This window comes from Cricetulus griseus, chromosome 4 (assembly GCF_003668045.3).
Source record: "Cricetulus griseus strain 17A/GY chromosome 4, alternate assembly CriGri-PICRH-1.0, whole genome shotgun sequence".
Classification (NCBI taxonomy): domain Eukaryota; kingdom Metazoa; phylum Chordata; class Mammalia; order Rodentia; family Cricetidae; genus Cricetulus; species Cricetulus griseus.
In genome coordinates, this window is record NC_048597.1 from 216,075,149 (window position 1) to 216,143,536 (window position 68,388).

Below are 68,388 nucleotides of genomic sequence, written 5' to 3' on the forward strand. Positions count from 1 at the left end.
AAGAACACATGCTGCTCACTAGCTCACCCACTCATGCTTAGTTAGCCTTCTTATGTAGCCCAGGATTGCCTGCCCAGGGAATAGTATTAACCATAAAGGGCTGGGCATTCCTTCATCAATTAACAATCAAAACAATTCCCTACAGACATGCTCATGGGTCAATATGATCTTGAAGGTTCTCATTCAGACTTGCTTTTCAGTTGAGTAGGCTGTGTCAATGTGACAGTTGAAAGTTGAAGCTAGTTAGAATAACATCCATTGTAGACCTCTGGCCTACACACACACACACACACACACACACGCACGCACGCACGCACGCACGCACGCACGCACGCACGCACGCACGCACGCACGCACAGACCTGTTCATATTCCCATACATATGGGCACATACATGAACACTGAACACACTTATACACACACAAAAAAAGAATGAGACTCTTGAAATGGGCAGTGGTGGTGCACACCCTTAATCCCAGCACTTGGGAGGTAGAGGCAGGTGGATCTCTGAGTTCGAGGCCAGCTTGGTCTACAGAGTGAGTTCCAGGACAGACAAGGCTACATAGAGAAGCCCTGTCTCAAAAAAAAAAAGAAAGAGAAAAGAAAGGAAGGAAGGGAGGGGGGGGGAGGGAGGGAGGGAGGGAGAAAGAAAGAAAGAAAGAAAGAAAGAAAGAAAGAAAGAAAGAAAGAAAGAAAGAGAAATCTTCTAGAGCAGTGGTTCTCAACCTTCCTAATGCTGAGACCCTTTAATACACTTCCTTATGCTGTGGTGATCCCAACCATAAAATTATTTTTGTTGCTACTTTGTAACTGTAAGTTTGTTACTATTATGAATTGTAATGTAAATATCTGATTTTCCACCCCAAGGGGTCAAGACCCATAAGTTGAGAACCACTGTTCTAGAATTAGGGCTGAGGCTCAATGGTAGATTATTAGTTGGCATGTTCTAGGCTCTGGGTTTAATCCCCATCATCACACAAAGAAAATTCTTGATGGGCGATGGTGGCGCACGCCTTTAATCCCAGCACTCAGGAGGCAGAGACAGGCGGATCTCTGTGAGATCGAGGCCAGCCTGGTCTCCAGAGCGAGTGCCAGGATAGACTCCAAAGCTACACAGAGAAGCCCTGTCTCGAAAAAAAAAGAAAGAAAGAAAGAAAGAAAACTCTTGCCTTAGACTCCTATGTAACAAGTCTTTCTCTATCCTGCCACCAGGTTCCCAAATGACACAGATTATGAAATTTAATTAATAAAAATTTAATTATGAAAGCTCGCCCTACAGCTTAGGCTTGTTCCTAACTAGCTCTTATAACTTAATCTATTTATTTTAATCTATGTTCTATCACGTGGCATTGTTTCCTCTCAGTATCTCCTGGCATCTGTCTCCAAGCCTCGGTTCCTTCTCTCCCTGGCTCACCAGCTCAGCCTCTGCCTGGAAGTGTCGCCTATGGTCCCTGCCTAGCTATTGGCCACTTAGCTTTTTTTTTTAACCAATCACAGTGATACATCTTTACACAGTATAAACATGAAACACTCGTACAATGAAATAATATGAGATGGAGTATACAGAACAAAACTGTATAAATTATATTTAACTCAAGATAGGGAACCTGGAACACTGAGCTAGCCAAGAGGGAAATCCTCCAATCCCGTGGAGACCTGAGAAGCTCCACTTTCCTTCTCTTGCTCTCCATTCCAAGGGAATGAACTCTTTCTCTCATGGTAAGCTCCCCTTATCCAGCATCCAAGGTTCTATTAACCCCATGCAAAGTCATAAGTAAGAGATCACAGCTTTGTCTCCATGTCAGTCATACATATGCCGGTATTGTGGAGACAGGTTCAGAACGGCATACCCAGAGACACAGATCTCCCTAACTTCTGGATAGGACTGAGTGAGCCCCAGGGGACTCACCACCTGAAGGTGCTTGTCCAACAGCAAGAAAGGATCAGAGGTTTCTGACTTTTGCCCTTCATCCAGAACTATTGGGATAATTAACCAAGAAGCTCAAGAAGTGAGCAAACTGCTTCAGGGGCAATATAAATAATGCTATTGCCATCCCCTTATTTTGCTTCTTTAAACTGTTTGCCAAAAGTAAAGGTTGCTGGGAAAACTGGTTTTCCTGGTTTTGTTACTTTATTCTAGGAAATTAATTACAAGAGGTGTTCTTTGCCCTTAGAAATCACATGGGAGCTTGAAAAAAATAAATCCGATGCCTAGTTCCTCACACTCATCCAATTAAGTAAAAAATCTCTAGGGGTGGTGTCCAGGCATTAATGGTTTCTAAAAGTTCCCCAGGTCAGTCTATGCGAAGTGTGGAGAACTGTGCCTTCTTGAGTCTTATACTAATATATTGAGACCAGGGTAAGCAACATTTTCTTAAGCAACAATTAAACAAAAATTGGGGTGGCGTTTCTCGAGACAGAGTTTCTCTGTGTAGCCTTGGCTGTCCTGGACTCACTCTGTGGACCAAGCTGGCCTCAAACTCACAGAGATCCACCTGCCTCTGCAGGGATCAAAGGCGTGCGCCACCACCCGGCAGCAACAATTTTTTTTTAAGCAACAATTTGTGCGCCTTTCAATATGTCCACATCCTTTACAGTCAGTGTGGCTGGGCTCACTAATGACATTTATCCAACTCCCTAAACTTACGTTTTTCTTTCCACGATCCGCGGGGAAATACCGACGCCCTTTACCGTCCCTTGAAGTAAACCTCTGAGGGCTTTGTGGGGGAAGGGGGGACCGGCCTCTAAGACACGGAAGAAGGCGGTGCCAGGTGAGGCAAGCCGGGACCTGGGTCAGACCCCGCCTCTGGCTCTGCCGGGCTCCGAAGCCCGGAACCGCTCCCGCAAGGCTTAGGCTGCGAGAGCTATGAACTACATTTCCCACAATGCACCGAGGGGCGGGCTGGGACTGGCCAAGCGGCTGGAACCGGGCCTCTGCCACCAGAGGCCGGTGAAAGCTGTCTTCCTGCGCCGGTGGCCGGTTAAGGGTCGGCAGGAGAGATCGGTTCCTCCGCTGTGGCCATGCCTGTATCCTCTAGGGGCGGTAGCCCCACGAAGTTGCAGCCTCAGGCCAGGCACGGCTGGACACTCATATCCGCCCAGGGGTCTGGCAGAGGGCAGTGACTGGCACCCTCGGTAGGTCGTGTGTTCCCCCAAGAAACAGGTGAGTTCGACTGCCAACCCACGTGGCCTGGGGGCGGCGAGAGGCGGGCAAGCTGTCATCTTTAGAGGGAGGGGCTTGGAAACTGGGGGGTCCCGGCCATCTACTGCACGGTTAGGAGCACTGTGTCTCCTTGGGGTCTTTCAGCCGGCTGGCCCCAACTGGGCAATACGAAAGATGAGGCAAGAACTCATTTTTTTTGACCGAGAGATCAATGTCCCATAGGCAGCAGTAGCTGGTTAAGACACCAACCCCCAATTCGGACTTACTCTGCCCTCAGAGTTCTCTTAAAAAACGAAAAGGGGAGGTGGAGTGTGCCAGGCAGCTCATGGAAGGGTCTCGGTCTTGAGACTTTGTTCTCAAGGGTGTCCTGGCTCAGATAACTAGACTGCCCTTAATCTAGGTGAGCCGACCCTTTCTGGGCTGGAGTTTGCTTGGGAAATGTGAGTAGCCTTTGTCAGGAAGGGGAGTGGCCTCCAGAGGTGACCAGGATCAGGCTAGGCTCACTATAGAGTAGGCATCCCGCTGAAACACCCACAGCAAGTCTCAACTGGGTCCTTCTGTCATGCATTCTTCGTCCTCCTCCCAGACGGCCCAGAGGGTCAACGCCAAAGGCCAAAGGTGAAGCACCGTCAGAACGGCAAGGAGGCTCAAGGTAATTAGGAGCCAGTGTGAAGGGGCTTTTGCAAGACCCCTTTCAGGAGCCATCTGAGGGGAGGAGGAACAGCAGGAGGGATAACACCAATTAGTTTGGTGACAACACTCATAGGCTTTGCAGGGCACTTCTAGGAAAAGTTGCATGTCCAGGGGACATTTAGAGGAGCTGCCTAAAAAGTGTTCTTGTAGACTTCCGGGGATGGTCTGAGATACCTCTTACCTAACTGCTTCAGGCCCAGCTTCCCAGGAGTCAGCTGCAAAGGTTAAAGCCCCAGGTGAGGTGGGAGGTGGGTTTACCTGATCCACTCAGCCTTCCTGCCTGAGTGCTTGGCTATCCAGAAAGCTGTTTGCTTCACCGGGCCTCCCGGATAGAACCCCACACTGACCTTGGAGAGGATAAAGATGCTATATGAGCTCACACAGCAGAGGGACTGTTGTGAAAAAAGCATCTGCTAGCTCTAGACATCTGACCCTGTTCCCTTCCCCATGCAGGTACCATGCTGGGGACACTCAGAAACTCTGGGCTCCTTTAATGGAAGCACAAAAGGCATACTGACAGAGTGGGTCCTCGGGACAGAGTGAAGCTGGTGTAGAACTTGTTTGGATCTTTCAGCCAGAAGTACAAGACCACAAAGAGGGGCATTATGCAGACCTAGGAGGTAAACTTGGAAGAGATATATAGGAGCAGCATGAGCTAGTCACCTGTTTCTGTAACTGCACAGTCAGAGATCAGCCAGTTTGCTTGGTACTCTGAGGCTGAGGCGCATGGATGGCTCTATGACCTGACAGAGGTCAAACTGGAAGTCACCTGGCTTCCTAAGGACATTCATTCCCAAAGGATCAATTGGCAGGACAGAGACCACTGGATCTGCGTGTGCATGCAGTCTGAATGCTAACAATGACCACAATGTGTTAATACAAGCAGCTGAGTGTATGATATGCCTGCTCTGTGTAGCCAGATCCCATGAATTACCCTCCTTTAATCTTATTACTCCGTAAATCAGTGGCAGCTCCACTCCACACCATTTATTTATTCACATGATTTTTCCAGACGGGGTTTCCCTGCGTAACAGCCCTGGCTGTCCTGGAGCTTGCTCTGTGGACCAGGCTGGAGTTGAACTCACAGAGATCTACCTGCCTCTGCCTCCTGTGTGCTGGGATCAAAGGCGTGCACCACCACCATTCCGCTTCCATTCCATACCATTTGTTAGGTGAGAAAACTGAGACCAGTAAAACCAGTCCCTCTAACTACAGAGCTGTTTTTCCTGATTACTTCCAAAGACAAGCTGTCTCTCCAGACAAGGGTTTTCTTGACTGATCCTAGATACATTTGAACTAGGTGTTCATCACAGACCTTTCATTTCCTTTCTCCTCCAAAGATTTTTATTTGTTAAATGTTGGTTTAATTTCTCCTGCATATGTCTCCTATGTAGCAGGTCACAGGAAGTGTGACCTTCAAGCTAGAAGAAAATCAGGGTGAACAGGTGTATTGCTGGAAAGCCTCTCTGATAAGGTACTCCAGCAGTTCCCTCCTGACGTGAGGGAATGAGTCATGTACTGGCCTAGGAAGGAAGGGCTATAAACAAAGTTGGGTGAGAGTAGAGGAAGGGGCAAAGGTTAGGTGAAGAGCTGTTCAGGAAAAGCTGAGCTGATGTGGAGAAGAGGTGGGAAGACAGGGTAGAGAACAACCTTGGAGAAGTAAAGGGGAAAGGGCCTTGTGAGCCAAGGCACCATGTGACCTGACCTGTGTTTCAGGAGGCTCACCTTGAATGCAAAGACAGAAGTGGTGGTTAGGCATTAGGACTGGTTAGGAGGTTTGGCAATAATTTGCTAGAGAGATCATGGTGGCTTGGACCAGTCAGATAATCATGGAGTTGATAAGAAATAATTAACTATTGAGCCCAGTGTGGTGGCACACAACTTGATTCCCATTACTCAAGAGGCAGAAGCAGGTGGATCTCTGGGTTCAAGGCCAGCCTAGTCTACAGAGTGAGTTCCAGGACAGCCAGGGTACACAGAGAAACAGTGTCTTGGAAAAAAAGAAAAGAAATTGTCAACTATTGGATATAGGCATTTACCGTTTAACACTGATAGGTTATTCTGTAAAAGGAACCACTTATTGTCTTCCTCCCACTAGTTACACTAGTTACTCACTTTTAAGATTTTAATTTTATTTATTTATTATTATTATTATTAGTTTTTTTGAGACAGGGTTTCTTTGTGTGCTTTGGAGCCTATCCTGGCACTCGCTCTGGAGACCAGGCTGGCTCAAACTCACAGAGATCCGCCTGCCTCTGCCTCCTGAGTGCTGGCATTAAAGGTGTGCACCACCAACACCCGGCTACTTTTATTCTTTTACTCATGTGTATATGTCTGTGTAAATGTATGCACTTGTGTGCATGCCTGTGGAGGCCAGAAGAGGAGATCTGTTTCCTGGAGTGGGAGTTAGGGGCAGTTACGGGCCTAACATGGAGCTGGGAACCAAACTTGGATCTTCTAGAAGAGCAGTAAATATTTTTAACTGCTGAGCTATTTCTCCAACCACCCTCCCCATTGGTTTGTTCTTTTGAGACAAGGTCTCACTTAAGCAAGAGTGGACTTGAACTTGCTTCCTTTGTAGTTTAGAATGACCTTGAACTCCAGAGCCTCTGGCCTCCAAGTCTCAAGTGCTAGGATTCTGAGTGTGTGCCACCATACCTAGCAAGGACAAGTCTTTAAAGAGAGGTAGATTGGGATCTTGGTTTGGGGTGTATAACCTTAAGATAACAAATTAGATAGTTATGTGTGTATGCCTCCTGTAAATAGAAGAAATATTGGGGCTAGGAGTAAAAATTGGGGCTGAGCATTTGTGGCATGCACCTTTAATCCAAGCACTCAGGAGGCAGAGGCAGAGGCAGAGGCAGGCGGATCTCTGTGAGTTCAAGGCCAACCTGGTCTAAAGAGTGAGTTCCAGGACAGGCTTCAAAGCAATACAGAGAAACCCTGTTTCGAAAAAAAAAAAATTGGATTCACTAATGTGTAGAGGTAGTTTAAAACTATGAGACCAGAATGAGATCACAAAGGCATTGAATGAAGACAAATGAGAAGCATTTGGGCCAACTCTGGGCCCCTCCAATAAGAACTGTAAAAAAGACACAGATGGGTAGTCCATGATGTCATGAGGGGAACCAAGAAAAGAGAATGGTGCACTAGAAGCCCAGAGTGGAAAGTGCTTTAGGAGAGAAAAAGTAAGCCAAGATTGGGTGCATAAACATGTAATCCCAGTACTTGGAGGAGAGACTGCACTATATAGTGAACCTCAGAGCAACAGAGAAGCCTTGGCTATGAAGCGAGACACTGTCTAGAAAAATAAAAAAGGTAAGGCAAGGGAGGGAAACAAAGGAGGGGAAGGGATGGGAATGTGTCAGGGGTTTCTATTACTGTTCAGGATGAAGTGAGTTGATCTTGGGGGTCACTGGTAGAATAATGTCTGGATGTAACAGATTCCAGAGAGAATAGGAGAAATGGAGATGCTGTGGCAGAAACCTTACTGCTTAGCAGTTGTCTGTCCACATTTCTCAACCCCCTTAGCTATGGCACTAATTCTAAACAGCTTTGACCCTGAAGTACTTAAGAGCTTACACATAATCTTCTAGCTGTGTTTTCCCATGCTGTAGCAAGTGGGAGGCAGTGTTCAGATGCTAGTAGAATGGACCACTGCTTGGAAGGAAGCTACTCAGAATTATTTCCAGACAGGGGCTGGAGAGATTGTTCAGTGGTTAAGAGTGTTTCCTCAAAACGGTGAGGACTGGAGTTGAGATGCAACATTTACACAACAAGCCTCACAAATAACTTGCAACCCCAACTCCAAGAGGGACAGAGAGGAAGATTGCTTAGATTTGCGTGGCTTCCAGATTAGCTGAGAAAATGTTTGCTTGTTTTGGTTCTTTCCAGAAAGGATTTCTCTGTATAACAGCCCTGGCTGTCCAGGAACACGCTCTGTATACCAGGCTGGCCCCAAACTCAGAGAGATCTACCTGCCTCTGCCTCGGAGTGCTGGGATTAAAGGCGTGCACTACTATGTCTAGTTTTGCTGAGAAAATATGAAACACCTGATGTTCTCTTCTGCCTCCCACGCTAGCACACAGGTGCATACAGTTACACACACACACACACACACACACACACACACACACACACACACACACTTTGGAATACTCAGCTCTAAATAAGTTTTTGTTGTTGTTGTGTTGTTTTGGTTATGGTTTTCTGAAACAAGGTTTCTCCTTGTATAACTGCTCTAACTGTTCTGGAATTCACTTTGTAGACCAGGTTAGCTTCAAACTCAGAGATCTGCCTGCGAGCACCACCACCTGGCTCTAAATAAATAATTTTAAATGTAGATTAAAATGTATGTTTTTAAACTGGTGTGGTGGGGCACGCCTTTCATCCCAGCACTCAGGAGGCAAAGACAGGTGAATCTCTGTAAGTTCAAGTCCAGCCTGGTTTACAGAACGAGTTCCAGGACAGCCAAGGCTGCACAGAGAAACCCTGTCTTGAAAACAAACAAGCAAAAAACAAAAGCAAAATAAAAACTAAAAAGCATGTTTTTAAACAAATTACTAATAGCAGCTAACACTGTCAGTGTATCTAGGAAGATTGAATGGTAAAGAGAGAATTAATGACATTTCATTGTACTATTCTGTGTTCCCATGTTTTCTTCGACGAATGCGTCTTTTTATAATCAGAAAAGGAACATAATGGCTGGGTATAGCTTGGTGATAAAGTGTCTACCTACTATGCACAAGGCCCTGGGTTCAATTTCCAGGAAAGTGAGAGGGAAGATGGAAGGGAGAAGGAGAGAGACAGGTTTTAGTTTTTAAAACAAGGTTTATTATGTAGCTGTAGCCAGCCTGGCACTCTGGGCAATTCTCCTGACTCTGCCTCTCGAGTCCTGGGATTAGAGGTACCAGCTACCACATCCAGAAAAAAAACTTAAAACTTAATTTTTATGTTACTTATTTATTGGTTTTTCGAGGCAGTCCTAGCTGTCATGGAACTCACTCTGTAGACCAGGCTGCCCTTCAGCTTCTGGATCCACCTGCCTCTGCCTCCTGAGTGAGTGCTTAGATTAAATGCCATCGCCGCCCAGCTAAAATTTAATTTTTTTTATAAGAGAATACCCAGAAGTTATTTCCCAGGGATTTGACTTAGTGGAGTCCTGGTAAGAAACTTCGCACTGCTAACCACACTGGTGTCTACCAGAACCTGACTCCTTTGCTCTCCATGATGCCTCTTTTTTTTTTTTTTTTCTCATAGGACGGTCCAAAAGATGGCTGCTGACATGCAGAGGAAGAGAAGCAGCGAATGCCCCGATGGCACGTTGGCTCCTTCCGATGGCCAAGGTGTTGAGAGAGCTGAAAGCCCCACACCAGGACTGACACAGGGAACAGAGCCAGGTATGGGTAGAGCATGCAGTCCCCACCCAGAGAATAGTGGGACAGCCACGCCTCCACGGGGGAGAGGAGGTCATAAACACTCTTTCTTCCCTACTCACTTGTATATTTGCTCATTTATTAGGTCTTTGTCACATGCTGGGGATACTGCAGTTACCTTTCTTGCCATTTCATATTGTACCAGCCTAAACAACTGTGAGAATCTGTCTCTTATAAGAAAAATAAGGAAAGATCTAAAATGCCTTTCTTCTCTTTTTTTTTTTTTTCAAAGATTTTATTTATTATGTATACAGTCTTCTGCCTGCATGCCAGCAGAGGGCACCAGATCTCATTCAAGGTTGTGAGCCACCATGTGGTTGCCAGGAATTGAACTCAGAACCTCTGGAAGAACAGTCAGTACTCTTAACCGCTGAGCCATCTCTCCAGCCCATTCTCTTAACACTCTTTTTTTTTTTTTTTTTTTTTTTTTGGTTTTTTGAGACAGGGTTTCTCTGTGTAGCTTTGGAGCCTATCCTGGCACTCACTCTGGAGACCAGGCTGGCCTCGAACTCACAGAGATCCACCTGCCTCTGCCTCCTGAGTGCTGGGATTAAAGGTGTGCACCACCATTGCCCGGCTTCTCTTAACACTCTTACTTAAAAGTTTATATTTAAAATCTTTCTCTCTTTCTCTCTCTCTTTGAGACACAGTTTCTTGGTGTAACAGCCCTAGCTGTCCTAGAGCTCACTTTATAGACCAGGCTGACCTCAAACTCATAGAGCTCCATCTGCCTCTGCCTCCCAAATGCTGGGATTAAAGGAGTGGACTACCACCACCTGGCTAAAATATCTTTTAATAAAAATTCAAACTGTGTTTCAAAAAGAAAAAAAAGCTGGACATGGTGGTGTGCACCTGTAATCCCAGCACCTGTGGGTTGAAGCAGATTAGTGTGAGATCATGGCCAGCCTAGGGCAACATAATGAGTTTAAGGCTAGCCAGGGCTCTGTAGTAAGACCATATTTCTGAGAGAAGAAAGCAAAGTAGGGGTTGGGGCTTCAGCTTATTAGTCAAGTATTTGCCCAGTATGCCTCAGTCCTTAAATTCCAGAACCCCAAAAATATGTAAGAGAAGTCCAACATGGCCCCTGTCCTGGAGAAGCCACAGGCTAGTGTTGTGTGGTGTTTTGTTTGTGTTCTGACAAATAAAGCTTGCCTGGAGATAAGAGGGTGGAGCTGGCCACTAGTTAACCATAAGAAGCCAGGCAGTGGTGGCTCAGGCCTCTAATCCCAGCACTCAGGAGGTGGAGACAGGAAGTGATAATGTGGGGCATAGACAGGCTCTCAGCACCTTTTGGATGTAGGAATGGACACAAGAAGGAAGCAATATTTACGCTTCAGGCTAGTGGTCAGGGGTATGGTAGCCCTCCCTCAAGGATGGAGAGGGCAAATAACTGAACTTGTATTCTTGGGGGATACCATTGTAGTGACCAATAACTAGTTAGTGTTCCAAAGAAAATCAAAGGGAGAAAATGATAGTACCTGGGGTTAGAGGTCAGAAGGTCAGGAGGTCAGGTGTGTAAGTAGCTACATCTTACCCAAGAGCGGAAGTGTGACAAATACCCACCCACATGGGAAGATGGAGACACCTTCCAGGTACAGGGCAGGTGCAGAGCTCCTGGGAAGGGGTGGGGGTGGTCCAAAGCACAGATGGATAAAGGCCAGTGTGTTTAGAATGGGCAAAGGGGTGAGTGAGTTGTTCAGTGTTAGTGAGGGGTAGGCAGACACCAGTTTCCATTGCTGCCTTAGGACCAAGAACCTTTAGATTCTTGGTGGGCAATGGTAGGGAGGTCAGTAGCTTGGCCCCATCAAGACAGGCAGTGACCCTCTCAGCATCTCCTTGGTGAGTGGTGTCTGCCAGCAGCTACCTCTCTAAGCACCAGTGCCTTTGGTCTGCAGGTGCGGGGCAGGAGGGTGCCATGTTTGTCCATGCACGTTCCTATGAAGACCTGACAGAGTCAGAAGACAGGGAAGCTTCTGGGGACAGCCCCAAAGAGTATGCTGGGAGTCCCCCGCCACTGCCTACAGACATGCGCCAGATCAGCCAGGACTTCAGCGAGCTAAGCACCCAACTGACAGGGGTGGCCCGTGACCTGCAGGAGGAAATGCTGCCAGGAAGCTCTGAAGACTGGCTAGAGCCCCAGGGGGCAGCCGGACGACCAGCCACAGAGCCCTCTCAAGAGGGCACAACTGAAGGGGATGAGGAGGACGCTACCGAGGCATGGCGCCTCCACCAGAAGCATGTGTTTGTACTGAGTGAGGCAGGGAAGCCCGTGTACTCTCGCTATGGGTCTGAGGAAGCACTTTCCAGCACTATGGGTGTCATGGTTGCCCTGGTGTCCTTCCTGGAGGCAGACAAGAATGCCATCCGCTCCATCCATGCAGGTGAGCCACCTGAAGAGGGTTGTGGGGAAGGCGCCAGTGGCAGGGTTTATTTATACCCAGTTTTGGACACACATACACCAGAGACACACACACTCACACTCACACACACTCACACACACATACACTCACACACACTCACACACACACACACACACACACTCACACTCACACACACACACACACACTCACACACACACACACTCACACACACTCACACACACTCACACACACACACACACTCTCACACACACACACACACACACACACACACACACACACTCACACCTAGAAAGCTGGGCTGTGCTGTTTGCACGAGAGTAAAGTCCTCTCATTTTTCTGAGCCTCATGCTCGTACTGAAGTAGGATAGCTTCCTGAGGAGATGGAGCTGTAGTGAGAGCTAAAGGCAGTTCTAACAAGAGTTTTGCCATTGGAGAGGATGAAAGCCTCCTGGGGCAGAAACAAAAATATGAATAAATTAAAAAATAGAGAAAAAAAAAAACAATCCCAGATCCTAAGCCCATCGAGTTAGCATTTAGCGTAAAATGTGTTTTCCTGAGCTGGGCTTGGTGATGTATATCTGGGTCAACCTGGGCTACTTGAGATGCAAAGAGTGTGTTTTCCTGAAGAGCTTCTTGTGTGGCCGAGAGAGTTAGTTTGTGAAGCAGCTGGCAGGGAAGGGAGGTGACTGGCTGTCCACAACCAATAAGCCCCTACTGAATTCAGAGCTCCCAGCAAAGAAACCCTGAAAAGAGAAGCCCACTGGGAAAGCCTATCCGGGAGGGCTTCTGGGAGGAGGGCTGAAGCTGACCTCCTGCCCACACCCTTAGATGGCTACAAGGTAGTATTCGTGCGCCGGAGCCCTCTGGTGCTGGTGGCGGTGGCCCGCACACGGCAGTCGGCCCAGGAGCTGGCCCAGGAGCTACTGTACATCTACTACCAGATCCTGAGCCTTCTAACTGGCGCGCAGTTGAGCCACATCTTCCAGCAGAAGCAGAACTACGACCTGCGGCGCCTTCTCTCAGGCTCGGAGCGAATCACGGATAACCTGCTGCAGCTAATGGCTCGAGACCCCAGTTTCCTGATGGGCGCAGCGCGGTGCCTGCCCTTGGCAGCGGCAGTGCGGGACACGGTGAGTGCCAGCCTGCAGCAGGCACGTGCTCGCAGCCTGGTCTTTTCCATTCTGCTGGCCCGCAACCAGCTGGTGGCGCTAGTGCGCCGCAAGGACCAATTCCTGCATCCCATCGACCTGCACCTGCTTTTCAACCTCATTAGTTCCTCCTCATCCTTCCGTGAGGGCGAGGCATGGACCCCCGTGTGCCTGCCAAAGTTCAATGCGGCCGGCTTCTTCCACGCACACATCTCTTACCTAGAACCTGACACCGACCTTTGCCTGCTGCTAGTCTCCACCGACCGTGAGGACTTCTTTGCGGTCTCTGACTGCCGCCGCCGCTTCCAGGAACGCCTTCGAAAGCGGGGAGCCCACTTGGCCCTGCGGGAGGCGCTGCGCACGCCTTACTACAGCGTTGCCCAAGTGGGCATCCCTGACCTTCGCCACTTCCTCTATAAGTCAAAGAGCTCAGGACTCTTCACCAGGTGAGAGGAGGCACTGCTTCAGGGAGACAAGGATGCAGAGATGGGGGGAGGCTGGCTGGTCTTGAGACCTAAGATGCAGCTCTGAAACTGACCGCTCCTTTGAGAGTGTACCGGTATTCTGGGGCTGTTTTCCTCTGGCATCACTGGGTGGGCATACACCTCTCTACTTCAACACATGTAGGCCTGGAACAACTTGGGAAAGAAGCTGGAATAGAAGTTTCCCAGGTCCTTTGCCCTGGAGCAGCTCTGCCTTTAGGGTCATTTTTGTCCAGGGCAGGATGCAGAGTCTGCCCCTACCCCCACTCCTCCACTAAAGGAGGTGGGCAGATATGTCCACCCCACCCCCACTTTTGGTTCTGAAGATTTCCCAGGAAACCACCTCTACTCTAGACTTGCTACTCTGTTAGACACCTAAATTCAGAAGTGGCCTCTCCAAGGAAAGGGCCACCAAAGGTTCACTGTGAACCTGGCAGGGGGTGCAGGGTCCAGTTTGTCCTGGGTGGTCTTCTGTAGCCAGAAGACCATACCCTGTCATAGGGGAGCACCTGAGGAGAAGTAAAATCTCCCTGTCCAGAAACAGGCATTTCTAGTTTTCCTGAGAGGACAGTGACAGGCACTCCTTTGTGACCCTGCTTCTCCGTCTGCAGCCCTGAGATTGAGGCCCCGTACACCAGTGAAGAGGAGCAAGAGCGGCTGCTGGGCCTCTACCAGTATCTGCACAGCCGCGCTCACAATGCCTCGCGCCCACTCAAGACCATCTACTATACAGGCCCCAATGAGAACCTCCTAGCCTGGGTAAGGTGGCCCTAGATGAACTGGTCTTCCTCCGGATACTGGGTAGATGCCACAAGAGGCATGCCTATTCTAGGTGATGACCCTTTGCCCCCTCCTCCAGGTGACAGGTGCCTTTGAGCTCTACATGTGCTACAGCCCACTGGGAACCAAGGCATCAGCTGTCAGTGCCATCCATAAGCTGATGCGATGGATCCGAAAAGAGGAAGACCGGCTCTTCATCCTCACACCCCTCACCTATTGAGGGAAGTGGGAAGGCACACTGGGCGTGGGAAGCCATGGGAGCCTCCAGGTGAGGCTGGCTTCTCCTGCCCAGCCAGCAGGCAGGGACTGTGGGTTGGTACATTAAAGTGCTTTGGGAAAGACACTTGTTGCACTTGTCATTGGCTCTTTTGTTTGTTTGTTTGTTTGGTTGGTTTTTGAGACTTTGTAGCTCTCTCGATGTAGCCTTCACTGTCAGGAACTTACTGTGTGGACAAAGCTGTCCTCAAACTCAGAGATCTACCTACCTCTGCCTCCTGCATACTGGGAATAAAGGTGTGTGCTGCCACACCCAGCTCTGGCATTGGCTCTTTTTTTTATTTTTATTTTTTATTTTTGGTTTTTTGAGACTGGGTTTCCTTGGCTGTCCTGGAACTCACTCTGTAGACCAGGATGGCTTCAAACTCAGAGATCTCTCCCTGCCTCTGCCTCCCGAGTGCTGGGATTAAAGGCATGCGCCACCACCGCCCGGCACTAATTCTTTTCCCCATTCACTCTCACATATAGACCCAGAATCCTCCTTCCTGGCCCAGCACATCCCTTATATATGGAAGCACATGCTTGCCTGAGCCCCTCTCCTCCCACCTTTTGCCAGGTTCAGGCCACTCACGTGCAGTCAGATTCCAGTCTGGAGCTGTTTTGGTTCCCTGAAATCCTGCCATGTGTAAAGGGTTCAAAAGCATCCTACTATCTTTCCTTGTCCGCCTCCATCTTTACCCATACTCGGTCTTCTCTAGTGCCAGCCTGTCCCTGGTGGGGCCCCCAGAGGCATGCTTCAAAGGACTCTGGTTAATGGGCTGCTGTAGTAAGCACAGGCTAAGCTGAGTAAGACAAGGGCACATGTCCTGGGCCAACTTCTGGGTGCGAGTCCTTGGCAAGGCAGCACAGTGTTGAGCATAACCAGATTCAGAGTCCAGTCTCCCATAGGCACTGGCCTCTGGGGATAATGCTTAGGTCTTCCCATAAAGGGCTGTCTGTCATAAGAGCTCCCGAAGAATGAGTCAAAGGAAGCCCACTTAATCTCTAGAGCCTTTGGAAGTAAATCTGCCTTAAGGTTACTTGATATGCTGGGTCGTCCTCAGCCACCTTCTTCCTCAGCCTGTCCTACATGAAATAGTATGGGCAGTCTGAGGAGGCTCAGCAGTAAAGGACTAGTTCCATTCCCTCTACCATAAGACCCTGGGGCAACCCAGGGCACAGTACAGAAGGCCTCCAACATGCTCCTGAGGGGAGGAGAGCTCTCCTGGTCCTGCTCCAACTTAGCCATCTCACTGATGAGAGAAGCAAAAGGCCTAACTGAAGAGAGAGTTGCCTAATAGCACTGTGGTCTGCAGCGTGTCAGAGCTACCTTCATGCAGTCTCCAAAAGTAGGGCCACAATTACTTCTGCCACGAAAACCACACCAGAGAACAACATGTGTGAATTAACACGGGCCATGTTAAGGATGCACCGTGACAGGTGAACTTAATTGGCAGCATAATCTCTATTACTGGTTTGCACCTAGATTGTGTTAGACTTTAAATTGCAACCAGCCACCTTCCTGGACTCCTAAGACCCTTTAGAAGCAGGGTCGGTGTGCACCCTGCACATATGCCTTAGGCTTCTTTCCTACCTATTTTGTGCTTTTCTTCAAATTGCTGCTGACCAGGGATGTCAGATCAACCCTTTGGAACCAGGGTGATTCGAAGACCGACGTCGCTGGTTGTTCTGATCAGCAGTTAGCCCCTGAGAGCTTCTGGTGGCTACTCTGTGGATATTCGGCTTCTCTCTAGTTCAATCTCACTTCTGCTCAGGGATAGGAAAAGGGGGTCAAGGATAAGCTTTGGTACCCAAGACAGTGGGCACCTAGGAGTGTGGGTTTACCTATATGGAGGTCAAGGATTAGATGACAGGCATATAAAGGAGGTATTCCTAATAGAGGCCCCAACATTTGCAAAGAGAAGAACCTGACACTATCTGCAGGGAAGCTGGCAGAATCCACAAGTCCAGGGGTTTTCAACCTCTGGATAAAACTACAGTGAGGTGAGTTGCTTAGAGCTGCAGTCTGATGTTACTGTAGTTAGAGAGAAACCCCTGATTTTACTAAAGTGATTTCTGGGTTGGAGAAGAAGACTAGTCCTAACCCTCTGAAACAGTGTTCAGAGAGGTCTGAGCCCATCATGGAGGGCAAAGTGGCTAGCATTCCTTTGAGGTAAGATCTCAGAGTAGTGGCCAGGCGGTGGTGGCACACACCTTTAATCCCGGAACTCTGGAGGCAGAGGCAGGCAGAGTTCTGTGAGTTCGAGACCAGCCTGGTCTACAAGAACTAGTTCTAGGTCAGCCTCCAAAGCCACAGAGAAACCCTGTCTCAAAAAACAAAACAAAACAAACAAACAAAAAAATCTCAGAAAATTAAATAAATCCTCAACCAGCAATAGGCTAAACCCAGTGAGTTTACCTTAGGAGTGCTCATACTTAACACTGCAGGGGCCCATACCTAGCTTGAAGCTCTTCCAGAACCCACAGATGAAAAGTAATAAAGGGGTTCTCCTGTGGATCCCACAGTTGAGAAACAAATTACCCTCAAGGGGTGCATTGTCCTGGGGGGGGGGGAATCACCATCATGGCCACATGGTGGCAGCAGAGAACTAATTAATGGCTGCTCCCACTTGAGAATGGGTTGGCCAAGGCCATCTAAACAGGCTTGTGAAGGTCCCCACCCCCCACCTCCCAAGTACCCAGAAATGTCTCACAATCTCTGGAGGCAGGACCACATTCACAAGAGGCCCTGTCTGGATGCTGTGTAGAGAGTATTTCAGTTCTTCTCTGCATGACTATCTTTAGACATGTTGACTATGGAACACTGGAAGGGTGCCATGGTTTGTGTTGTGTATTTATTCATTTCTGGGCCAGTTCCACTTAGGGAAAAGAGCACCTTTTATGTTGCCTTGGGCATAGTATTCTCTATCCAGTGGGTGTGGCTGCTCCATATGCCATTTCCTGTCAGTTACCAGGTGCTCAAGGAGGGGAAATCCTACCGTGGGGGATGGAGGAAGAGAATGAACTAACTGATGGGTGTGTAAGCCATCTTGGTGACCCATGATACGCATCTGACACAGGCTTGGTGTTAAAGGCCTCCTGTGTCAAGATTAGCATGGCCCCTGAGCAAGGAGGACACACAAATCTGTGAAGCATTCCATATTTTTGATGATTTTAGATAATGTTTTAAAGGTATTTAAGATGGCATTCTAGGGTAATACCATCCCAGCTTTGAAAGGAGGAAGGAGAAAGGAAACATTCACTAAGGTCAGGTTAGAAAGGGCATGCAGGCCGGAGGCTTTGTACTGGCTGGGGAGTGGAAGAGTAAAGATCCCCAGGCCAGACTGAATCCTGCTGCAACCCCGGAACTCACAACTACCTATAGCCAACCCTGTGAAGAGCCCTCTGGAGCCCAGGCTCACTGTCAGGCAAAGAATGCCCCTCCCTGCCCCGTCACCCCCAGGTATTGAGAAAGACCATTTGCCAAGGGACAGCTAGCTGCTGAGGTCCAGGCGAGGGAGATGGCAAAGCAGAATGGGCTTCACTCGCCCACCCATTCTGGAAAAAAAGGACTCTAACCAACCAGAACTACATTCTTGTTTCAGAGACTGAGTCCACAAAAACAAGGCTCATAGCAGACAGAGGTGTCCGGAAGTCAAAGACCATACTTCTCCCACAGGGTCCTGGGGGAGAGTCATTTACCACAGTCACCCCTTCCATACTTCCACATACTGAGGCCACAGTGACAGGATCCGAGCTAGAGAGCTGGATCTTCACTTAAGTTACCTCCGGTTATTATCCAGCTGGCGAGGCCAGTCTCCATTAACCCTTATGACTCTGGGCAGACAGGACCAGTACACAGCATATCTTTCTCTGACACTGCTCCAAATAGGCACATGGAATTATGATACCTGCCCACAGATGGTGTGTCCCATGGTACCCTTTCTGGAGCCCCACACATCACCTTGTTCTTCTGTGTCTTCCGGGTCTCCGTTCCCCACATGGTGAGAACCGGTGTATGAGTGAATGAGGGTCAGGGGAGAGAGGTGACCTTGCCCTGCACGGTTTTCTCCTCAACCAGGTGGGTTTTGGGGGAATAGGATGGATCAGGAATACTCCTTCCCAGGTCACCCCACTCACACCCACCCACAGACCACTGAGAAAGACACATCCAAGAGAGAGTATAGGAGACAGCCTTCTCAGGCCTGCAAAGAGTCAGACGGGGCTGGAAAGAGAGCAGAACCTTCAACAGGGCTCCGCCCGCAGCCCCGCCCCAGCCCCGCCCCCAACCCGGCCGCACCCACGGGGGCCCAGCGCCTTTCGAGACTTTGATCCAAGTAGCTGTGGCAGCGGTGGCTAGAAGAAGCAGCTGGGGCCGCAGGTGAGGTGATCTTGCCATTGCCCTGTCCGTGGTCCACAGCCAGGCGCTCAGACCACAGGACAGGGGGAAAGGTTTGGTTTGCCAGGAACCAGGGCAGGGGCAGCTGCCCAGGAGCTTTCAGTATCTCTACTTAATGCTGCTGGTCTCAGCTCCGACTTGAGTCTGATCTCCTCAAGTGCTGGATCTTCTGAGATTCCCGAGAGTTCCAGCTTAATCTTAATGGGTCTGCTTCTGGTGCTACTACAGTCCCCTCTGCTGCTAATGCTTCTTTTGTGGCTGCCGGCGGCGGCGTCCACCAACCTGGGTTGGCAGTGTCCACGAATACCCTTCTCAGCCTCCAGAGACTTTAATGTAAAGTACGAGGTCCCCAGCTTCCCAGCTGGGGGCCGAGTACAGGCCGTGGCAGCCTACGAGGACAGTGAAATCGGGAGTGCAGTGTTTGTGGCCACACGCAATCGCCTGCACGTGCTTGGGCCTGATCTGCAGTATATAGAGAGCCTGAACACCGGCCCTATCGGAGATCCTGGCTGCCAGACTTGTGCGAGCTGTGGTCCAGGCCCTCATGGACCACCAAACGACACAGACACACTGGTGCTGGTGGTAGACCCAGGTTTGCCAGCCTTGGTCAGCTGTGGCTCAACCCTGCAGGGCCGCTGCTTCCTGCATGAGCTGGAACCCCGGGAGAAAGCCCTGCACTTAGCAGCACCAGCCTGCCTCTTCTCAGCAAACAATAACCAGCCTGAGGCCTGCCCGGACTGTGTCGCTAGCCCCCTGGGCACACGCGTGACTGTGGTTGAGCAGGGCCATGCCTCCTACTTCTATGTGGCATCTTCACTAGACCCAGAGCTGGCCGCTAGCTTTAGCCCACAGTCGGTGTCCATCCGTCGCCTTAAGGCCGATGCTTCTGGATTCCAATCAGGTTTTCCCTCGCTGTCTGTGCTGCCCAAATATCTGGCCTCCTACCATATTGAATATGTGCACAGCTTCCACTCAGGAAACTTTGTCTACTTTTTGACGGTGCAACCAACCAGTGTCACAAGCCCTCCCAGTGCCCTGCAAACTCGTCTGGCTCGACTCAATGCTATAGAGCCAGAGATGGGTGACTATCGGGAGCTGGTCTTGGATTGTCATTTTGCACCTAAACGCCGGCGTCGGAGAGCACCAGAGAGCACACAGCCCTACCCAGTGCTTCAGGCAGCCCACTCTGCTCCCGTGGATGCCAAACTGGCTATGGAGCTGAGCATCTCAGAGGGCCAGGAAGTGCTATTTGGGGTCTTTGTTGCTGTCAGGGATGGTAGCTCTGGCATGGGTCCCAACTCTGTTGTGTGTGCCTTCCCTATTCACCAGCTGAACACCCTGATTGAAGAGGGTGTAGGACACTGTTGTGACTCTTCAGCCTCTCCTCGCCCCTGGAGAGGTCTCAACTTCTTCCAGGCACCCAGTCTTTGTCCTAATCCGGTGAGCAGAAAGAGCGGGCCCCTGACCTGTGAGTACTCTGCTGGGCTGAAACATAGGCCATTTCCTTGCTATCACTGAAAGGGCCTGGGTGGGAGAAGGCAGGCTGAACGAAGCATACTTTTCTCCCCAGTTCCTAAGTGCTGGAGGTAGTGGGGGAAAGCAGACGGACACAGGCCATACTGAAAGCTCATGCCAGCACGAGGCTCATGCCTCTGTCTCGTTTTGCTCTATCGCCCTTCCTGCCATCTGATTTTTTAAGGTACTTTCCCTGGTTATGTGAGGAGGGGCCAGCATCATAGTTGCCTCTGCCAGCACAACTTCCAAATTCCAGGTCAAATGATAGGCATCCCCTCCAACCTGCCCACCACATGGGCCTTCAGGGACACAGAGAAAAATATGTACACAAATGCAAAAACTTCATGGCGGATGCACATAATCAAAGATTCACAGCCGCTTGCCAATATAGTTCTGCTTTTCTATGAAGGCACTGTGTTGCTCTGCCTTCCAAAGACAGTGGGCAGGGTTGCCAGAGAACCCCCACCCCCAACAGGTTCTGGGGAGCCTTGGAAGTCTGGGGGTTTCTTAGGGAGCCTGCGTGTTCTGTGATTTACTAACCCATTCTTCACAGGGTCATTTCAGGAAAATCCAGGACAGAGTGGAAAGGCATTTTCAACTCAGACCCAGAAGATTCTGGGAAACCTCACCCCAGTCTTGTGCAAGCAACTATAAGCAATTGAGGATGAGTAAAGGCGTAGGCAGGGCTGGTTGGAATTGGTCCACCCTGGACTTGCTGTCACTGTAGCCAAGGCCCTGCCCTAGGCGGGAGGTCTCATAGCCTGTGTATCATGCCAGGGAGGAAGGACAGAAAAAACAAACAGGAAACAGGATGTCTTTAAAATGCTACCTTGAGGGCCTAGGGGCTTAACTTAGTGGTAGGGCCTAGGAGATGTGAATCTGGATTTGGGGGTGAAAAATAAGAAAATAACAAAAATGCTTTCTTGAGAACAAAATTAAAAACAACTCCTTAAACCATCCCAACAGCCTCACACCTAAGGCTATTGAGAAATTAGGGCAAGAAAAATGGTTAAATGAAGCATTGGATGAATGGCCTTCTATCAACTGGTCCCTAGCTACACCCTTGGAGTCTCTGGCCACCCAGTGCCCTTGGCTCAGCCGTGACAATATTTTGTTTGTTCCCCCCCACCCCTTTTGGACACACTAGGAATTGGGGGTTGAGCTGGGGCCTCACGTCTGCTAGTCAAATGCTCTACCACTGAGCTGTGTCTCCAGTGCCTTCCTCTCCCTTTATTCTTTGAATTTTGAAACAGAGTCTCTCCAAAGTTGCCCGGGCTGGCCTTGAATTCACTCTCTAAACCCAATCGATTCTTGAACTTGTAATCCTCCTGCTTTAGCCTCTGGAGTAGCTAGGGTTACAGGCCTGTGCCGCCAGGCCTGGCAGTGGCTGTGATGCTCTTGACTGGTTGATTCCCAGCTTCTGTTCATGCCCTGCAGGTATTCACACCCAGTGTCAGAGGAGGAATTCATTTTTGTTTTAGAATCTGAAGGACCAAATCCAGGGTCTCACGTATGCTAAGCCTCTACCATGGGTTATATCTTCAGACTTTTCGTTTGTTTTTGTTTTTCAGACAGGATTTTCGATATAGCCAAAGCTGGCCTTGAATACATTATGTAGATCAGATTAGCCTTGAATTCAAGATTTTCCTGCTGTCAGCTCTCAATGCTGGTATTACAAGCATGTACCTGGCCTGCTACAAATGTCTTTCTTTTTTTCCCTCCAATACTAAAGATTGAACTCAGGGCCTTGGACGTCTTAGGCAAGTGTTCTGCCGCTGAGCAACATACCTAGCCTTGGAGTGGGGGTCTTTAGCCCCTCGTCTTCAGCTGAGTACATTTAGGTTGAGAAACAACCCTGGAAGTAAGAACGTTTTGTCTGAATCTAGATGGGAAATCAGAACCTCTCCCTTAGGAAGAGGGGAGTGGGTCATGACCACATAGTGCCAGGCACCAGGAAAACTAATCTAGGCCCTGCTCGAGGTGTGGAGGCATGCCAAGTCTCTGAAGATATGTAAATCAGTGTTTGTCCAATGACTAAGCTTGTCACCTCTCTTGCTGCAGCCACTGCGTACCCATAATGGTTGGTCTAAAGACTAGTGCCTGCCTACATTGGTTCAGATAGGGTGTGAAACAGCGATGGGGAATAGGACACTTAAAGCAAGTGTTTTCAGGGCTAGAGCTCTTAGTCAATCCTGGGAACCATAGCTAAGACCCTAGGGCCTAGAGGCAAGCAAGCTTGGCTGTGCTCTTATGAGTTAGTGCCTCTCTCAGTGCCAGAGCCCCACCTGTCCCTGAGTCATGATGAAAACACACAGCGAGCTTCTGGCTAGGGCCAAGCCCCTTTCCTTCTCAAGTGATGACAAAGTCCCAGTCCCCACCCAAACAGAATATAGACACCCAGGTGGGGTGTCTAGACTCAACACTGCTTGATCTTGCCCCTCCTCCTCTCTGGTCCTGCTTATCACTGAGGTTCAGGAATGGGTTAACTCTCTGTGAACTGAAGGAGGTTCTGAACACCTAGGGCTCTCTCCTGGTCCTTCCTGTTCCTCTATCCTAACCCCAGCATGTTAAATACATACATTAGCTTCCTACTTTCCCAGGACCATTCACAACCCTGTCCTAGGAATTACACCTCCTGGTTAAAAGCAAGGGAGAGGTCTGTATCTCCCAACTTCTTCTCTCTTTGTTTTTGTTTGTTTTGTTGAGGCAGAGTTTCTCTGTGTGACAGTCCTGACTCATGGAACTCACTTGGAGAGTATCAAGCATGGCTGTAGCAGGCTTCCAACTTCTTAGGCTTAATAGGGCATTCAGGTCCTGGGGCTTTGTTTTTTATTATTTTTGTACACCAGGGAGGTGTCGGTAACTGAAGGATCTGTGCAGTCTCAGGGAAGTGAACCATGTAGCCAATCTTGGGAAGCCACCTAACCTCAGGATTTAGTCCCCCATACAATTAGGGAAACTAAGGCCCAGAAGGGACATTTGCTAATATGCACTCACAAAGGCAGAGTAGAGCCAGCAGGGGGCGTAGGAGCACTCTTAGAGCCAGCAAGGAGCGTGAGAATACTCTGGTTCTGGTTGAGAGTGTGGGCTTCTGCCTTGATTTTTGAGGGGCTGTGGGGCCTTGGATAAATGAATGTATGTGAGGATCGGATGGGTCTACAAGACTCCATAATTCATCAGCAGATTGGACATAGCAGGGCAAGGCAGGTGAAGGGGCTGCCTCCTTGACCTGGGGTTAGGCACAAACCCCCGCACGAACACTTGTTTTCAAAGAGAGATCCTTTATTAGGCAGGAAAGAAAAGCTAAGGTGGCTGCTCTCTGACTCAGGCAGAAAACAGCAGCAAATGACCTGTCAGGTGTGATATTTAAGAAGAGAAGGGGAGGTCTGTGTTAGAATGGGCTAAGATTTGGTGGTAGAGGGGATGGGGGACAAGGGAGAAGGGGATAGGAACAAGGGAAAGGGGGCAGGGGTATTTGTCCAGAGGGACGAAGGACTGTGTCTGGACAGAGAGGAGACGGATATGGTACATAGGCAAATGGCGGTTTGTAAAGGTAAAGGGGGGAAGCCCCCGTGTTAGGCAAGGTGTTTAATTTTAATTGGGCATGTTAATTAGGTGAACCAAAGGAGGCTTCCGATTGCTGGACTTTGGTAGTCAGCCTCAGAAAGAGGAAGTGGCCAAATAAGGGAATAGACCTTGGTGGCTGGCTTCAGGAATGTAATCTTATGGTGTTTAGTAAGGCTGAGGGAAAGGGGGAGTGGGGGAAGGCCTGCCAGAGCTGCGCTGACTACACTCAAGCTGGCCAGAGTTCCTTCAGTAAGGGGTCTGGCTCTCCAGGCTGGGCCTCCTTTCTTCACTTCCTGCCCCTGCTATCCATCTCTAAGAGCGTATGAGCATGGGCGGTAGTAGGTAAGGGGCAGGCTCTGGGCCTCCTCTAGTCAAGCAAGGTGAGGGATAGTAGTTTGGAGCTGCTGTAATCACTGACAAAAAGCCCCAAAGAATCAGTGCACGGTCCTAAACGCTGACTTCTTCTCTTGCCTGGATTTCCCCAGCCTGGTGTAGAGACTGCCAGCCCCAGCTTTCGCTGTCACTACTTCCCTTTGCTGATCAGGAGTGGCTTCTCACGCGTGGACCTATTCAATGGACTGTTAGGGTCAGTGAAGGTCACTGCGCTACACGTGACACGCCTTGGCAATGTTACAGTGGCCCACATGGGCACTGCAGATGGGCGTATCCTACAGGTAGGTCCTTCACCCCCCCATCATCTGGTCCTGCATCCCTGTCTCCTGCCCCTGCTGTTTTTCTCATAGCTGACCTATCACAGGTGGAGATAGCCAGATCACTCAACTGCTTGCTCTATGTGTCCAACTTCTCCCTGAGCAGCAGCGGGCACCCTATCCAGCGGGACGTCAGTCGCCTTGGGAATGACCTACTCTTTGCCGCTGGGGACCAGGTGAGGTGTGCAGGGTCAGAACTTGGGGTTCAGGTGGTGGCGTCACAGCCTCTCTGTCAAACCCAGAGAGACATTGACGTGCAAACCTTATCTCTCTGATCTACATAGGGGCCAGCAGGGTCAATGGGGTCTAGTTTCCACCCTTAGCCGTTGCTGAACCACCTATTTGTCACCCCAAGGTCTTCAAGGTGCCTATCCAGGGCCCTGGCTGCCGTCATTTTCTCACCTGTTGGCGTTGCCTGAAGGCACAGCGTTTCATGGGATGTGGCTGGTGTGGCCACATGTGTGGTCGGCAGGAGGAGTGTCCTGGCTCCTGGCAACAGGACCACTGTCCACCTGAGATCACTGAGGTACAGCTTTCCCCCAGCAGGGCTCAGGTATCAGAGGGACAAGGGGGGAGGGAGGGAGGTGTCAAGAAGTCCTGATCATAATCTTCCTTGCTCTGAAATGCTCATAAGGACGGCATTCCTGTCAGGGGGATGGCACACAGAAAGACTTCGGGGGCAGGAAAAAGTCTGAATAAGGACTAGCATGTGACCCAGAATGACTGGAATGTGAGATAGGCAGGGGACTCTGGGGGAAGCAGGTGGGGCTGACAGAGTCCAACCCCACACAAAAACTTGGGCTGCTCTCTCCACTTCAGTTCTATCCTCACAGTGGACCTCTAAGGGGCAGGACAAGGCTCACCTTATGCGGCTCCAACTTCTACCTGCGTCCTGATGTGGTATCAGATCTGGGCACACACCAAATCACCGTGGGCCAAAGTCCCTGCCGGCTGCTGTCTAAGGGCTCTTCAAGCCGTAGGTAGAAAATGGCCCCTGCCTTTCCTTCCCTGGTGAGAGTGACCAAGCAACCCCTTGAGGGGTAGGGATAAGCTATGGTGGCTTCTTGTGTCTACGATGTCTCTGTCCCTTTTTGAGCCCGCATGTACCCTACTTGTCTATTTAGTTATGGGCTAGACCAGGTTGCTTTCTGTCCTATTTAGTCCCGTCTGCTGTCAGAAAAAGATATGGGCAGAGGTGCCATTCTCAGGCTCAGATAAGCCCTGTGACTTGTGGCAGGTATGCAGCCAGCCCTAGGTGATTCCTGACTGACCTCATTTTGCCCTTCCTGGTTTCCCAGATCAGAGTTCCAGAAGGCATTTGTAGAGGAACTTGAATGTGAGCTGGAGCCTCTAGTCACCCAGGCAGTGGGAACTACCAATGTCAGCCTTCTCATCACGAACACACCAGCAGGCAAGCACTTCCGGGTAGATGGCAGCTCTGTTCGGGAAGGCTTCTCTTTCATGGTGAGTCCACACTGCTCAGTCTTCGCCCTTGGTCAGTGGATGGTACATGAGGGATGGACTTAGAAAGAAAGGTTCTGTTTCCATATCCTCTTAGGAACCAGTGCTGGCATCAATAAAACCTGACTTTGGCCCACGGGCTGGGGGAACTTTTCTCACCCTCGAAGGCCAGAGCCTGTCTGTAGGCACCAGCCGAGCTGTGCTGGTCAATGGAACTCAGTGCCAGCTGAAACAGTAAGTGTTGTCAGGTAAAATTATGGGAAGCCACAGGCCCTAGCCCTTGTGAGGCTCCAACTTGCATCTGCATCCTGAGTTGGCCTAATATCTGAGGGAGCCTATCAGGTTCCTCCTGGCTGCTTTCTAAGGTCACCTCAAGTCTCAGGTACAGCGTAGTCCCTGCCTTCCTTATCCCTGATGGGATCAACCAAGTAGCTCCTTCCTTGTGAGACCCTTTCTTCTGTTCCCACCCAGGGAGCTGCACCAGGTGGGTACATAGGTACCGCCAGTGTGGAGAGAACAGGGCTCAGTCACATGGTCAATATAGGGATGAGTTCCGAAGGATCTGCTGTTCCCTCCAACCCAGAGACAAAAGAGTCCACCACAGAGGCCACTGTCTCCAGCCAAGGGTGCAGGAACTTGTTCCGTCCCTGCCTTCTTGGAGGTCTTACTGGGAGCATCCTAGCACCAGATCCATGGTGGGAGGGGAAAACAACCAACAGAGGTAGGAGGGACTACTAAGCGCCGGAGGAGGTAAGCCTCTCATGGTAAGAAGGTGCCTCTGTGCCCATTCCCTCCTTCCTGCAGGGTCAGTGAGGAACAGATTTTATGTGTCACACCTCCTGGAGCTGGCACAGCCAGGGTCCCCATTCATCTGCAGATCGGAGGTGCTGAGGTGCCTGGCTCCTGGACCTTTCACTACAAGGAAGACCCCATTGTGTTAGACATCAGCCCCAACTGTGGCTACAGGTAAGTGCTACCTCCTTGACTACTTTGGCCTCCTAGAAATGAGAGAGTCTCTAAATGAGTCCTCTGAACCCACTACCCTACCCTTTGCCACAGTGGCTCCCACGTCACGATCCATGGCCAGCATCTGACTTCAGTGTGGCACCTGGCACTATTATTCCGTGATGAACAAAGTACAGTGCAGAGCAGGGTGAGTAGAGCAGGTGGTGGCAAGAGGGAGGAAGGCTGGGCCAGTCCCCTGATGTCCTGGGTTAAGGAGACTGGAGCAGTCAAGGGTGGGCCATTTGCCTAACTACTTTCATGTGGGTCTCAGCAGTGTGCAGGGCAGTTTCTGGAACAACAGCGTCAGTGCCGCCTGCCTGAATATGTGGTCCGAAACCCTCAGGGGTGGGCAACAGGGAATCTGAGTGCCTGGGGGGATGGAGCAGCTGGCTTCACACTGCCTGGTTTTCGCTTCCTGCCCCCACCCAGTACACCCAGAGCTGGCCTAGCCCCTCTGAAGCCTGGAGAGCATTCAGTTAAGTTCGAGGTAGGTATAAAGAATAGGGTGGGGACAGTGGGGGATTAAGAGAGTCCAGCCTCTGGCTGATCCTCATGACTGTCTCTGCAGTATATTGGGCTTGGCGCTGTGGCAGACTGCGTGAGTGTGAACGTGACCGTGGGTGGTGAGATCTGCCAACACGAGCTCCGGGGGGATGTGGTGGTCTGCCCCCTGCCCCCCTCCCTGCAACTTGGCAAGGATGGTGTCCCATTGCAGGTGGGTGACACAGCTGGCCCTTTCAGGAAAGCATGAGCCAAGGGTCCTCAGTCTGGCTTAAACTGCCATCTCCTTTCAGGTCTGTGTAGATGGTGGGTGTCACAACCTGGGCCAAGTGGTTCTGTCAGGGCCAGGCAGGGCCTCACAGAGTACCCTCCTTATGGCTCTGCTGGCCTTGATCCTGCTCGTGGCTGTGCTGGCCATTGCTCTAGTCTTCAACTCCCGGAGACGGAAAAAGCAGCTAGGTAAGCTCCCTACATCCATCTTGACTCAGCCTGTACCTCCAAACTGTGGCATCTGTAATCCCTAGAACTTGGGGGTCTCACACACTTCCTCAGTGGAACTTGGTCCCCAGGAGTTTGGAGAGGTTCACCACCAGGGGCTTATCTTTCCACAGTCCTTGCTCCCAACCTGGATGACCTGCCACCCCTGGATCGGTCTCCAACAGCCATGTCCCTGTCTACATTCTACTCTGGCTCTGACTACAGAATTGGCCTTGGTGAGATGGTGGGAGCCACTAGAAGCCAGCCAGGGCTTGCCCCTCCCCACAAGCTCTCACTCCCTCTCCCCAACAACAACATTCTCTGACATTGATGACACAGCTTCCGGACCTCTGAGCCACGAAGAATTTTCAGATAGTCGGGATGGGACAACTGTCCCACTGCTTCGGACAGAGTCTATTCGGCTCAAGGATCTGGACAGGACGCTCCTGGCTGAGGTCAAGGATGTACTGATTCCCCATGAACGAGTGGTCATCCATAGTGACCAAGTCATTGGCAAAGGTGTGGGGGATGGGATTGGGAAGTGGGGCGGGGCAGAAGAGAGGTCTTGAAATTGACGTGTGCTCAAGGGACAGTTGGAGTAGCCTCTGCCTTGGCCTACTCACTAACTTGTATGACATTGAGGCTACTACTTACTTCTGAGCCTCCGTGTGGTCATCTTTGGAGAATTTAATCTTCAGTGCCTTCTGGTATGGATAAGTGGGCATGGGTGGACTGTAAATGGCTCTACCATTGTGTGATTGCTGCTTGTTTTTAATGTCACACTGGCCAGTTTGGGGCTCCAAGGTTGCTAGTTACAGAGGGCATGCCATGAGTCTGGGCACTGAGGTCCCTCTTTACCATCTCGCTCTTTCTAGGCCACTTTGGCGTTGTCTACCATGGAGAATATACAGATGAGGCACAGAATCAGATCCACTGTGCCATTAAGTCACTGAGTCGTGAGTGAGGCATGGGCTGGGCGGGTAAAAGGGTGACCTCAGGCTGAGGGGTCCTTTGTTCCTGCTATGCTGCCACTTTACAAAGTGAACCTAGAGAAGAACCTTTCTCCCATTGTCTCCATCTGACCCTTGTAAAGGGCCTTCTTGGCCTTGGCTTGACCTATGCTTGCCTACAGGCATCACAGAGGTACAGGAAGTGGAAGCTTTCCTACGGGAGGGGCTGCTCATGCGTGGCCTACACCATCCCAACATTCTGGCTCTCATCGGTATTGTGCTGCCCCCAGAGGGCCTTCCTCGGGTGCTTCTGCCCTATATGCGCCACGGAGACCTGCTTCATTTCATCCGCTCCCCTCAGAGGGTCAGTGCTCTGCCAAGCAGGGTGGGAGGTGTCAGCCGGCACCCACCTCTGCCTGTGCTCACCAGTCTCTGTGTGCCTTCAGAACCCCACTGTGAAGGACCTCATCAGCTTTGGCCTGCAGGTAGCCTGTGGGATGGAGTACCTGGCAGAGCAGAAGTTTGTGCACCGGGACCTGGCTGCCAGGAACTGCATGTGAGTGACTCAAGTAGCTGGGGGTAAACAAAGGGACAGGTTATGAGGATAGACAGCTGTTAAAGGCCACCTTAGGAAAGGACCCAGTCCACCCTTCGCTCTGCAGCCCTAGGCATTTTTCTGTCTACCTGGGGTTAGACAGTGTGGTTCTTAAGTCCTTTGAAGGGCTTGGAACAGGTGGGCTCAAGACCTGGTGGGAGTCAGCTCTTAGGCAAGTGCTCTGCCACTCAGCTATAGCCCCGGTTGAACTCCAGTTCCGTGTGGGATTTCCTCCTCTTAGGCTGGACGAGTCATTCACAGTCAAGGTGGCTGACTTTGGTCTGGCCCGAGACGTCCTAGACAAGGAATACTATAGTGTCCGACAGCATCGCCATGCCCGCCTGCCTGTCAAGTGGATGGCCCTGGAGAGCCTTCAGACCTACAGATTCACCACCAAATCTGACGTGGTAAGGCACCCTCTGCTCCAGGTCCACTTGGTCTTCATGCCTTAGAGTTTTTGCCTTGCTTCTGCCTGACCTAAGCCCAGACACTCGTCAGGTTAGGCAAACCCCATAGCTCATTTGTCTTGGGCAAATGGGAAATGGAATCTGGTATCTGCCAAGGCAAATGGAGCCTGTGAACTCATTCGCTCCTTACAAATAATCTGGGGCTTACAACTCTGAAGTTGTGGGAGACAGAAGGAAGAAAATTGTACAGTATTAAGGAATAAACTCTGGGCAGAGGTGGGGTCCTTCGTTTCCAGTGGAAGACTCTGAGAGATACAGGACCTGGGGAGCCCACCTGCCTCCTGACATTGGGGTGATAGTGGAGTCAGTCTCCTCACCTTTCTCCAACAGTGGTCATTTGGTGTGTTGCTGTGGGAGCTGCTAACACGGGGTGCTCCACCATACCCCCATATCAACCCTTTTGACCTCACTTGCTTCCTGGCTCAGGGCCGTCGCCTGCCGCAGCCTGAGTATTGTCCCGATTCACTGTGAGTATGTAAAGGGAGATGGAGGGGCAGGACTAGGCTCCAGAGACAAGGAGAGGGCAAGAGACTAAGATCCTGCCCGGCTTTTTGTCTGACCCTCTGGTTGACCAGGATAGGGAGCCTCTCTGGGACTCAGTTTACTTATCTGTGTACTGGTCCCACCTCCGTGCAAGGAAGGACTCTGAGAGGCCCTCATGGTTGCCATGGTAACAGCATTCCAACTCAGAGTCTGGGTTGAGGCCAGTGGTTTGGTTTCCCAGATCTTCTCCCCACCCCACTCCTGCCAAGGGAGGGAGGAGGGCTGCTTTCCATCCCTGCTACTCGTGCAACCTCAAAGAAAGGTTCGCTTAGCTCCCGCACCAGTCCCGCTGTGTCTCTGGATCAGGGCTTTTTCACTGCACGTAGTTCAGATTCTTCATTCCCAAGGGATGGCAGCAGCTGTGTCATCAGTGCTGGTGGGGTAGGTTTGGTTCCCTAATCAGCAGGCATACCTAGGCTGTGCTCAGGTCTGCACATGTAGAACAGGCAGAACCAGGTCACAGGTAGAGAGAGCCGCTGATGACTCCTGTCCTAGGCTGTGCTCCAGAAAGCATGTGAGTAGTTCTCAGAGCTCTCCCCATCTTGGCCTTGACCTTTCTGATATCTGTTGTACTAATGCATACAGTTTGAAGTAAGGGAAATTAACTTAAACTGCCTGCCTGTATCTAAGACAGGCTCTCTGAACAGATTAAGGTGGAGATTTCTATTTGCAGGGCTTCAGTGGTCGATTTGGGGGAGACAAAGGAAACAGGACTTGTCAGAGGGAGAGGGTGGCTGTGATGCAAGCATGAGAGGGATGGAGCTCATGCTGCCGCACTGCTGGAGCTATGCTGGCCCTTCAGTTTTCTGAAATTGAGACCAACAGACCAACGGGCCAGGTCTCTGTACCAGGCATTAGTCAGTCCTTGTTACAGGCTGTCCCTGGTGAGCAGATGTGAGATTGAAAAATTTGTTTCTTTTCTGCCTAGAGAAGGCTTAAGCTAAAAGGCATCAACAGGTCCACTCAGCTACTGAGAAAATAAAGGCGATCTAAGTGGCACACTGCAGAGAGCACTCAGTAGGGAGAGTCCCTTTTCCTTGCTGGGCTCCATTCTGCTCATCTGTAAAGTGGGTTTTATAACAACACTCCCCTCAGACAGTCTGAAACACTTAGACTATAATTAAAGGCAGGATGGCATCCCTATGATGACAAGGCATGTTCTAGGATCCAGCAGGCCAACCTACAGAGCCTCAGCTTCAGAACCGCTGTGCCACTGGAGCTCCCCAGGGGCTTCTCCTTCAGTCCCCATTTAACTTGCCCAGAATTTTTTTTTTTTTTTTTTTTTTTTTTTTTTTTGAGACTGGGTCTCTACAGAGACCCAGGCCAGCCTTGAATGCAGGCTAATTCTCCTGCTTCAGCCTTACAAATTCTGGGATTAAAGTCTTGTTTCACTGTGCCGGGTATGTGTTTGTTGGTTTGTTTTTGAGACAGGATATCACTGTGTATCTCTGGCTATCCCAGAACTCACTATGTAGAACAGGCTGGCCGCAAACCCCTTATGTAGCTAAAACTGATCTTGAACTCATGATCTTCCTCCTTCTTCCTCCCAGCACTGCTGGAATGGTGTGTGCCACCATGCCCGACTCTCTCCGCAGGGTTTAATCCTCATTTTACATCCGACCTGGAGAAGGTGTGATGATCCAATTCACTTGTGAGCCTACTAGCCATGTGCTGAGGATTTCAAAACTGTCTTTTTTTACCTTGTGCCCCTAATGCTTCGGTCAGAAAAGGTTATCTAGGCACAGAAAAGTTAGAGAACACACCAAGATCACACAGAGAAGGTCCCAGGGCATAGTCATAGAAAACTCTACTGCTGGAATACCTGGCTCTCTGCCAGGCATCTCAGTGATGAGAAGAGCCTGACCTGTCCTGATGTCATATATCTTCATCTCTGTTTTGTCTAATGGGGATTGGGCTGCCCAGAACCCCTGGGTAGGAGTACACCCTATACCTGACATCCCTCTTTTTACAGGTACCAGGTGATGCTGCAATGCTGGGAGGCTGACCCAGCAGCGCGACCCACCTTCAGAGTCCTAGTGATGGAGGTAGAGCAGGTAGTGAGCTCTCTGCTCGGGGACCACTACGTGCAGCTGTCCCCAGGTTATGTGAACCTAGGCCTCAGCACCTTGGATGATGTAAATGTGCTTCCGGAGCAGCCACAGTCCTCGCCTCAGCATCACAGGAGCACATCAAGGCCCCGGCCTCTATCAGAGCCACCTCTGCCCACTTGACCTAAGCCCTCAGTAGGCCATGGGGACTATATCTGCTAAGTGGCTGTAACAAGCTGAAGGGCATTGAACCCCCACCCTTGAACTTTCTGAAGCTACTGGAGGTGGGAAACCGCACATTTAAGCCCCTCACTCCAGCAGGAGCCAGTGAGGGCAATCTTTTTGTAGCACATATTTATGGAATGTTTGTCTTATACCCTGTCTGCCGGGCACAGAGGACTCGGCAATGATCATACAGATACCACAGTGTAAACCACTAAAAAAATAAATGGATGTTCAAGCACAGATTATGGCATATGCTGTGAAATAGAGGAGGAGTCACACTGAGGGAATGGAGGATTGCTTTAGAGAGGTGAAAGAAGGCCCCCAGGAGGGGATATCTTTACCAAAGGTCTTTCAGGTGGGAATAGTCCATTAGAAGCTAAATTCAGATAAGAGATTTGGGGCAGAGTAACTAGCATGTGCAAAGAGCCCCTATGGCTCTAAAGGGGCTGCGTCTGCCAGAAGGCTCCAGAGCATAGGGAGGGTGAATATGCCCAGATCTCGTGGATGAACTAAGGGGGTAGGTTGAGTGTCCAAGCATGCAACAGCCAAGTTGGTTTCTTCCAGGGCCCAAGCTAGCTACCGCACTGCTCCTCCCTCAGCGGTTCTGCTAGACTCCCTATGTAGTACGAAGACATTTACTGTCGTGGTATGCAGACTTGCCTGCCTCCCGTCCGTCCTTGCCAGCATTGCATTTGCAACCTTGAGAGGGAGGCTCTCCCAGATAGCCATCGGCTCCACACATGCAAGGAGCCAACCTCAAAGGACCAAAGGACCTTTATACCCTCATGGACACTACACCTCAGCTACTGGAGGGGCGTGTTCCTCTGGAGGAGAAATTAATCCCACCTTCTACTCTCCCCTATGCTCTGACTGCCAAAGGGACCTTGTTGGTGTTAGGAGTTGGAGTGCTGGGCCCAGGATATAGATCGCAATATTAACTGTCCCTTGATTAAGCCCCCTTCCCCCGGTCTTCTCCACTCCTCTAGTTGGATGACTCCTAGGTCTGTAAGAAGCGAAGGCTCCCTTTCTGTGAGTACCTTAGAAATGCCCTGTCACAGTGGGACCCAGGACATGGAGCCAGAGCTCTTTCCTAAATGGGGTCTCCTTGGGACCGCAGCCATCCGGCTGTTTTCTACCTTCATTGTTACCTATCCTGGCATCTTGGACTGGGAGGAGGTCCAAGGGATCTAAAGAACCCTAAGCATATGTGTTTAAAGTGTAAAAAGGACCCCTCTGTTGGTAAGCAGGTGTAAAGGTGAGGGTCCTGGGAGTGGAAGGCAGGGAAAACTGGCTGCCCGCTTCCAGCACCGCTTCTGGTGATTCTTAGCATAGCCACAGAGAAGCCATGGCCTTGCACACCTCCTTTCACACCTGGTCACTGACGCTTGGCCATGTGTAGCTGAGGATGGGACAGCTGTATTGTTCCTGAGTTTGGAGAGAGGTAATGGAGTTTCCTAAGGCACCCCCATAGTTTCGGCCCCTGTAGCAGATGGGGACGGGTTTACATCCCCCCAAATATGAATCTCATAACTTCATCCCAAAGGGACCACTCAAGAGTTCTAAGTCACGAGTTGGGATGATGTGAAAGGCTTACTCCCCCACTGGCTCATCTGTTCACTGGAAAGGTTCAGAAAGGAGGGGTGAGGGCTGGAGAGATGGCTCAGTGGTTAAGAGCACTAACTGTCCTTCCAGAGGACCTGGGTTCAATTCCCGGCACCCACATGGCAGCTAACAACTGTCTGTAACTCCAAGAATCTGACACCCTCACACAGACATAAATGCAGGCAAAATGCCAATGTACATAAAGTAAGAATAAATTATTTTAAAAAAAGAAAGGAAGGGTGACTATTCAGAAGGGGAACTTAGCATGGAAAAGGGTCCAAGATACAGTACAACACTTAGAAGAAGACCAAGAAAGAATAACATTCAGTGGCCAGGTGGTGGCACATGACTTTTAATCTCAGCGCTCAGGAGGCAGAGGCAAACAGATCTCTATGAGTTTGAGGATAGCCAGGACTGTAATACAAAGAATCCTATCTAGAAAAAAAAAAAAAAAAAGAACAACATTCAGTGATGAGGAAAAGTAGGATACCGGCCAAAGGACACGTCATGAAAAAAATAAAGGGTTCCAGAGAGGGGAGTGAGAGGCAGAGTTAAGGGGGTGTCAGGTTTTCTGTGTAGCTAGAATGTGAGGTTTGGAGTCTGATTGACACACGGTGAGACTTTAGGCAAGCAACAGTCCCGCTGGTATACCCTTTAAGCCAGAAAACCCCACATCTGAAGGGCAAAATAAGATTATTTGAGCAGGGGGCTGGAGAGATGGCTCAGAGGTTAAGAGCACTAACTGTTCTTCCAGAGGTCCTGAGTTTAATTCCCAGCAACCACATGGTGGCTCACAACTACCTTGATGAGATCTGGTGTCCTCTGCTGGCATGCAGGCACGAGACTGTATACATAATAAATAAACCAAATCTTTATAAAAAAAAGATTATTTGAGCAGTTACCCCACTAACATGAACTTTCTGAGCCAAAGGTCTCCAGGGTCAGAATTATTCAGGAAGGAGCTCCAGTTAAGCAGGTACTTGGGGTATTGGATTGCACCCCAAAACACATTCAACAGCTCCCACGCTCTGAGCTCCATTTTCAGTTATCTGATAGTACCAAGTCCATGTAGGTTCCCAATTCTCGGGTGTCAGGAGTTGGACTGATTTAGGATTTCAAATTGGTGACTGAGCTTCAGGGGTTGGGGAGCATAAAGGGAGTTCTAGGTTCCCAGATGTGCAGTGGCATCTTGCTTTGCAAGTGAACTTGTGGTGGGGGCCACACCCCTTGGGCGTGGTTTCAGGTTCAGACCTGACCCCTTATAAGGTAGAGAAGGGGCTGGCTCATGCTCTCTTGGGTTGTGGTGAAAGCATCAGAAGGGCAGAGACTGCATCTTCTGGAGCAGGAAGAAGGTGGTGGTTATTTACTCTTATCTGTGTAAGCGCTTCCCTAATAAATACCTAATTATCTTTTATCTTGGGACTGGAGGACTCATTTAAACCCCGCCTTCACAGATGGGCTGGGCATACTAGGTTGCTTCTGAATGGCCTTTTTGGCTGAGGGAGGTTGAACTGCCTCTCTTCTAGCATGTGTGTGTAAGTGCATATGTGTGCATGCATTGTGTGTGTGTGTGTGTGTGTGTGTGTGTGTGTGTGTGTGTGTGTGTGTGTGTGTGTGTGTGTGTGTGTGTGTGTGTGTGTGTGTGTGTGTGTGTGTGTGTGTGTGTGTGTGTGTGTGTGTGTGTGTGTGTGTGTGTGTGTGTGTGTGTGTGTGTGTGTGTGTGTGTGTGTGTGTGTGTGTGTGTGGTGTCTGGGACATTTCTCAGGCACAGTGAATGGCTAATAGAAAGGAGAAGTGGCTAACAGCCTTGCCAGGCTTAGGCCACCCACCAGGTTAAGATGGCATGATTAGGGTTTTCTTCCAGGACTCTGGAGTCCAGCCTTCCCACCAAGAGTTGTGAACGCAAGTCATTAACCTTTTCAGTCGGGCATAATGGTGCTCACCTGCAATCCTAGCACTTAGGAGGTGGAGGTAAGGGGATCAAGAGTTCAAGGGTAGCCTTGGTTACATAATAAGCCCAAGAGCAGCTTGGACTACATAAGACACTGTTCCAAACCGACAAACATGCCTGCTCTCCTTCCGGGACAACCCAGTAGGGCTGAGGGGCAAGCAAATGCCAATAAAGACGAGAGGAAGCCACGGTGGGCGCTGGGACCGAGAAAGCAGCTGATGAGTCATAGCCTCCTGACCGCCCATTGGTGTCACTGTAGTCTGGCACCTGCAAGGCATGCAATGAGTAGACTGACCTGCTTTGATGGGGAGTCTGGCCTGAGATACCCAATATGCTTTCTCTCGCCCTTGCTCCATTGGACCTCAGGGGATCTGCCCTGTGATGATTCCTATTTTGAGTTCAGTTGTTGGGAACTGAAGGAAGTTACTGACTCACTAGAGGGGTTCAGCATGGGCACCAGCAGAGGGACCGATGAGCACCAGTGCTCTCGGTGTCAAAGAGACCCCCATCTCTCTCCTCTGCTTCCTTTCAGTTGGCTTGGCCATTTGTACATGCTTGTGGCCAGTTGGGGATCTAGGATCCAATAGGGAAGTAGCTGATAGCAAATACTGCAGGGTTCAATTAGATTTGAAGCCCCCACACCCTCTCCCCGTGCTATGAGTCCCTCTAGGAATGTTGCTACACCTTGGAGAATTAGCGGCCTCAAAGGAGTTGCCTCCATCCCTGGGCTCAATGGCAGTGCTAGTGCCAGCCACACATTAGTAAGCTGTGCCGACCTGTTCTGCCAAGTCAGGAAGCCCCCTTCTCAAAGCGGGAAGTGTGAACCCTGGGCAGGTCCAGTCACCCCGTCATCTTGATGTTCTGGTTTCCTTATCTCATTTTCTCTCCAAAGGGTCTGGGTCTTATTGAGTCCCTGGCTCTCCTCACACCCCCTCTGCAGGCTTGGCTGGAGGTCTCTGTGCTGTAGCCATGAGGTCACGTGTGCTTCCGACAGCCCCCTGCACCCTTCCTTCCTCATGCTGGCTCCTGGATGGGGGTCTGCCCCCAGCAGAGGCAAGGAGCAGCCAGCTGTGAGCAGCAGTCAGGGTGGCTGTGCCATTGCCCTCCCTCTGGCTGATGTGGCTGGCTATCTTTCACGCAGAGTTACGTAAGCTTGAGTCAATTGGGGCTCAGAGCGGTTCATTGTGGGCTATTTTTAAGCTGCAACACATCACAGCAGAGGGGTCACTGCACCAGCGGCTTGCAGGGAAGGTTGTTTAAACATCTGTTATTTAAATTTCTCTGTGCCTAGAGCTCAGAAGCCAAACCCTCCCAGCACTGCTGGCTCCTGCCTTCCACATCCCAGATTAGGAGTGGATTATCTTGCCTAACCCTCTCAAGTTCCCTGGGGCTGGGGTTCTTGTCTCTGGCTGTCTTCCTCTGCGGCTGTTCAGGTGGGACAGGGAGCAGGAGAAGCCAACTCCTTACAGACTGGCCTTGTCTCCATGGAGTGGATGAACCTTGGCCAGGAGGAACTGCAATGGTCTAAGGCTCTGGGGTCTCTTGAATTGTTCCGGAGAGGAGTGGAGGGGGGGCACAGAACTAGGAAAGTGAGGCCCCTCGCAATGTCCCATCAGCATCCAGACAGGGTTGGGTCGCAAGAAGAACCCTCAGGGCCTTTTCAGAAGCTTTCCTTCATCTGGGCTCTGCTCACATCCCCACGCAGATCTAATACCACAGATCTGCAGCCTTGGGAGCACTTAAGCTGATGTACAAGGCCCAGAGACAAAGCCCCAGGGAAATAAACCCCGCTTTCTGATCCACTGTTAAGTGTATGACTACACTGGGAGGCCGTTGAAGGAGCTTTCTGATCTTAAGTTTTCTGAGGTGTCTAGGGCATTCCTGGGGCCCAGAGTGTTGAAGGCAAGTGAGCTGACAGAGTGCAGAAGCAGGGATTTCAGAGCTAGCTGCCCCCTAAGAAATCAAGGGAGCCCAATATAGGACAAGCAGGCCAGGCTGACCTAGGGGTCACAGAACTCCTGGTAGAACATAGCCTCCCTTCCTCCCTCCATGTCCTTCCTGTCACTTCCACATTCCCCAGGGCCTATTAGGTGACAGGGCTTCAGCCTGACCAAAAGGGGAGAAAATTTCTTCCAAGGGTGACTAGTTCTTCTCCCCAAGGCTGGGGGTCTTCCACAGTGCCTGTTGGGGAGTTGAGGTGAAGTATAAGAGGGAAGGCCAAACTGGGCATTTGCCTTCACACGGGAGACACTGACTTCACCCTTAAAGTGAATTCCTCAGCTTCTCCTTGCCACCCCTTCCACCCCACCTCCCAGGCCCTCAGCCTGGGGAATGGGCTTAGCCTGGGGGAGGGGATTTCAGGTTACCATGGCAACACATTGGCCCTCCTCACTTCCCAGAATCAGAAATAGAATTGGACGCCCTTCTTCCTGGAGAGAGACTATTTAAAAAACAAGGGGGGGGGTGCTCACAGGGGCACTATATCTAGGAGCCAAGCAAAAGGGGCCTAGACTGGAAGCTTCTTCACCCTTCTGCCTCAGGTGGATGAGACAGGAAGGGGCTTCAGCCAGTCAAGAGTTCTGATGGCAGAGGGCTTAGTCTGGCGACACAGAGCGTGCAGCTGGGCCATATTCAGTACCATCAAGTTCCTAGGAGGGTACTGGCTTACTGCTTCCCCCCACCCCACAGAGAACATAACCTTTCCCAGGCCTTGAGTTACTTGCTAAGTTACCAGGAGGGGAGCAGGTCCAACAAGAGAGACACAGCTTTAAATGTGGGGCTTGGGCCTACAACTCCCACAAAGGGAGGCCCGACAGCTCTCTTCCAGCTGGGCTCATTACTGCATGGCCTCGGAGATGCACCCAGTGGCAGTACCATGTATTCCTACAAGAGTCAGGGATACTAGCTTCCAGGCCCGACTCAACTCTACACTTTGTCTCCTGGGCATCTGTAATAAAGACACTGGAGTGGCCAGCACGTTGAATGGCTGTCAGGCTGTATCCCATGTTGTGCAGGCACAGAGAAAGAATGGGATCAATCCTAGTCACTGTTGTTCTAGCTCTAAGGTATGTTTGCTTCCCAAGGGTGAAGGGCTTTCTTTCTTGGGCCAGACCCTTCAGCTGGCTCTGTTCTCTCTTCCTCTGAGAGACCTCAGGGCAATTGTTCACAAAGATCCTGGTCCTGGCAAAGGGGTTATACCTCACTTCTGAATGCTGTAGCAAATGGGCTCAGTTGTCAAGCAAGTGGGCAGCAGGGGTGAGGGTGGCTCTTAGACTACCCCTCCTTACCTCCTCATGCTTCCTAGGTACAGCTCAACTTTTATGTCACATAGAAATTAGAGGCTGCTACCAACATCTTTGTCCTGGAAAATCAGGTAGCTTGCTCAGGATTAATGAACAGTATTCTGCAAGGATGTGTGCGTGAGAGAGCCTGCAGACCCGTGGGCTCTTCCACCTTCCCAGGCACAGCGTAGTGATAAGCAATTTGGCTCCTAGGAATCCAAGCTGCCTGTTCCCTATCTTAACTGAAGAAGGAGGGTGGCACAAGGGGCCTGAAATGCGGCTGAGTCAGGCTTTGCCCAGCAGCCAATCAAAAAAGGTGCCAATGCAGCACAGTGCCAGCCTTAGTCCCTGGTCACACAGCCTCGCACCCCACGGCCAACTGTAAACACTATTTTTAACCTCTGTGAAAACATGTTGCTTCGGAGGAGGACAGGCCTACAGCTGCATCCTTCACAAACCTGTTTCTTGGGTAGAAAGACTGAGCCCTGAAGGGAACACAACCCTGGAGGACAGAGGGGCCAGGCTAGAGTTCAGAGGCAGCGGAAGGAGATTTGACTGCCCAAGGCAGAACTTCCAAAAGTAGGTCTATTCAAATGACCTGTCCTCTAGCTGTAGAGCAGTGTGGCAGGAACCTCAGAGTAGCCCTGGATCCGAGGGCCTAGTCCAGGTAGATTCGATTCCTTCCTACCTCTGTTTCCCCATCAAAGAAAAGAGGGAGAAATACTGATTTTCTACATGTCTACCCATATCCAGGGCTCTGTCTAGCTTGTCCTTACTGTATATACAACCCTGTTCTGAGCACACCCACTGTGTGCCCAGTCTCACGCCTGCCATGCCCCGATTGAGAGGCTGGCCCTATTCCTACTATATCCCTATCATTCCCTATCTTGTAAGTGGCACTTAGTTAACATTGTGGCTACTGCAGCCTAGCCCTGTGCCTAGTGCGATGCTCTCATTATGGCCAGGATGAAACTGACACAATGTGACAAGAACTGGAACATTCTGACTTGAAGATTCTGAGCAGAGGCCCCGCCTCCACCACCCCCATACCCACTCCTGCAAGACACTGGTCCTGGGCTTCAGGGACATGTGGCTCTGGGGAGGGGGCTCTCTATGAGGCATAAGCAGAGGAAAACCATCTGGAGCAGCAGAGACTGCCAAGGAGCTGCTGTCCCTGGAGCGGGAGCGGAAGTGGAAGCAGGGAACACAGGGGAGGGGAGCCTGGGGCTGAGTCTGCGCCCCTCACCCTCTTCTGTCTCTTAGACAAAGTAGTGAACAGGCTTTGCTCTTGTAAAGGGGCCAGTGTCAAGGAAGCCCTCAGTCTCCCCTGACTCCTCTTCTCCCTTGACCTTACCTTGGCCCTCTCTGGGACACTGCCCTCACTCAGGGGTTGGCCTGGGTACAGTGGTCACTGATTGGTAAAGAAGGAACAAAGCTGACTTAAAGCAGTCTAATATTATTGAGACCCCTAAGCTTCTCCACCTCCTAAAGTCTTCAGAGAAGCACCCCCTTCAGTGGGTGGGGCCCCTGTTATGCCATACTTTGTCACTCTCCAGGTCACTGGGGGCAGTGATTGTGTGGGGTCACCATGGCAATGAAGTGGGGGCAGGGCACCTAGGGCATGGAGCAGGACTATGGAAGCCACCAAGAAGGTGGGGGGCCCTGATCCATCGGGCCCCCAGGGCCATCCCCTGCCTGGCAGTCAGCAGCTAAGGTTCGGCTTCAGAGGGTCCCAGGGACCATGGATGAGCTCAAGATCCCTATACTCAAAGCAGGGGTTGTCATTGTCCACGGGGGCCATCGCTGACATGGCCTGCAGCTCAACTTCCCAGGCTCTCCCTTCTCAGCCTAGTCATCAACTACTCCAGGATTCTGCTCAGGTCAGCTCCCAGTGTAATTATGCACAGGCCTCCCAGGACACCCCGAGATTCTCCTCTTCTAATCTACTTTCAAACCCCTCTGTGGGAACCCAAGAGCGTCTCCTCATGGATGATGGGACCCAGACTCTACCACTGTGCACACACAACGACAGCACCAATGACAAAGCCCAGAATGGATTCAGCCTCTCCCAGATTCAGTTACAGATTGGGAGGGAGAGCAAGACTCCAGCTAAAGTCCTAGTCGGCTGGGGCAAAGGAACCTGTAACATTGACCACCTGGCCCCTGTGGGTCCCAGGAAGAGTCGATGGCTACCCTACCTCCTCTCAGGAGAGAGTGGCATAGTTGAAGGTCAAAATCCTCTTCAGACTCTAGCTCAGACTCCAGCCCAAGAACAGGGCCAGGACAGGGGTCCAGGTCTGGGTCCAGCTCAGGCTCCTACCCTAAATAAGACTATTTCTTCACCTTTATTACCTCTTCCAACCTCAATTCAGGCTTCTACTCCAGCTGTCAAAGCACCACCAACACCTGCTGCAGTTGAACCTTTCACCTCAGGTCCCGACCATTCAACTAAAACCACTGTAGCCACTGAAGACCTGACTGTTGATCTCAAGAATGGTGACAACCAATTGTCCATTCTCTTAGATTCTTCCAAAAAGGACAAAGTGTATTTTCCCCTCAAGGAGACTCCTGGCACTCCAGCATCTACTCCAGTAGAGTTTCTAGCCTCCACCCAGATGCAAGAGATTGCCAAGATGCAGGTGGCACCCAAGCAATCTGAGGACCCTGGAAACACACCTCTGGTCCATGCCTGCAGGTTAGATGCCTCAACACCAGCCGCAGAGCCTCTAGATGCTCTCAAGACACAGATAAGTAGCCACAAGATTTGCAGCTGCCAGCTAGACAAGCAGCCCCCCAGTGCCTGCAACAACAACTGCTCCAATGTGACACTGCCTGCCTGCCAAGGAGCCTACAACACGCAGTTTCCAGCCCAGACTCCCAGAGAGACCATGCAGATTCCCATTTCTAGTGCTCCGACCTGCCAGCTCCAGGATGCCGTGGAAGACCACGTGCTGGTGTTTGATATGGCCACAGGCAACACCAGGATGGGGCTGCTATGCCACGATCCCATGGGCTCACGGGCAGTGCTTGTAGGTCTCACACCCAACCACCCAATGACTCCCATCTCTGAAAATATGCGGTCTCCTCGGTCGTTGCCCAGGTCAATCCTCTCCCCTAACAGTGATCACTCCAGCATGTGGTCTACCACAGCCATGCTGTCTAGCCCTGTGCCCTCCAGCCTCTCCTCTGGAAGCTACCGAGAGGTACCCCTGGCTTCCAAGGAGGCCAAACACAACCTAGAGTCACAGAATTTCCCCGGCACTGACAGCCCTCTCAGGGTTGGGATGTTTGCTAGACCTGTCGGACCGGGGACACCCTTCCAGTATGGTGAAAAGGTACCAGCCCAAGTTCCTGATGCTAACTGGTCCAAATCTGAGGCTGAAAAGGTTAATCCTGCCCACACCATCTGGATGCTGGACTCTCCCAAGATGCAAGATAGTTCCATGGTCCAGACTAGGAAATTGCAGTGGATAAAGCCAGATTCTGTGTCAACAGACGATAACCAGAGAGTGCCCAGATTGCCACTCCAGGAGGAAGTTGGCAGCAATAACCAGAAAGAGGTCAGTTCTGCTCAGCCTAGTGGCCCTCAGGCTGAAAACACCAGACAGGCCTTCCTCACTGGTCAGAATTTCCTTAATGGGCAGAACCTCCTTGTTAGACAGCTATCTATAATTGAGCAGGGCTCCCTATCTGGTCAGCTCCCCTCTACCAAACAGCTCCCCCTTACTAGTCTACCTCATCTCAGTGAGCAGACTCCTCTTTCCAGACAATTTTCCTTCAATAGACAGGTACCCCTCACAGCGAAGTCCTCCACCACCAGAGAGCCCACCTTAACCTCCGGGGAGCCTGTCCAGCCCTGTACCCAAAAGAGTGAACCCTTGGGCAATCCTACACATGTAGGAATTCTCCGATTACCCCTGGCATCTGAGGAGGCCTGCATTTATGTGAACAGAGATAAAGCTGTAAACAATAGTGCCCAAAGATCCAGCACGCATCCGCTCCCATCCTGGAAACCCAGTGATTCCCAAAGGGCCCGCCAGGAACAACTTTCTTTGATCACATTTACTGGTTGTAAGGACTTGCCCATATCCATGGTGGGCCCTGAGTCCCAGAATGGACATCAGTTCAAGTTGGCAGCTGATGACATTACACGTTCATCAGTGATTGCACACCTGGGTCTTCTCCGTGGGAATTGCTATGGGCTAGTGTCCAATATTGCTCTACCAGTGCAATCACCGGTGCTTTGCCACCACTCATCCAGTCCCTACCAGAACATGGCAGCCATAGTGATTGATACAGGCACAGGATTTACCAAATGTGGACTGGCTGGAGAGGACCATGTCCTCAGTGTGGTACCCTCGCAAGTTCAGATGCTGCAGCATCCAGCCCAGGGCCAGCCCCAGTATGTAGTACCTGACCACCAAGAGGGCTCCTACTCTGTGTTGAACCGAGGAGTGGTCTCTGACTGGGATGCTCTAGAGGTGCTGTGGCAACACCTGTTCTACTGCAAGCTTCGCGTGCAGCCTGAGGAGATGGCTGTGCTTGTGGCTGACTCCCCCATCTCACCGCGTACCAACAGAGAAAAGGTGGCTGAAATACTCTTTGAGCGCTTCCGTGTGCCAGCTATGCAAACAGTTCACCAGGCTCTTCTGACGCTCTATGCTTACGGGCGCACCACTGGACTGGTGGTGGGAAGCGGCCATGGAACCTCCTACGTGGCACCTATCCTCACTGGGGACCTGGCTCCACTTGACACCTACCGGCTGGATGTGGCTGGTGCTGATCTTACTGACTACCTGGCCCAGCTGCTCCTGGCAGCTGGCCACTCGCCACCCAAGGCAGGGCTTCTCAGACAGATTAAAGAGGCCTGCTGCTATGTGGCTATGGATATGGCAGCTGAGGTGGCCAGAAACCAGTCCCAGGCCCAGGTGGAATTTGTACTCCCAGATAAGCAAGTTATCACACTGGGCTCTGAGCGCTTTTGTTGCCCTGAGGCTCTCTTTCAACCAAATCTGCTAGGTCTCAACCAGCCAGGCCTCCCACAGCTGGCCATGCTAAGTATCAGTCGTCTGGAGGCCAAGCAGCAGGAGCAGCTGCTGGCCAACGTGGTGCTGGAAGGTGGTAGCACCCTGGTCAATGGTTTCCCTGAGCGCCTGAGACAGGAGCTGGGCCCTAGGGCCACGGTGCTGGGTTCTCCACACCGTGCAGTTGCTGCCTGGCTTGGGGGTTCCATCATGGCATGCCGGGACTCCTTCCAAAGCCTGTGGCTTACCCGCAGGGAATATGAAGAGGAGGGCCCATGGGCTATCTACAAGTACCAGCTCTGAGCACATAAACTTCTGACTCTGCTTGCTTTAAGTACTGTTGCATGTTTTAGGTGGAGGGTGGTATGGGGAAGGCAAGACTCCAGACTTGGGGCCCGAGAAGGGGATCCTGGTCATCCCGAGGCACACCTAACCTCAACACTCAAGAACATAATGAGCCCTGGAAACCTGCCCTTTCCAGAGACCCCCCCCAAAAGCCCCTTGGCCATCATTATCTCTCATCTGGCTTGACCTTTACTGCACCCCAAGGGCAACCATAGAAAATGGCTGCTGTGGGGTTTTGCCCTGTTGCCCTGACGACAAGTGCAATTACCCTTGATTGCCAGCTTGTTGCCATGGTAATTTCAAACATAATGTAATAACCCACACAGCCTAGAGTGAGTCATGAGGGTGGGGGATGGGGGCAGCCCCTTCCCCTAGCTCCAGAAGGAGGGATTGCTTCCAGCTCCTTTCTTGAGCCTTCTTCTGGGTGCTGAGGCCAGCAACATGGACAGTAGCTGAGCAATTCAAAAGATGGCTTTGGGTATGTAGCATTGCCCCCAAGGGAGGGTGTCTATCAAAGACTGCTTCTTGGGGAAATAATACAAATACCTCTTAGACTCTAAACCTTGGGAGGGTGTTCTAGCTGGGTTATCAGGGGCTTCAAAATAAGAGAACATGGGAATACTGCCTTTGGTAACCAGGGTAGGAAGTAGAGAGGACAGTTAAGTGCTGGATCCCAGATGACAAGCAAACTAGAGCTGGGGTGCTGAGCTCCAGCCCGATCTGCAGACTCTTTGGATGTTCAAGTTCACATCTCATCCTGCCTCTTATTGTGGCGCTCTGACCGCCTCGCTTCAGTGGAAGCCAAAACTATAAACTCTGGACTTGCTCCTCCTTCTTAGACTCCCCTTCCCTCGACCCAGGCAGTTCCTGAATGCTCAATGACCAGAGAACTCACTCTGTAGACCAGGCTGGCCTCAAACTCACAGAGATCTGCCTGCCTCTGCCTCCCTAGTGCTGGGATTAAAGGTGTGCGATGCCACCCCGGGGCTTGGGTTAAGACTTTTCATTATCCCTGTGCCTAATGGATAACTAGAAACCATGTGCTATCACTCAGTCTGGCTTTGAACGGAGACTATGAGAGTGAAGTTTGGGCTTGACTCAGTGTATGGCCTAGAAGAAGTGAAAGATTAAAATTAAGGTGGCCTTTTAAAAAATTAATTACCATACCGTGTGTGTGTGTGTGTGTGTGTGTGTGTGTGTGTGTGTGTTTGCATGCATATGGAAGCCAGAGGCCAGCCTTGTATTTGTTCTTCAGGCAACATTTACTAGTTTGTTTCTGAGACAGGATCTCTCACTGGCCTGGAACTTACTTATTAGGCTAACTGACTGGCTAGCAGACCACCTATATTCACCTAGTTCTGCCTCCCCAGCACCGGGGATTACAAATACTCATCACCATGCCTGGTTTTTATTTATTATTTATTTTTTATTTTTTTGACGGGGGCGGAGACAGGTTTCTCTGTATAATAGTCCTGGCCATCCTAGAACTTGCTTTGTAGACCAGGCTGGCCTCGAACTCACAGAGATCTACCTGCCTCTGCCTCCCAAGTGCTGGGATTAAAGGCTTAAGCCCCCCCCCCATGTTTTTGTCATTGTCTTAAATATGGGTTCCATGGCTGGAATTCAGGTCCTCAAGCTTACAAAGCAAGTGCTTTACTGACAGATCTTAACTGTTCTTTGTCCAGAGGGCAGCTGGAGGCTGCCTGAAGTCTAAACCTTGAAGCTGATTCTACCTTTTCTGTGGCTCCCTGGGAAGCTGAGGGACAAGCCATGCCTTTGCGTTACCCTCCACAAAATGACAAAAACTTGTCTATCCTCACACACACACGAAAGCAAGGGACTATTTTAGAGTAGATTGGAAACAGTCAATGGCATAAAGTCATCACAGATCAGGCGTGCCCTGGGCATGATCCAGCCCCTTCCTCTGTCCTGCTCTTACAGTCTGATTCAGCCTCCACAATCCCAAGCTTTGTGTCAGACAGGAAGAGGAACCACAGCTCTAGGGACTAGTTGCTGCATCCATGCACATTGCCAGCAAGCATGGCTGGGTGCTCAGGGAACAACAGACACACGTGCCCCCGGGCATCACTGCATACACTGTGCTGTTTCCATCTCCTTTGGTATAACAGAGCATACACACTCACGTGTACACATATACCCTGCCACATGCTGTCACCCACGTGCACACAGTGTGCACAGGACCAAGAAGAGGTGGAATGCTGCCAGCAGCAGGCAAAGAAGGAACCACCCCTTCCCCTGACTCTAAAACCCTAATCCAGTTTCTTGGTCCCCATACTTGAATAAATTATGACCCTCAAAAAAGGTAGAAAACATGTCTGATACATGTGGGTTATGCAAGCCATGTTTTGGCTATATTGTAAACTCAGGGGCCCACTGTTTTGGGAATAATAGACAGAATTGCGTGCCAGGTCTTTCATTCATTCTGCAAATGTTAGTTGAGCATTGTGAGAATAGAGATAGGCTTTGCTTAGTTTGCCAAAAGATTCCCACCTGGCACTGGGGGGGGGCGTGTGTTAGGGCCAAGACTCTCTGGTACACAAGGAGCCCCTAAGCAATGGCAGCATGGCCTGAAGGAGGTGAACAAAGGCAGGAAAAGATATGAAGGGCTCAAACTGTCCAGTAGTGGCACACGCCTTAAATCCCAGCACTAGAGAGGCAGAGGCAGGCAGATCTCTGTGAGTTTGAGGCCAGCCTGGTCTACAAAGCAAGTTCCAGGATGGCCAGAGCTACACAGAGAAACACTGTCTCAAAAAACAAACAAACAAACAAACAAAAAACAAAACACACACACACAAAAAAAAAATCTGAAGGGTTCAACAGGCCCAATGGAGGAAGTTGTCTAGAAGCCTTGAGACAATCATTTCTTGGGCAATATCCTGGCTTCAGCCCCAACTTCACTTGGTTGGTCCCTTTTGTCATTGCTATGAGTAGTGATGCAAGGAGCCTCAACATGTGACCCTGTTCTCAGGATGATTGGGCCAGGCAACTTACTAGAAGGTCAAAATGGGATGGAGCCCAGATCCAGACAATGAAAAACTTAAATCGTCTCAGGATAGTCCTCAGGACTTGAAGGCAGTTGGCTGGGCCTTGGGTCCATTTGCCTCCTTGATAAAGGACAGAAACATGTCCAAGGTCTTCAGTCAAAACTCCTTCCTAGTAGTTCCATGACCCCAAATCCTAGCCTAGATCACCTGGGTCATGCTTCTTAGGATGTGTTTAAGGATTATTACAAAGAGAAGAAAGCAGACCTCACACTACATCATAGGTGGCTGTTAACAGTTTGGAAGATTCAGAGCTATACAGAGGGGGCTGACTGAGTTAGCCAACCTGGCTGGGAATTTAGTTGGAAAGACTTTGGCCTTGGTGGTAGGATGGCCTGAGGTCCTCACTATGGTCTTTTGTCCATCCCCAAATTGACCAGAATTGCACACATACCCCTGTGTGTTTATTCCTAGCTAGGGGGTGCTCTAGGGACTGCCCAAGCGGTTCTAAGTAGGTCCAGCCCTTTGAACCAGGGCTGGGAAACTGGACATGACCCTGGTCTCCTGGAGACTACTTCTAGTCAGGAGCCTTCTGTTCAGCTCCAAGACACGGGCTTTTCTCCAATTCCCCCAATTCTTACTCCCGACTTTGGGACTGGGAAGAGCCCCTTCACCTCCTGTTGCTGGGTTTAGAGTCCGATGGCCTAAGGGAGCCTAGCAGGTGTTCGCCAGCTCCGCTGCCAACCTGCATACGCCCTCCCATAAGTGGGATTCCAGTCTCCGGGTCTGCCAGGGTGGGGGCGGGCCGGGCGAGGAGGCCCCGCCCCCAGCCCGCCCCCGGCCCGGGGTGCGAATCCGCTGCCAGAGAGCGACTGGCGATGCAGGAGGTTCTGGAGTCGAAGCGGCTGCAGCTGGCGCCGCGTCTGCCCCGCGTGCCCGGAGCGGATTCTGCCGGCCGCCCCCGGAGCCCTGCTGAGCCGGTTATCGCTTCCTCCCTGTGACCGACCAGCGTTGCAGGTGCGGAGCAGGGAGGGCTGGGCCGGTGGGGAGGGCGCCTCCTGGATGCACGTTGTAGGGGGTGGGGGTCATGGGAGATTGTTTCCGTGGTTAGAGAATCCCCGCGCACGATGCGCGCAATCGCCGCGAGGACTCTGGGGGTCCCAGCAGGGGCACAGCGCGAGGTTTCTGCAGATGCGAGGTGGGGTGGCATGCGGGGTTGGGCTAAAGTTCCCGTTACCTCGGATGGCTTGGGAGGGTCCCAGGAAAAGCCTCTGCAGCTCCGAATTGTAAAAAACACAAACCCTCGAAGATTCGTGGTTCCTCTTACAGGGGTAAGGTCCAAGGGCCGAGCAGTCCATCCTCGCTCCCAGAGAGATCTCCAGCCCCTCCCAACTGCCCCTGGGGGCCCCCTCCCTCCGGTTTGGCAGTCACTAATTTCCATGACAACGGAGAGTTCTTTATGGGCGACAATCCGGAGGGGGCTGGGCGGGGCTGCTGCGGGGCCCGGGGGGGGGGTGTTCTAAGCCCTAGAGGACCCATTGGCCCCAGCCAAGTTCAGGCTTCCGAGCCTTATTTTGAGGGTCATGGGGGGGGCGGTGCACGGACACACGTGCGAGGTGGGGGTGCGGGGCGCACATGTTCCTGCTGGGAGGTGCGGGGCTTGGTGCTCACACGTGTGCCTCCCGCATGTGTGTTGCTGTGCCAGCGGGGGCGAGCCAGCAGCACTGGGGAAGGGGGTCAGGGTGGTACCTTGGTGAAGAACAGGGACCCTGGCTGGGGTAGCAGGGGACAATTAAAATACTAGCTTCTGTCATCTTCAGCTTGTGTTGCCTGGCAGGAGACCCTGGGCACTTGAGCCCCAGCCCCACAAAGAGCTGCCAACTGCTCCCCGACCCCAAACCTGCTCTAGCAGGTTCCTTTCTAGAGAACAGGGCCCCTTCTTGTCACCAAAACCTCCTACCTAGTCTGTACTACTCTAGATCTTTTGCACACTACCCCCCAAAACTAGGCTTAGACTTTGTGGCCCCCAGGACCACCGTTGCAGACCTAGGCTGGCTTCCCCTCCCCCTCCGAGTTGATACCTGGCAGATCCAGTGACTTCTGGGCCGGCCTCAGTTTCCTCACCTTGGACATTAGTATCTCCATTCCCTCAGAGCCAGGATGGGACAGGGGTCCCCCTTTCTTTCCTCATTTAGTGTGGATCCCCAGGTGCCCTACACTGGCTTTATAGATTATCTGCTGCAGGCCTTCCTCTGTCTCCATTCCCTGGGGGCCACCGGTTAGCAGGCTGGTGGCAGTCCTCTGCTTCGAGGGAAGGCCACAGAATCTATCATCTCTGTTCAGGGAAACTGAGGCATGGAGAGTATTGGTATGCACCTGTCATCCTGTTTATGGCTTGTTTGTGGTGCTGTTTTTGGTGCTACTTTTGCTCCTGAGAAGATTTGCCCAAGACTGATGACAGGATGAAGCTGAGCTGAAGAAGGGCCCTAGGGACCCAAGGGTTAGCTGATTGGGGTAGAGATTGCTGGGGACCCTGGGTAAAGCTAGGCCAGCTGAGGGGAAGGCTTTTTTAAAGGGAAGTAGCCAGGTTTTCTGGACTTCATTGCTATCCTCCTATGCTTCAACTTTTGGACCTCTCTTGCCTAAGTTGCTATAATGACAGGGAGAGAGGCTAGGGAACTGTCCTGCTGGGGGACTGCAACAGCTGGCCTCTTCCCCACCAAGAGACTCCTAGAAGCTGACCTCTTTTTCCGGTGCCTCCCACGCCAAGTTCAGTGTATGTCTGGGGGATACTGAAGAATCTTGAAAGCCAAATGCCAAGGGTAGCTCCTGGCCCAGGGGATCAGAACACATGGCCATGGAGGCTGGAGGCTGCTGCTGGGCATCCTGAGTCCCCCTCAGAACCTTCTGCCTGCATCTCTTCTCTCTTGTGTCTGTGTCCCTTTTTCTCTGCGGCCCCTTTTCCCTCTTTCCTTTGTCTCTCTGTTTCTGCCTTTTCCTTTCTTTACTGAAGTCTCTCAGTTCCCCCACCTTCCCTTAAGTATGGAGACCAGGGTCACAGAACCCATGGGGAAGGAGCCAAGCCCAAAACGTCAGTATAGGAAGAGGGACCATCACTAATACCTATCTCTTTCTCCTCCCCTTGTTTTAAACTTCCATCACCATAGCAACCCTTTACTCCAGTGCCTTCCTCTGCAGATCCCCTCTTCCAACCAAAGAGATACAGGGCCTCCAGTGGCTTCAAAGATTGGGACCCCAGGTTCTAAGGCCAGTGACAGTTGGTTCTTGGCTTTGCCTGTATGTCGAGAGCTGACTGTTCTGGAAATAGCAGTGGACTGCATGCTCATCAAGGGGGGCATGGGTGGGCAGGGGCTTTTCTGTATTGCTAACACAGGTGGAAAGTGTCAGGAACCATTGATGGTGTCTCAGCTTGTTTCTCCCCAGGACTGTGTTCTATCCAATCTCTCAGTCGGACAATGTGCTTGATGCTTGACCTGTCTCTTGATACCATATACACTGGAAGGAGGTTGTTACCTCCCCTGGGCTTGTGGCTGAGGCCTCAGCTATGAGCTATACAGGATTTGGGCTGGAGCATGTCCATTTGCAATAGGAAACTCAGTTCTAATCACTAAGAGAGGAGAGGAAGGGAGGGAAGGGATGAGGGGTGCCTGAAGGCTGGTGTTCACAGCTGCCACTAAATTGGGAGGTGTTGCCTACAGTCAGGAGTCAGCGGGAAGCCTCCTGGGCCCTTCCTGGCCTCTCTAGATTTACTGCAAGCTGTAGGGCCCACATGGCAGAGGCCAGGGTAGCAGGAAACTTCATTTATGGATACCAAAGGTAAAAACTGAAGCAGACTAACCCCTGCTTTCCAGTAGAGGAAGCCCTAATGTAGGGCCTTTTGTTTTGTTTCAGTTGGGTTTCTCCTGTCTCAGACTTGCTTAAGATCCAGTAGAGCTCCTAGAGAACCTTTATCACAAGGGCACCAAATAGGCAAAGGCTTCCTCAGGGTTGCCTGAGACATGAATCACTAAGCCCAGTAGCCAAGCTCCAGAACCGGGTAGTCATGGAAGGGCTGAGCCCTTACGTTTCCAGAGTCTGCTGGTGTAGAGGACGGTGGTAGTTCTGTACTGCCCTCATGCTCCCGTGGGCAGCCCCAGGTATATGTTTATGTCCTTTGCAGAGAGGGAAAGGAATTCTGTCTCCGGAAAGTGGCTACAGTGGGGCTCCTGTGCCATCCCTGGGCCAATGTGGGCCTAACCAGGTTTTGTGTTGTTGGAAAGAAAACTTTTCTTTGTTGGCTCTTGATTTGGGGCCATGAGGATGAGAAATGTCACTTTCTGCTTGGCCTCCCACCTTCTTCAATCTGTCTCTAGCCTACTCTTTCAGCTTTGTGGCCAGAGTCCCTTGTTGCTGAGAGGTACCAAGGGGCTTGGTATATACAACCTACAGCCTCACTGGAGCAGCAGCAGGTAGCAGATGGTGGGATAAAAGGGGGTGGCGGGTGAAGGTACTGATTGGAAACATGGTTCCCCTTTCTGTACTGCATGAGGGCAGTACAGAACTACCACAGTCCTCTACACCAGTAGGCTCTGGAAACGTAAGGGCTAAGCCCTTCCGTGACTGCCTGGTCTGGAACTGGCTACTGGGCTCAGTGAGTGATTCATGTCTTAGGTAACCCTGAAAGATCTAGGTATTCAAGTGAATTCAATTAGAATGCTGGAAGGGGCAATAATTGGGTGACATCTAGGTAGCCAAGGTAGAGGACAGTGGTGGTGAAATAGATCGGTCCCTGTCCTATCATTGAGACCTGTAGGACATGGCTGTAGGTTGACAGCCCTCTGAGCTTTCCAAGACCCCAAGACCAGCCCAGGCCCTGTGGACATGAATGCATATGCATAGCCAAAAGCTGGCACCAGGATCAGGGACAGGCACACACAAAACCTCCCACCCACACCACATTGACAGAGGTAAGAGCTGTTGGAATGGGGAGGGAGGTGGAACTTGGAAAAGGTGTCTCACAAAAGGGCCATTTTGCATTGAGCCTTGGGGGCATCAGGATTGTTTTAGACAACTTGTTACATAGACAACCCTATAATGGCAGAATTTGTACTGAAAGAACATTCAGCTCTGGTTTTGGTTCCTTGCCCATGTGGAGGCTGTTCCACAGGGAAGCCCAGGTGGGTAGCACTCTAACCAATGCCTATAGTTCCTGCCATTGAGTAGACACACTTGAGCTGGCAAATCACCTGTTGTTGGACATTTAGGTGGTTGCTGATTCCTTTTTAATGTTATAAATAACCCTGCGGTGACAAATGGGATTCCCATGGGAATCTTTGGGGGAAGAGTATTTGTATCAGAAAGAACAGTATAACAGTCCTTCTGGGAGACCTGCAAGCCAAGGTACCATTCTCCTGCCTAGGGAATGGTCTCAGATTCCAGCCTGGCAGGATAATCACTTCCCCTCAAAAAAAAAAAAAAATGTCCTTAGAGTGCATGAGGACTGATGCAGGCTTCTTCCTCCTGATGTCACCGTATGGAGATGGCTGGCTGGCAGTGGTAGTGGCTGAGCCTCTGCTCCCAGCTGCAAGAATGGAATTTCAGCCACACGTATCTTCCTAGCAGGCCCAGGGCCAGGGTTTTGGACATAGTGGCAAAGACACACAGCTGACATCTTCAAAGCATGTCTCTTTTGCCTCTGTGGTATTTTGCTAGATGGCTTGAGCTCCGACTAGGATCACCCTGATGAAATGCATCTGTATTCCCCAAGCTCAAGCAATGTTGATGAAGAAGTTATGGAATTTGACCCCTAATGTTGAGGACATATATGAGAGAGGACCTCTGGGGAGGGTTGTGACCCCTTGGAATTGTGTAGTTGGCCTCTGCCTGGAAGGAAGTGATTGGCAGCTCGAGTTGCCCTAGGGCTTGTCTGGAGCCTGGCTTTTGGCCGCAGCTGGCAGAGTCCTCCTTGTCAAGGGGTACTGATGCTATAAGTGCCTTCAGATAGGGGAATATTTAGGTGCCCAAGGCCCTCGACCAGGCCCTTCTGCATCAAGCAGTTTGTGGAGGCAGAGGTGGCAGAGGCAGGGCAGTTTCAGTAAGGCCTCAGTGTAGAGCCTGGTGTAGCCATAGGCTGGCACTAAACAGACTTTAAGAAGGCAGGCTCTGGGGTTAGATCTATAAAGGTCTATAGCCATCTACCTTCAAACAAAGCTTCGAGTGCCTTTTCCTTTGGATGCTGGGGCCAGCACTGCAATTTAGGGTTGAACTGTAACAGAGTGGAGGTAGGGCACTGTGCTCCAGGTGCGGAGTTCCTGGAGCCTACTGAGTTTGCAATAACTGGACTGAACCTCACACCTGGTCCCTGTGTGCTCCTGCAGTAGTTTAGTGCTAGGCAGGCTTGTCTTGCCCTTCCGGACTGTCACCCCTGCATGCTTCCTGGCAAAGCATTCTGCTCTGAGGCCCAACCCTAATGCTGCTTCTCCCCTACGTAGAACTCCTCTTTCTAGATAAACCCCAAACAACATGTCTGAATTCAGTATTTACTAAATCCATCAGAATAATCATAATAAAAATTCTAAAGGAAAATTACTAACATCAGAGCATGGTGCTACATGCCTATAATCCCAGCACTCGGAGGTGGGGGGTAGGGACAGGAAGACTAGGAGTCCAAGGCCACTTTCAGCTATATAGTGAGTTTAAGGCCTACTTTAGCTACATGAGACCCTGTCTCAAAAAAAAAAAAAAAAAAGTAAACAAAAGATTCAAATTTGCACCTTCAACATCCACTTCTTTGCCCTAAGAGAACTCCCATTGACTTTCATGTCCTAGAAAAGTAAAGTATGCCCCCCCATCCAACCCCAAGCCCAACTCCACAAATAAATACTTCCTCACTTTCGTGCCTGTGGGCACGTGTGTGTGCTTGTGTGTGCGTATGTGTGTGAGCATTCGTGTGTGTGTTTGTGTGTGCATGTGTGTGAGCACTCATGTGTGTGTGTGTGCTTGTGCGTGTGCATGTGTGTGAGCACTCATGTGTGTGAGCACTCATGCCTGTGGATACCCCAAAACCAGAAGGAGAATGAATATCAAGCATTCTCTGTCTCTCTCCACCTATACCTTTCGCTAGGCTAGAAGTAACAAGCTCCAGCAGTCATCTTTTGTCCACCCTTGGAGCCGGGGTTTCAGGCATGTTCAAGAAATCTGACTTGTCATGCAGGTGCTGAGATTCAAACCCTGGTCCTCACATGTGTGCAGCAAGCTCTCTTAACACTGAACCATCTCTCCAGATCCCTGCATGTACATGTTTACCAAGATATAAAGTTCATTCAGGTTGAGAAACAGGTCTTCCAGAAGGTTCCCATGTGCCCTAACCCAGTCACCCTATCCTGTTCCTTCGGAGGAACCACTGTGACTCCTAGAACTTACTTTCTGCTTCTCTGTACAGTGTTACTTCTGTATTTGAATCCCCAGCAGTATGGTGAGCTCTGCCTGTTTTGAGCTCTATCAATAGACTCACACTACATGCATTTTTTCCTGTTTCTATCAACACCGTTTTTGAAAGACACACTATTTGGCTGAGTAGACCCATAGCTCCTTCATTTCCTTCGCAGTATAACATTCTATTATATGACTGTACCACAATACAGCCTGCTGGTGCTGGGTATTTGGGCTCTTTCCAGCTTTTAGCAATTATGGATATAGCAATTATGAGCATTCTTACACAAGTGTCCTGAGGCATAAATGTGTGTCTGCCTCTCTCCCTTCCGCCCTCTCTTTGACAGGATCTCCCTATGTAGCCCAGGTTGGCCTGGAACTCCTGGGGCACAGTTGGCTCAAATGTATGCATTTCGGTGGAGCAAATATTTCAAGTACATAGAGTGAGCTTGAGAAATTGTGCAGTGGCTAAAAGCATGGGCTGCTCTTCCAGAGGGCCTGGGTTCAGTTCCCAGCACCCACACAACAGCTCATGACTGTAACTCCAGGGGATCCAACCCCCTCTCCTGGCCTCCATAGGCACTAGGTACGCATGTTGTACCTAGGCAGACATGAAGGCCAAACACCATACACATAAAAATGTATAATCATGGGGAGGGAGAAGGAGCTGGGATTGACATGTGAAGCAAGCTTGTTTCTAATTTAAATAAACACACCTACAAATATACATATGCACATACATATGTAATAAAAAATAAAAGAAGCACATAGAGTATATTTGACAAGACTGGCCTTGTCCTGTCCTGCTCTGTCCTTTACAACAAAGTCTCCTGTAGCCTATGCTGGCCTTGAACTCATCAAGTAGCTGAGGCTTCCTTGAACTCCTTGATCCTCCTGGCCCCACCTCCTAAGTGCCAGGATTTCAATTGTGTACCACATCTGGCTCCCAGCTTTTTCAAGGGGGAATTGCCCTCTTCCAGCGGTGTTCATTTTGTCCATAGCTTCGTCAAAATTTGTCATCTCTAGACCATCAGAGATAAATAACTAGTATGGAGGAAAGCTCGTGAGACCTCAGCCCTAGATAAAGAACTACAGGCAGCTAAGGATTGCTGTGGAAGAATAGTCTACGCCAGGGAAAAACACATCTGTTGATTATCCAACACCAAATTGTCAGCCCTGAAAAACATACATTCAAATAACACTATAAGATCCTAACAGGTTATATAACCAGGAACACATACACATAAACACACACACACACACACACGCACGCACGCACGCACGCACGCACGCACGCACGCACGCACGCACCAGGACAACTAAAGAAAAAGAGGTCATGAATTTGATTACAGAAAGGCAGAAGAGGGGGAAGGGGAAATGATAATTATAATCTCAAAAAAAAATTTCCAAAGGTGGTGGGTCATACCTTAAATCCCAGCTCTCAGAAGACAGAGGTAAGCCAAGGCCAGCCTCATCCATAGGGTGAGTTCCAGGACAACCAGGGCTGTTACTCAGAGAAACCCTGTCTCAAAAAACCCACAAAAATTATTGCTGGAATAAACTTAAATTTATGTTCATGGAATAGCTGAAATTTAAATATTTTTATATCTTTATTTATTGGTTGATTTTCAAGATAGTATTTCTCTGTGTAAAAGCTCTGGGTCTCCTAGAACTTGCTCTGTAGACCAGGCTAGCCTTGAACTCAAAGAGATTGCCTGCCTCTGCCTCCCTTGTGCTGGGATTAAAGGCATGCGCCACCACTGCCCGCTTTATTGATTTTTTGAAATAGGGTTTCTCACTATAGCCCAGGCTGGCCTCAGACTCATGCTAATCCTCTTATGTCAGTTTCTTGAGTGCTGAATGACAAATGTGAGTTATCATAACTGACTTTTAAAAAATTGTGGGGTTTGTTGTTTGTTTTGTTTTAAGATTACATTTATTTATTTGTGGGGGCAGTATAGTATGTGCATGGATGTCAGAGGGCAATTCGTGGAAGTTGGTTCTCTTTCCATCATTTGGGTCCCAGGGATCAAACTCAGATTTGGAGGGTAAATGCTCTTACCTGGTGAGCCATCTCTCTGACCCTAAAGAAACTGATGGTTTAGTCCCATCTTTATCTACATAATGAGTCTAGGGAAGCTAGAGCTATATAGTGAAACCCTGTGTCAAAAATCAAAACTAAATAAGTAAACAAATTGTTCTGTAAGTCTTTTCAAGTGTATATAATGAAAAACTATTTCCTAATATGTCAATTTAGTAAACTTTTGCTTAGTGGGAGCTGTTGTAGGTCAAGCAGCCAGACTGAGTGGCTGCAGTATGGCTTCAAAAAGCAAAGTAGGTCTGTGTTTGCCTTCTTTGCCTTTCACTTGACCTGAGTTGGGCTTGGGTTTTCCAAAAGCAGATTCAATGTTGTTGGAGGGTAGGGTGAGGGATAGAAAATGGTCCAGCTGAGCCAGACCCCATTCTGCTTGCATCTTAGAGCCTAGCAATGCCGTTTGGGTGTGTAACTCTGGGCGACAAGAAGAACTATAACCAGCCATCGGAGGTGACTGACAGATATGATTTGGGACAGGTCATCAAGACGTGAGTGTTGGGCATGTTGGGCAATGACGGGTGGATAGACCAGAGTTGGGGAAGCGGGAATGGGGTGCCCCTGTCCCAAGGCCTAGGCTGAGCGGAGTGCCTGCTGGCTTCAGTGAGGAGTTCTGTGAAATCTTCCGGGCCAAGGACAAGACGACAGGCAAGCTGCACACCTGCAAGAAGTTCCAGAAGCGTGATGGCCGCAAGGTGCGGAAGGCTGCCAAGAATGAGATTGGCATCCTCAAGATGTGAGTGTGAGGACTGAGGGGAGAGAGATGGCAGGGAAGGGCATAACGGGCAGGGGGCTCAGGAAGCACCACCACCTTAGGAACCAGAGCTTCTCTGGGGTTCACCCAGCCCTGACTACCGACTCCTCCCACTGCTACTAGGGTGAAGCACCCTAACATCCTGCAGCTGGTAGATGTGTTTGTGACCCGCAAGGAATACTTCATCTTCCTGGAGCTGTGAGTACAATTCTGGGGTTCCAGGATCCCCCAGTCCCTGGGGCATTTTCCTTCCCTTCCTTTTATAACGAAAGAAACCACTTTTGGAGCCCTCATGGTCCCAAGGCCCTGGGCCCTACCCAGCCAGGTGCCTGCTATAAGTCAGGCCTCCCAAATGTTCCTGTCCTACCCCCGATCCTGCCCACGCCGGGCTCAGGGGCTGGTGTCCCTCAGGGCCACGGGGAGGGAGGTGTTTGACTGGATCCTGGACCAGGGCTACTACTCGGAGCGAGACACGAGCAACGTGGTGCGGCAGGTCTTGGAGGCCGTGGCCTACTTGCACTCACTCAGGATTGTCCACAGGAACCTCAAGGTAAGGCCAGGGCCAGGGAGACTCGATCGTTTGACAGCTGGGCTGGGGCTGGAGTGAGTGCCACATGGGGCTCTTGGTCCAGCAGCTTCCGAGGCCCTCATGATAACGTCTGCCTGCCCTTCTACCCTTCTCTCCTGGACAGCTGGAAAACCTAGTGTACTACAACAGGCTGAAGAACTCAAAGATTGTCATCAGTGACTTCCACCTGGCTAAGCTAGAAAATGGCCTCATCAAGGAGCCCTGTGGGACCCCGGAGTATCTGGGTAAGGAGGGATGGGACGGGATGGTGGATGGACGGGCACCAGGGAGAGACTTTGGGGTAGGGACAAGTCTCTTTCCCAGAAGGTGGGTAATGGGTGGTATGATATCTGGCTAAACTTGATACTGACCTGCAGATGGACACTTTTTTCTTTAGCACCGGAAGTGGTAGGACGGCAACGGTATGGACGCCCCGTGGACTGCTGGGCCATCGGTGTCATCATGTACATCCTGTGAGTGAAACGGCACGTAATTGGGCTTGCAGCCAGGTGGGCTGCACAGCAGTGTCTGTGGCCATCCTAGGTGACCCTGTTCCATGCAGCCTTTCAGGCAACCCGCCCTTCTACGAGGAGGTAGAAGAAGATGACTATGAGAACCATGATAAGAATCTCTTCCGCAAGATCCTGGCTGGTGACTATGAGTTTGACTCTCCATACTGGGATGATATTTCTCAGGCAGGTGAGGAGACACCCAGCATGCGGGCAGAGTAGCGGGCGGTAGGGAGGGAGGCGCTGCTCTCAGCTTCTGCTGGGTTCTACTCCTGCTCCCCAGCCCATTCATCACATCTAGACAATGAGATGGGGCGCCCATGCCTAGCCCATCCCTGGCTTTGTCCCCAGCCAAAGACCTGGTCACAAGGCTGATGGAGGTGGAGCAAGACCAGCGGATCACTGCAGAAGAGGCCATCTCCCATGAATGGTGAGCAGGGCCCTGTGGAGGATGGAAGTTAAGGCCAAGTTTCTGTTGTTCTCTGAACTTTTTACACCACAAGTCCTTATCCTTGAGGTCTTGAGGGTGATGGGGGACTTTCTAGATCTCTGACCAAGCCAGAGGCTCTGCCTGGTGGTCCTAGATCACACAGGGAAGGGCTGTGGAGTCTCCGTGAAGGCACAGAGCATCCTATAAGAGGCACTTGCCTCCTTTCTAGGATTTCTGGTAATGCCGCATCTGATAAGAACATCAAGGATGGAGTCTGTGCCCAGATTGAAAAGAACTTCGCCAGAGCCAAGTGGAAGGTAGGGTTTGGCTCGCTTTTTCTTGGCCCAGCTCCAAGTGCTGCTTCTTGCACCCACAGTTTCCTGCCGCCACTGCACCTCTTCAGCTGAACACAAATTTTTCTCAGGCTATCATATGTGGCTGTAGCTCCTGCTATTATCTTAAGCTGAAGTACTGAGCATCTGGGTGGCCAGAGGTGTCTGGGGTACTCTGGAAGGGGTGGGTTAGCCATTTTGAAGGAGTGGATCCAGCAAGCCTCACCACGAGCCTTTCTTCACTGTCCTTCTTTCAGAAGGCTGTCCGAGTGACCACTCTAATGAAACGGCTCCGGGCACCAGAGCAGTCTGGCACAGCTGCAGCCCAGTCTGCTTCAGACACTGCCACTCCTGGGGCTGCTGGTGGGGCCATTGCTGCAGCTGCCAGTGGAGCTGCCCCGGCCTCTGGGGGCGGTGCTACTGCAGCCACAGAGCGTGAAGCTGGGTGTGCTGCCAAGAGTGATAATATAGCCTCTGCAGATCGTAGTGCTACCCCAGCCACAGATGGCAGTGCAACTCCAGCCACAGATGGCAGTGTCACCCCAGCCACTGATGGGAGCATCACTCCAGCCACTGATGGGAGTGTCACTCCAGCCACTGACAGGAGTGCTACACCAGCTACTGATGGCAGAGCTACACCAGCTACAGAAGAGAGCGCAGTGCCCACCACCCAAAGCAGTGCCATGCCAGCTGCAAAGGCAGCTGCCACCCCTGAGCCGGCTGTGGCCCAGCCGGACAGCACAGCCCTAGAGGGTGCCACAGGCCAGGCTCCTCCCTCTAGTAAAGGAGAAGAGGCTACTGGCTGTGCCCAGGAGTCTCAGGGGGAGAAGATGAGCTGAATGGGCAGCCCAGTGGGGGTTTTGAGGGATGGGAAGGAGGGTGGGAGTGTGGATGAGGGGCTTCTCATTGTATATAGAGTCACTGGCATGATGCCCTAGCTCCCCCCAAGCTCCCTCATCCCAGTGGGGCATGCCTGGGGGCCATGGGAGAGCAGTCTTGTCTCCTGTGTGGATGTGTGTGAGTGGTGGGTAGGCCAGAGGCAGGGCCAGCCCCAGCCCCTGCATGGATTCCTTGTGGCTTTTCTGTCTTTCGCTCGCTTCACCACTTTCTGTTCCTTGTGGGATACTGCTCTAGGGATACTCAGGGGGTCCTTGCTCTCCTTCTCCTTCCCTTCCTGCCTCATCATTTCCCCAGGCAGGCCCTGCAAGTCTCACACTTCCCCTGGCCCTAAATTGGGTGGCCTTGCCCTGAGAGCTGGTCCTCCAGCGAGGCCCTATCAGCAGTGTTAGGCTCCTGCACATGAAGGTGTGTACCTGTGGTGTGTGGGTTGCTCTAGGAGTAGATGCTGGCTGCTAGAGAGGATGCAGAATCTAGGGCAGTGTGCTTTAAGTCAAGTCTGGTCACATGATTGGGGGCACTGCACATTAGCTGTGGGGATCCTCAGAAGTGGGGGAGAGAATTGATAGAAGAGTAGAAGCTTCCGTCTTTTCCCATGGGTAGGCCTTCTGAAGATCCTTGTGTTGTTTCTTGCCCTCCCTAGTCCTGTAGTGGGTTACTCTGTATCCTGGTTCTTATGAAACTCTAAAGAAAAGGAGAAACAATTAGGATGTAGCAGTGGGACCTAGGAGAACAGAGTACAGGACCAGTACCAGGGCCCCAACCTGTCTGGGTCTTTATTCTGAGATAGATAGGGAGGGCTGGTGTTCCCATGGTCTTCCTAGATGCCACTACCACAGGAAGAGATCTTACCCATGGCCACCTCTTTCAGGCTCAGGCCATAAATCCTCTGGCCCTAAATACTCCTCCCAGGGAGGCATGGCAGTACCTCATAGGCTGCTTGAGAGTTTGCTTTTTTACAGTGGCAGATTTTCTGCTCTTCAGCAACATGGAGAGGATTTTCCTCTATTTCTGCTATCACAGGCTGAGGTATCGCTCAGCCATGTTAAGTTGCTCTTCTGGGATGAGGAAGTAGAATAAGATTCCCAGTCTCTGGAAGGATGCTCTTGGCAGGTGCCCTTGGTCCGACCCTGTCACAGCCTGAAAAGGCAGCCACACGCTGGTCCTTGCCCTAGCTCGGCACTCCATGGTGGTCCTGCCCTTCTCCCTGCATGCCTGTGGGTCTGCTCTGGTATGTGAAGGTTGGTGGGCTAACTGTGTGCCTGCTGAACCTGGCAAATAAACGTCACCCTGCAAAGCCTCTGGCCACCCTCTTGCCTTTGCTTCCTCTGTCCTATTGGGGAGGAACCCATGGAAGGCAGTGGGGGAGGAGAGGCTGATGCTCAGTGCATTGCTTAGGGTGAGAGTGAAGGTCACCTTCTCCAGTATGTACCTGGATGATGTTGATGGGGGACCCTCTGGACTCTAGGAAACCATGTGAGTGATGTGCTTCAGCCAAGAACTATCCCCTGAGCTGAGCACTTGAAGGACTGACGATTTTCCAGCTTTTGTTGACTTTGTCTTAACTTGGACATAGAGATGGAATTGACTCAGAGCCAACCACTACAGGGAGAGACCTCGCTCATGGCCACAGTGGGTCTCTTTGGGCTGGGGAGAGGCTAGGATTGCACAAAAGTTCTGTGCTGTATGTTGATGCCTGCTTCCTGTGAATACCTGTGCTTTCCACTTAGACCAAAAAGATTTCACTGTCTTCCCCAGCTGGAGCAGATCTGCTTTAAATATGGAGTCCTGTATGTTTCTTCTGGGGGAGTAATACTAACTATATCATAAAAATCCCTAAGGAGACTTGCTTCAGCTCAGATGGGCTTTGGTGAACTCACCTGGGTTGCCTTCTCAGGGAGATCCTTAAATTATCTGATGTGGGAATAATAAAGAGGGTTTGTTATTTCCTGGTCTTCGAAGCATCTATGCCTCCAAAATCAGTTTCCTACAGCCCTGGGCACGAGGAACCCTGGGAGGTAAGAGCTAAATTACTGGCCCTAGTATCCACCTAATTTCAAGAATTATTAGATCATATCTGAATAAAGCCAAGGCTAGTGTGGTGTTTTGATGGGTTGGGACTTAATGTGTTCATCTAAGACCATAACAGAAGGCTGAGAAAGTGGGGGGTCTTCTTTTGGTCTGGGAACTGTGGGCTGCCAGCACACGTCTACCCCTTTCCATAGCCATGGGACAATTATCCCATTTCCTTGGGGTGTCAGTCTGTATGATTGTCCCGAAGTGCAGCGACAAGAGGTATGGTTCGCTTCGCACCACCTCTAGTTTGACACAATCATCAGTTTAGCAGGGTTAGGGCTCAGCCTGTAGCGGCGTCACTGTTTTCCGCCACAGTCCATCACAGGGCACCACTGGCAGAAACGGATCCTGGGTGATTCCGAAGAGCTACGGTGCTAAGTCCCAGGATTCCGCACGGCTGGCGGGCCGCTTAGCCCCGCGGATCCAGTGCCCCGCCCCGCCCCGAAGTTTGCCCAATCAGAGTGAAGTGTTCAGCCGTGGTTTGTTATGACTTCCGGCTCAGTACCGGAAGTCGTGCGGTGGAGCGAAAATTTGAAGGCAGAGGAGTCGCGGAGCTGTGGCTACCACGGGATCTGTTGCCGTTTCCGAGTCTGTCCTGGCCGCTTGAGTCGAGCCATCATGCCTATCCGCGCTCTGTGCACTATATGCTCCGACTTCTTCGATCACTCTCGCGACGTGGCTGCCATCCACTGTGGCCACACTTTTCACCTGCAGTGGTGAGTGACAGCGGTGCAGGGCCCTTACGCGTGTCCTAGAGCCACTCAGAGGCTGCGGGGTGTCGGACCTAGAGGCAAATCATCCTCGGAACTCAGGCAGGTGTTGACATTAGAGGACCCTCGCGGCAGCTTGCCAGCCTGGGCCCAAGGGACCAGGTGGAAAGAGTTAGGTGCCTCTATATTAACTTGTGCAAAGAAATGTGGCTTTAAAACTATTAGTCTGAACTTCTGCCGCATTAACGAGCCCTTTTATTTCTTTGAGACTCAACAACCAACCTGGTAGGCTTCTGGCAACCCTTAAGGATCTGTGTGGTTTGTTTGATGATTTGGATAGTTTCTATCCAGACACGTCTCATTGGCTAGTATTTCCCACTCCAGCAAACCGGTGTAACTTGGAAAGGCAAGGAAGTGCTTTCCTGTCAAAGGGTCCTCACGCTCAACTGTCTTGTGAGTGGGGAGAGTGTCCGCTTGCAACTGTGAGGAGGCTGGTTCAAAGTTCCCAACAAAAGAGAAAGCCGGTGCACGCCTTTAATTCCAGCACTCAGGAAGCAGAGGCAGAGATCTCTGTGAGTTCAAGGCCAACCTGGTCTACAAGAGCTAGTTCCAGGACAGCCTCCAAAGCCACAGAGAAACCCTGTCTTGAAAATACAAAAACAAAACTAACAAAACACCAACGCACATTAAAACAAATAATCCAATATTGCATGGTCGGCGCCCCATGCTCAGAGCCATTGTGTAGTTAGAACTCAGCCCTACCACTAGACGTACTTTCCATCACCTGCTTCCCCTAACCTTTAACTTGGAACTTTCCTGTGTATTTGCGATTTAGGTCTGTCTCTTGAAAGCATATTTGACTTTAAAAATCTGACATAAAAATCCAGTTGCATTTAACTGGACACAGTTACAAGCTGGATGGTGGTGGCACACACCTGTAATCCATCATTTGGGAGGCAGAGGCAGAGGCCAGCTTGATTTACAAAGTGAGTTCCAGGACAGCCAGAGCTATTATTATACAGAGAAACCCTGTCTAGGAAAAAAAATGATACAATTACTGATGATATTTACGTTAAATTTATCATATTTAATATTTTCTGTTTTGTTCCACCTGTTTTGGTTTTTGTGCTTTTGATTTTGTTTTGTTGTTGTTGCTTGTTTGTTGGTTTATTTGTGGGTTTTGCTTGTTTGTTTTGGTTTTTCAATACAGGTTTCTCTGTGTAGCCCTGGCTGTCCTGGAACTCTGTAGACCAGGCTAGCCTCAGACTCAGAGATCCACCTGCCACTGCTTCCCAAATATTGGGATTAAAGGCGTGTACCACCATATCCAGCTGTTTTTAAATATTTATTTTTATTTTAAATTATGTGTTTGTGTGTATCTGTGTGCATGCAAGCACAGGAGCTTTTGGAGGCCAGAGGCATCTGATCCCCATGGAGCTGGGGCTGCAGACAGTTGTGAGTTACCTGATGTGGGTACTGGAAACTGAACTCAGGACAGCTGAAAGAGCAGTACCAATACGTACTCCCAACCACTGAAGCCATCTCTCCAGCCTTTTAAAAACAAACCCGTCAGCTGGGCGATGGTGGCGCATACCTTTAATCCCACCACTCAGGAGGTAGAGGCAGGCAGATCTATGTGAGTTCGAGACCAGCCTGGTCTACAGGAGCTAGTTCCAGGACGGCCTTCAAAGCCACAGAGAAACCCTGTCTCCAAAACCAAAAAAAAAAAAAAAAAAACCAAACAATCATGTCTTGTTGTGTGCTTGAATTTCCAGTTCTGTTTCTTCAGCCTTCTAGAGCTTGGATTGCAGGTGTGTGCCCCATATTCCCCACCCCCACCCCAACCCCATCCCTGCCTTGTTCGTGGAAGGCAAGTGCTCTACCACTAGTCTGTACCCTCAGGCCTTGTATCTGTTTGTTTGTTTGTTTGGTTTGATTTTGAAACAGGGACTTGCTATATGGTATTGGCTTGTAGCATTGGTACTAGCCAGGCTAGCCTGGGGTTTGTGGCAGTCCTCCTGCCTCAGACTCCTGAATGCTGGAATTGCAGGTGAGTAGCACTATTCGTGGCTTCCACTGATGGCTTATGCACCCTTGGCTAGCCTTGAACTTACTGTGTAGCTAGGGATGACCCTGAATTCCTAATCACCCTGTGTCCATTTCCCATGTGTTGGACTTATAAATGTGTACCATCCATGTTTGGTTTATATTGTGCTAAGGATTAAATTTAGACCTTTGTGCATGCTAGGCAAGCACTCTATCAGTGAGCTATATTCCAAGCCCTCTCTGTCCCATGTATTTTGAATAAACTTTTCTTTTTTTTGAGACAGGGCCTCACTATGTAGCTCTGACTGGCTTTAAACTCAAAAGATATGCCTGCCTTTGCCTTCCAATTAATGAACTTTTTGTTTAGAATAGTTTTCATCTATTGATAAGTTTTAATGATGATGCAGAGTTATTTTATGTCCCTTCCATAAGTCCTCCAGTATTAACACTTTACATAATGTTTGTGCAATTCTGCAAGCTAAGAAATTAACACTGGCATAATACTCTGATACTGTGGAGTTTGAGTTTTTCCCTTCAAACTCACAAAGGTGTGCACCACCACACTATCACCGCCCAGCAAGTCTTGATACTTTTGAAGAGTCTGGGTCAGTTATTTTATAGACTGTCTCTTAACTTGAGTTTGTAATGTTTTTTTTCCTTTAATTGATTAATTTTTATTTTACGAATGTTGGTGTTTTTTCAACTGCATGTATGTCCTTGTGAGGGTGTCAGGTCTCCTGAAACTGAAGTTACAGAAAGTTGTGAGCTGCCATGTGGGTGCTGGGAATTGAACTTGGGTCCTCTAGAAAAGCTGCCAGTGCTCTTAACCAATAAGCCATTTCTCCAGCCCCTTGTGGTTTTCTTATGATTAGACTTGGGTTTAGGAGAGACACCACAGAGGGAGATACCCTTCTCCTGGCATCTTATGGAGAGTGTGCAATTACATAAATATGACTCATCTGTGGGGATATTAACTTAGATTCCTTGGTTAAGTTAATATTGTCCAAGTTTTTTTCCACTGTGAAGTTACTATTTTTTTTTTTTCCGTATTCTAGAGCAAGTTACTAGGTCCAGTTCATAATCAACTAGGAGTGAAAAGAAGTTTCTTCTATTTATTCAGTTGTTTATAGTGTGGACTCATGGGTATTTACCTTAGCTTTTCAGTTATGAACCTTATACCATTATTTATTTTACTACTCAGAATAGCTTCTGCCTCCTGCCTCCACTACCTTCTAACTTAATTGTCTACTGTAGCTACAATTTGAACTAAGGGCCTTGCTCATGCTAAGTAAGTACTCTACCATTGAGCTAGGTACCTACCTACCTACCTACCTACCTTTCTTCTCATGTGTGTGTGTGTGTGTGTGTGTGTGTGTGTGAGAGAGAGAGAGAGAGAGAGAGAGAGAGAGAGATGCTGTAGGTCACTTGTGAACTAATAGGTATTCTGCCACTGAGATTCACCCTTAGCCCTTGTGTGGATGTTTTGCCTGTAGGTATTTCTGTGCATCAGGAGCATGTCTAGTGTATGTAGAGGTCAGAAGAGGGCGTCAGATCTCCAGGAACTGGAGTTACAGATGGTTGTGAGCCATGTGAGTGCTGGGAATCAAACCTAGGTCCTCTGAAGGAGCAGCCAGTGCGGTGCTTCACCTCTGGAACTCCAAACCCTTGTTTTTTTAAATGCTACTAGCATATCATGTAGCCAGGCTGCCTTCAAGCTTAGACTCTTCCTTTCGTAGACTTTTGGGCTAGGTTACAGGCATATAACCCTATGCCTTGTTCAATTTTTCAAAAAATTTTTAACTATTTATTTTACTTTTGGGGGGAGGGGCAAGGTTTCACTATGTAGACTAGGCTGACCTTGAACACAGAGATCTACCTGAGTGGAGAAATTAAAGTTGTGTACCACCATACCTGGCACTATTTTAACCATTTCTAGGTGCTGATTTGGTAGCATTAAGTACATTTATAGTGTTGTGTGGCCTTCAGCACTGTTGTCTGAACTTTGCATCGTCTGGATGGAAGCACATTACCCATCAAATGATCCTTCTCCATGTCCTTTCCTCCGGTCCTGAGCCCCTCTGCTGCGCCTTCTGCCCCTAAGTCCCTACTCCAGGGAACCCCGGATAGGCAGAGTCTTTATTCTTTGCCCTTTTGTGTCTGATGTATTTCACTTAGCACAATAATTTTAACATCCATCTTATAGCATGTATCAGAATTTTATTTTTGTTGTGGCTAATATTTAATTGTGTGTATGAAAATACCATATTTTGTTTATCCACTCATTTGTTGATAGACAGGTATTTCCAGATTTTGACTGCTGTGAATAATGCTACTATGAACTGCTGTACAAGTTCCTGTCTGGGTCTCTGTTTCAATTCTTTAGAACATATACCTGGGAGCTGAAAGACTGGGACAGATGGAGAGTCTATATTTAGGTTTTTTGGGACCTAGAATACTATTTTCCACAACAGCTGCCTGCATCTCTTCTCTCTGTCTCTCTCTGTCTCTCTATTTCTCTCTCACATCTCTCTGTGTTACA

The 68,388-nt window shown here is 50.3% G+C and overlaps 5 protein-coding genes and 1 pseudogene across 12 annotated transcripts in view; all 6 read left to right on the forward strand.

The window, feature by feature from the left end:
• Positions 1-2,889: 2,889 nt before the first annotated feature.
• Positions 2,890-14,424, forward strand: Mon1a (MON1 homolog A, secretory trafficking associated). 5 transcript variants are annotated; one of them, XM_027414504.2, is made up of 8 exons: positions 2,890-3,162; positions 3,749-3,814; positions 4,309-4,475; positions 9,115-9,254; positions 11,186-11,671; positions 12,500-13,265; positions 13,913-14,060; positions 14,161-14,424. In XM_027414504.2, the coding sequence occupies exons 4-8, from the start codon at positions 9,128-9,130 to the stop codon at positions 14,299-14,301; spliced, it is 1,668 nt and encodes a 555-aa protein (XP_027270305.1). In that variant the 5' UTR covers positions 2,890-3,162; positions 3,749-3,814; positions 4,309-4,475; positions 9,115-9,127; the 3' UTR covers positions 14,302-14,424. The 5 variants fall into 5 exon arrangements, with proteins under 5 accessions (XP_027270305.1, XP_027270308.1, XP_027270307.1 ...); XM_027414507.2 differs by lacking the exon at positions 4,309-4,475; XM_027414506.2 differs by lacking the exon at positions 3,749-3,814.
• Positions 14,425-17,441: 3,017 nt separating this feature from the next.
• Positions 17,442-17,503, forward strand: LOC113835535 (annotated as a pseudogene).
• Positions 17,504-18,638: 1,135 nt separating this feature from the next.
• Positions 18,639-33,039, forward strand: Mst1r (macrophage stimulating 1 receptor). Of its 3 annotated transcripts, none has more exons than XM_027414508.2 (20): positions 18,639-20,175; positions 24,303-24,491; positions 24,575-24,703; positions 24,883-25,053; positions 25,347-25,507; positions 25,826-25,991; positions 26,086-26,222; positions 26,793-26,954; positions 27,048-27,141; positions 27,265-27,480; positions 27,562-27,708; positions 27,788-27,953; positions 28,106-28,207; positions 28,311-28,490; positions 28,847-28,927; positions 29,104-29,285; positions 29,368-29,477; positions 29,758-29,923; positions 30,314-30,450; positions 32,499-33,039. In XM_027414508.2, the coding sequence occupies exons 1-20, from the start codon at positions 18,937-18,939 to the stop codon at positions 32,755-32,757; spliced, it is 4,194 nt and encodes a 1,397-aa protein (XP_027270309.1). In that variant the 5' UTR covers positions 18,639-18,936; the 3' UTR covers positions 32,758-33,039. The 3 variants fall into 3 exon arrangements, with proteins under 3 accessions (XP_027270309.1, XP_027270310.1, XP_027270311.1); XM_027414509.2 differs by having other exon boundaries at positions 27,268-27,480; XM_027414510.2 differs by lacking the exons at positions 18,639-20,175; positions 24,303-24,491; positions 24,575-24,703; ... (2 more) ...; positions 25,826-25,991; positions 26,086-26,222 and having other exon boundaries at positions 26,812-26,954; positions 27,423-27,480.
• Positions 33,040-41,267: 8,228 nt separating this feature from the next.
• Positions 41,268-44,960, forward strand: LOC100758838 (Actin-like containing protein). The gene has a single exon (XM_027414764.1). It carries the CDS (start codon positions 41,268-41,270, stop codon positions 44,958-44,960), a length of 3,693 nt encoding a protein of 1,230 aa, XP_027270565.1.
• Positions 44,961-57,923: 12,963 nt separating this feature from the next.
• On the forward strand, positions 57,924-62,945 carry Camkv (CaM kinase like vesicle associated). The gene is made up of 10 exons (XM_035443948.1): positions 57,924-58,018; positions 58,132-58,263; positions 58,405-58,479; positions 58,693-58,831; positions 58,974-59,094; positions 59,247-59,322; positions 59,412-59,548; positions 59,710-59,788; positions 60,018-60,105; positions 60,378-62,945. Exons 1-10 carry the CDS (start codon positions 57,924-57,926, stop codon positions 60,957-60,959), a joined length of 1,524 nt encoding a protein of 507 aa, XP_035299839.1. The 3' UTR covers positions 60,960-62,945.
• Positions 62,946-63,591: 646 nt separating this feature from the next.
• Traip (TRAF interacting protein) overlaps positions 63,592-68,388 on the forward strand; it is a 27,639-nt gene continuing 22,842 nt past the window's right edge. For both annotated transcript variants that reach the window (XM_027414513.2, XM_035443947.1), the window contains exon 1: positions 63,592-63,809. In XM_027414513.2, coding sequence (XP_027270314.1) covers positions 63,712-63,809 — 98 coding nt within the window. In that variant the 5' untranslated portion in view covers positions 63,592-63,711. The remainder of the gene's footprint in view (positions 63,810-68,388) is intronic.

What these genes read in the sequence shown, in the direction of transcription:
- Mon1a (XM_027414503.2), top strand. Translation starts at nt 4,855, where the DNA reads ATGATTTTTCCAGACGGGGTTTCCCTGCGTAACAGCCCTGGCTGTCCT. An exon ending in CATTCCATACCATTTGTTAG is followed by an intron (nt 5,028 to 9,114) that starts GTGAGAAAACTG and finishes TTTTTCTCATAG; the next exon opens with GACGGTCCAAAAGATGGCTG. An exon ending in AGCTCAGGACTCTTCACCAG is followed by an intron (nt 13,266 to 13,912) that starts GTGAGAGGAGGC and finishes CTCCGTCTGCAG; the next exon opens with CCCTGAGATTGAGGCCCCGT.
- Mst1r (XM_027414508.2), top strand. Translation starts at nt 18,937, where the DNA reads ATGGGTCTGCTTCTGGTGCTACTACAGTCCCCTCTGCTGCTAATGCTT. An exon ending in GTCCACCTGAGATCACTGAG is followed by an intron (nt 25,054 to 25,346) that starts GTACAGCTTTCC and finishes TCTCCACTTCAG; the next exon opens with TTCTATCCTCACAGTGGACC. An exon ending in TGCCATTAAGTCACTGAGTC is followed by an intron (nt 28,928 to 29,103) that starts GTGAGTGAGGCA and finishes GCTTGCCTACAG; the next exon opens with GCATCACAGAGGTACAGGAA.
- LOC100758838 (XM_027414764.1), top strand. Translation starts at nt 41,268, where the DNA reads ATGGAAGCCACCAAGAAGGTGGGGGGCCCTGATCCATCGGGCCCCCAG.
- Camkv (XM_035443948.1), top strand. Translation starts at nt 57,924, where the DNA reads ATGCCGTTTGGGTGTGTAACTCTGGGCGACAAGAAGAACTATAACCAG. An exon ending in GAGATTGGCATCCTCAAGAT is followed by an intron (nt 58,264 to 58,404) that starts GTGAGTGTGAGG and finishes CACTGCTACTAG; the next exon opens with GGTGAAGCACCCTAACATCC. An exon ending in GAGGCCATCTCCCATGAATG is followed by an intron (nt 59,789 to 60,017) that starts GTGAGCAGGGCC and finishes CCTCCTTTCTAG; the next exon opens with GATTTCTGGTAATGCCGCAT.